Consider the following 56,180-nt stretch of genomic DNA (forward strand, 5'->3'; position numbering starts at 1 on the left):
CCCCCTAGAACCTCAGAGGTCATTTCGTGCTCCCCTGTGTCAGGGTGCACGGGCGATGTGTCTAGTGTGACCAAGTGGTGTTCTTTCTCCCTTAAATATATGTATATAAATATATATTTAAAAAAAAAAAAAAAAGGATGTAGGCCCACAATCTAGGATGGGCATCCATAGATCATCTGTTATTTTTTTTAATGTGAATGATAATTTAGTTATTATAATTGTTTTATAAATAGGAAATTGACGGATAAATAACCGAAAACCATATATTAAAGAAGAGAAATTTTGTTTTGTAACCAAGATGGTTACAATTGATGGTTGTAATCATATTTTCTTTCCATTTTACCCTTAATTATTTTATCACTTAGTTTATTTAATGAGCTTTTTTTTTTTTTTGGTACTTTTCTCTCCCTCTCCCATACTTCTCCCTCTTCCTCTCCCCTCTGGCTCTTCGTCCCTCTACCCTCCCCCCAACCCCACCCTCCGCTTGCAACTCGATCCATGCCCCCTCCCACGGTTCCCATCTCCCTCTCCCCTCCCTTCCCCTTTCCCTCCCCTGATTACCCTCTACATGTCCCTACTTCCCAAACTTTCTCCCTACTTCACTACACTCACCCACGCTCTCCCCTATCGTCGTCCCCTTACACCCCCTCTATTCAACATCCTCCGGAGGCTCCCACTCCATCTTTTTCTTCTTAAATCTCTCTCTCCCTCTCCCTATCATTGAATTGCTTTCCAAATGTGGTGGCACCACAAGGATGCACTAACAAAAGAATGATTAGGAAGCAACAGAGAATATCATTTGGATTCTAATACTCCGCACCACCACTCTTCACCTTGAGAGGACTCCCCAGGATAACGCAACAGAGTACCCACCCCTCTCTCTCTCTCTCTCATGGCTAGCATGGGTGTTGTCCCATGTCACAATTCTGATGAGTTAAGCAACTACTGTTTCTTTACTATGTGGCTTGGTAGAAGCAACAAGATCGGGTATCAAAACTTATCGGTCAAACTTTGTGAGTGTCAATGTGCTCCTTCTTTTGTGGGTACATAGCCAGATTTTATGAACATGGCTCAATATGGAAAGCCATGTGGTCTAGGTACCCTTCCAAATACTTTTGGAGTTGTTAGTGTGGAGCCTGCATTGCCATCGACCGCTGACCAAGGAGATGGATCCATTCGAGCTCTCTTAAATGGAATTCATGGACAAGTCGACATGCTTGTTGAATAGAATATTGAGTGGAAATTACATGGTTGGGAATGTGCCATGGAATTCATGGACAAGTCGACATGCTTGTAGCACTATAAGAGAAGGCCCAACCACGTAATTTCCACATCAAATGATTTAACCACGAAAAACCCCACATCGCCTGTGGATGTATCATAGAATGTACATATATGTTATGATGTAATGTCCCATATTTTTTCTATTTTATTTCTAACGTCACCCTGACGGTCGATAGGTATTCCACCGGTTCGACCGAATGATCCATCAACATCGAACAAAACATAAGGACTTTAACTTATTTCGCACCCTCGATCTATTTTTTTTATTTAAGAAACTTCATATCTTGTAGCCATTTTGTATGATGAATTTATAGAGGACTGTTTAATTATCATATAGTATGAGAATTAAATATTTAATGGGACTAAGGACTTAGATCATTTGATCATATAATTCCTTAATTGGCCAATTAAGAGGTAATGGATCTTAATGATGTGGCCACTATGGTGTAGTTGACCAATAGTGTTCAAGGTAAGATTGTAAATATCATATAAAGCAAGGGTATAGTGTTAGTGGAGAATGATGTAAGTATAACATAAGAGGAATAGTGATGACTAGTTTGAAAATGGTAGATTCTCCTTATAGACAAGACATTAATGAAGGACTAAAAGAGTATAGAGATCCTTTATATATTAATTAATCTTAATCCTACTATGATTAGAGGTTAAACAAGCAATAATTTGAGACTATATCTTTGACAAGAATAGTTGAATTAATTTACTATTTGTCTATTGGTCTTTTTTATTTTAACTAATAAAGACATTTTTTGCATGACATGGTGAAGTGGTGAGGGGAGTGAGGTGTCCCCTTTGCATGTGCCAAAGGATGGGGTAATGACACCTAAGCTTTGGCTAAGAATGAGCAATGCATGTGAGTAATGTGTTACACCTAAGAGGACATGTGGGATATTGTAAAGCTAGTGGTATGTATATGAGGTGGCCTCCCACATGGGCTTAGTCATGCATGTGATCCATGTAGGTTTTGACCAAAATGAATGAGAAATAGGAATTAACCACATGTAGTACTAAGTGTAGGGAAGCTTGATAATAGGTGGAAGTCACTATTGGTAACAATTTTCTATATAAAGTAAAACTTACTTTATAGACAAGCTTTTAGTCTTTCTCCTAGAATTAGTTTTTGTACAAGGGAGTGAAAGAGAAGAGCTCTATTTACCAAAAAAATGAAAAAGAAAGAGAAGAGCTCTTGCTATTGTAATACAATAGAGATTGTTGGAATTATATTTGGAGGAAAATGAGAGAATATGAATAAGAAGAAAAGGAAGGTGGGTTACAAGAGTGTGAAGTGTGTGAAAGGATTTGGATCTTCAAAGAGGTAAATTGATATCTTTGAAGGTGGTTTCATCCTTCAAACATTCAAGCTACTGCCGGTGGATTCCAGTGTGAGTTTGAATTTTAATTTTCTGTTTTATGCTTTCCTTCCCTTCCCCATTCGATCTCCTTTTCTTTTTCTGTTTTATTTTCATAAACCCTATGAGGATCTCAGTTCTGTCCAGATCTGTTTACCCATCAGAAATCATCCAAACTTTGACCACAGCCTCCCCTCACAGTCCCCTAAACTCGATCCTAAGCCCAACCCTATCCATCCATCTAAACTCTAGTTTTAGTAGTTTTCCTAATTTCTAAAATCCGAAACCCTAACCCTAATACTGCAGGAATTTCAATGCTTAAGGATATATTATGAGTTTTCAATGGATGAATGCATGTATTGTTGATGGAATATTTATGTTTTTATAAGTCTAATCCATTGACTACAAACATGTCAATTCAGGTACAAGAGCTGATGAGAGAGAAAGCTAGTATTGATTTTTCTTGTTGCTGAAATTTTTAGATTGGACAGAACAGGAATCGTTATCACCTCCAATTCCTGTCCGCTCCAATTCCTCACATAGGAGTGGAAATGACCACCCTACCCCCTGCCCGAACACACTGCCCAAGGTGGGGGTAGGGTGGTCATTTCTGCTCCTATGTGAGGAATTGGAACAGATAGCAAATTGGAGGTGATAAAAAGTCCGAGATTGTTCATATTATTTACCATAGTTAGGAATTGATCTATGGTCTTAAATAATTATATGAATTATATTTATTGTTTATATGATCTCTTGAAGTTTCATTACAAATTAAGTTCATTTTCTATGATTATAAATTAGTGCACACAGACGGGTCACTGTTAGGGTAATTTTCTGTACCCGAGAATGGTGGATGTGTGACATGTGTTAGAAGGACTTAGAATTAGAATTTTTATTTAATTTTTAAACTGAATAAATTTTAATGCATCTTATAAATTCATAAAAAATATTGAAGTCATTTGAATTCGGGAGTACGAATTTATGATTTTTACAAGTTGATGACTCCAATTTTGTCTTAGTCAGAATAATATTTTTGAAATGCTTAGAACTATATGTTAGGAGATGTTTCAAGATGTGTAGTATTATTGTAAAAATACGATATGGATGTTGGTTTTAATTATCCACAGACTTTGTTCAACTTAAAGTATGGAAAGTATTTTCTTTGTATTATCTTTCACTGTAGGTAAAACAGTGACATAACATAATTTTTATGTGTGATGTTTTGACTTAGGATGAATAGGGGGGAAGCATTATGCATGATTATGTAGGTTATGTAAATGATGATGATAGAAATGTAAATACTTAGATAGTAAATATAAGTTATACGCTATGATAACAAATGAAGGGAGATAAATAATCTAAGGACTACAATGAATGAAAATTTTCCTAAGATTTTGGAATATAATCTTAAAGAAGAAACCTTAATATAATAATTTATACTTATACATAAATCACTAAAATCTAATTTCATTACGAATCTTATTAAGTGAATCATCCGTAGAGGACAAGTTTCACTTGTAACAAGAGTTTCAGGATTTCACAGAGTATCTCAGTGAGTGAATACATGATAACTATCGTTCTTGACGTTTCTATGATTTGATGAATGATGTTTTGAAATGTTATTTTAATATCAGAATATGAATAATTATGTTTCTAGCATGATTGAACTGCGGGATTCACTGTTTTTTTTAAAGTTATAAATATAAAAATTCTAAAACCCGATGACTGTCATCCTTTGCCAATAGGGGATTAGGTATTGGATTGAGATAATACCAATGTTATGTGTCCCCCGTACATTATAGACAAGCGAAGGTGTGGGAGGGGTCTCCCCCGTACTTAATAGGCAAGCAAAGGTGAGGGACAACCTATACTATAGATCCCCTTCAGGATCTAGTTGACGACTTCAGTTGGTCGACCCAGTTACGGTGTTGGGCCATTCATGTTTTACAGTCCCCCGTACCTTATAGATAGGCATAGGTATGGCACGTGTCGATCGTACCTTATGTTTCTAGCATGATTGTATATCCTAATATATGTGCACTTGACAATCCATCAAAGATTGATCATAGAAATAAGAATCTTTGATCTTATTGGCTTGAGAATTATTTATGTATTTGACTTTTTATTTGTATATTTAGAAAGAATATCATATGCATGTTTTATAGCCCTGGGGCATACCTGTCAAAACGGATAATATATCATGTTATCAATGGGGCCAGGTTCGTGACACTTCATTGGTATCAGAGTCAATGATGGGTTTAACTGTCGGGAACATAATTAGTAAAAACGCATTTAAAGCGTTTCCATTTTTTATCATTTTAAACACGTTTTGTCGTTTGTCGCATAAACATACAGGAAAAATGACGAATGACAAGTATTCCCATTTTAAATGCATTTAAAACACGTTCTCTATTTTTTGGTTTTTTTTTTTTTTTGTATTTTTTGCATTTTTTAAGATGTTAGACTTATTGAATAATGGTTTACTTAACTGACTATATCTCTCTGTATCGAACTCCGATCGACCTAGTTCTTTTGTCAATGTAAAACTAACTTAAAGGGCTATAGTTCTCAAGCTATCATTATTTATTCATGTTCAATGCACGAACTCCGAAATTAAGTTACAAACTGATACATCTGTTAAAAAGGATTTCTAAAGCGATTACTCTCAACTCCAACTCAACATGCATCATTCTGGGAGTGAGTTGGTTGTGTTGACAACAATGAACAACACCATAGCCAAGCCACATTGTTCACTAAGACTTTGGATATATTTTTTTTTAATGGTGTATGAAATAACAATTGTGTTTTGGATAATATTGGATGATATGTCTTGGACCTTATAATGGGTTTTGGAATATACATGCATTAACGTTGGATGTTATAGTTGTTTTGAAACATTGGATACAAGGTATTCATGTAATAATTCCTCAATTTATATTATTATAGTACCATTATTTGGTCATTTTGAACTTTTTTCATAATTTTATCATTTTGTGAAATATTCGACGTTTTTTTTAAATACTTTTATTTGAAGAATTGTAATAATTTTTATATTTTAATTGCTACCAACAATGTTTATCTATTAGAATCATGCGTTAGCCTTAATCTTAGAATTTACTAACCTAGACTTCCGTTGTAGTTATTTTATGCGAGAGATAAGAGAGTCACTGTCTATTGATTCTAGAAGAATCAAGTGCGTCGAGTCAATCATGTCGTCTAAAGGTAGTGTCGCCCACTAACACTGCCATTACAACTCACCCCTTGTTTCTAGATATTATACCTTAGGTTTGTTTAAGGCCTAAGATGACTTGTTTTTCTTATGATCTATGCTTCTGTTCCATATGTCATATTATTTTATCAGTAAATCACGTATTATGATGCTTCGATTGACATGTCCAGAGAGAGGGTCGTCACATATGACCTCCTTTATTAGGAATGACGTGTTTTAAAACTTTGAGACCCACCTATCAAGACGAACAATATCATGTCATTGATGGGGTCAAGTTCATGATATTTAATTGGTATCAGAGTCAGGGATGGAATTGATTGTCAAGAATATAACCGCAGTGGAAGCGAATGGGTGGTGGAGACACTCCCTCCCCCTTTTCTCTCTTCCATCTCTCCAAAACTCCTCTCTTTTGAGGGTGGGGGTACCCTCTGTAGACACCTGATTTTTGTCACCCCCTAGCGATGACGATACATGGAGGATCGACAATTTCTTTCTCAGTCACACTAAAAAAAATATATAAAATAAACTGCCCAGGTCTCGGCCCACGGGGTGACTCAGAGGCACAAATCCATTTCAGGGTCATGGACCCTGAGGGGGTGCCACATGGCACCTGACCCATATCCCAAACAAAAGATACCTAAACTTAAGGAACTAAGAGCATGGGCTTGGTCCATGAAGGTCTACTGGGTCAAGCCCATGAGTGTCATTGAGGGTTTAATCTAGGAGGGGTAAAGAGGAATAATAAAAAATAAAAAAAAACTCCTAAATCTAAAAAAAGAGAGGGTAAAGAAGGAAGTAAAATAAATGAAAAAAGGTAAGAAACCTAAAGATTACCCTAAAAATTCATGTCTTATAAAAGGAGGATAAAAAGGGAAAGAAAAATTTTAAAAAAAGGAAAGAAACCCTAACTTATAAATAGGGTATGAAAGAAAAATTGAAGTAAGAAAGGAAGGAGGCTGTCATTTCTAAGAGGGGAATGTTCAGACAAGAAAAAGATACAAGAGAGAAAAATAAGGAAAAAACAAGAGAAAAATGGAGAATAACAAGTGACAAGGAGAGAGAGAGAAAGAACAAGAGAGGAGAGAGAAGACTTGAAAGAAAACGAAAATCGATTTGTCTGAGACAGAGAACCAAGACCTCTCCTGAGCCGGGGAAGGAAGAACCACTAGCGGCTGCGGTGGTGGCATTGATTCCCCATTCACCATCTTCTCTATTTTCATTTGGTTTTCTCTATTTACCCTCATTAAACTGCAATTAATTCTTTCTATTTTTCTTAGGTTCTTGAGCACCAGTCCCATCTTCTTCTCTAACCCTCCACTTAATTTTTTTTTTTAATTTCTAAAACCGTCTTCCTACCTCCACCGAACCCACCTCATTAAATCTCATTCCCACCTAAATCCTACCCATTTTCACCTCACCCTCTATTTCGTTTCTTCTCACTAATCAAACCTCACCTATCTCAATTGACTCATTTTCCTTTTCTCTTCACTTCTCATTTCTCTTTCATCGATTAAAACTCAAATTCTATCTCCATTCCTATTTCCTAGCCTAAACTTTAATCGATTTTTCTCTTCCTTGTTTTCTTTTCTAAACCAAAATTTTTCCGTCCCTTTCCTTTTCATTACTATTTATGGTAGAGATCCAGTTGTTTTTCACAAAAAAGGTGTTGGCATGAAAAATTGAAGTCGATTGTATCCGTTTGGTCAGGTATTTCCCATCTTTTACCAGTGCTGCTGCAATAATAGAGATATCTATCATTTTTATTATTTCTTTGCTTTTTTTCTTTTTGGTTATTGGTTTGTAATTAAATCCCTTCTCCATTTTAATTCCTGGTTTGTAATAATTTTTTCATCCCCTAGTTTCGATTTCACTGCGGATTGACGTCGTAGGTTCCAGCCGTTGGGTACAAGTCGCCGGTCACACAAAGCAACTCCGATAAATCTCCACATCATTCTGTTTCATTTTATTTTGTTGATCCATATGTACTGCCATGCCCCCAATCCCCCGCTATTCTGCCCATTCTATTTTCAATTGAGTGTTGTGATCCCATATCTCCTCTGCTACATTTGTTGCATGCTCCCCTTCCCCCTGCTTGGAATATCCTAATTCATGCTGCTCATGGTATGCTATATTTGATTCACTATGTGTATCCCATCTTCAATGCATTATTTTCTTTTGTTCTTCTTTCTTTGTTTCATTTATTGTTGTGTCTGTATTTTTTTATTATACTCTGATTTTAATGAGAGGTTTTGAGTTTATGTAAATGGATAAAATAAATTAATGTGAGCCATACGGGTGATATGCACATTTGAGTTTGGAAAAGTGATAAATCTTTTTTGTTTTGTTGGGCTTGAAATTCCATTAAACTCAGCAAAGGCCATCGGACCTTGTCTTAGACAGATTCAGTATGGGTAGTAATTCGGACATGGGTCTATAGGCTAGGCCAATTTAGCTTTAGGCTTTTCAATGGGCTTTAGATTTTAAAATTAAAAAGTATTTTGGCCAAGTAATTTTTAATATGAGTTAGACTTCCTAGGTCCCATTTTGAGGCTCAAGTTTGAAAATAATTAACATTAGATTTGGATCGATCCATTGTAAATGGGTATGGGCCTTTTGAGTAATAAACCATGTGGAGTAGATTTGGATCCATTGATTTAGGCCCAGCTGATTTCGATTTGGGCTTTGATCCATTAACCACGATTAGATTGAGTTGAGAGCTTGAGCCCATGCTTTGGCCCTATGAGTGACTATTGACGTACAAATTGGGACCCCAGAGTTGTTTCTTTCCATTTCATTTAGGTTCGACTTGGGATTTTGGGAATCCAAATGAGTTTTGAAAATTGATTTTGGGTAGAATATAGGGTTTCATATGGTCTTGACATTATGTCTACAAAACCAATGAAGCTATGACTTGTATTGGGATTTTTAATTCCGATCTTTTGACATAGTTCTCATGTTGGTCCCTAACCCCAACTCGGATCATTTGAGACCCTATTTAGAAAATCGAGTAGTTGTTCAAGCTTCGACCTTCAATCAATCCTAGGATTAGAACGTGTGCAAAGGAGTAAGATTGTTCACCAGTGACACAAGGATTAGATGTGTGATCTTTAGGACGTGATTTGAACTAGCCCATCATCTAGCTCATGGATGTTATGTTATTAACATTTGATATGTGCTAGTTAGATTATTTTTGCTCCATGCTCCATGCTCCATGCCTTATGTTCTATGTTTCATGCTTAGCGTAATGCTTAATTAGCTTAACTGTTTATTTGATTATTTTTACCTTAGGGTAGAATAATATAGAAATTGGCATAGGATTACACGTGTCATGCCTAGGTGCCTAGTTTAGGATAACTGACTTGAAATTAGGACTAGATTAACGAGCAACAATGGTCTAAGGAAAGGATGATAAATTTCGGTTGGACAGACTGGGTGCCTAACACCTTCCCAGTCCGTAACTTGACACTTACCTAGTGATTTGGGCAGATCATAGCTTATCCATTGAGTCATTAGTCTCTCCTCATCGGTGGGAGAGATTTACAGGTCCTAGACCTTTATCTAGGTGGCGGCTCCTGTTTATCCATCTACTTTCTTGTGAGGGTACTAGAATCATTGCTTTAAGGTTTACAGGCGAGATCTGGTTCACACGAGAACAAACCCCTTAGCGGGATGGATTGTCATCCATGGTTCTTACACCCCCTATTTATATGCTGGGGTATGGATACTAGAGATGGGTCACATGACTTTTGTAAAATGAACTTTTTATGAGTTTTTTGTATTTAAAAAGTCGTGTCCTTCCCCTTCTCAATTATCTGTTTTCATTCTCTTCTTTAAAACAAAATGGAAGATCCAATCAATGTATTCTTCGAGGTTATCAGATTTGATTTTTATGAAGGTGATAATGATAAATGTTATAGAGATGTTCTCAATTCTTAATTTAGAAGGAACAACGACATTTCATGAGTTCAAAATGAGTGTGAAAGATGTGTATGGTGCTGTTTTAGCTCGTCAAACTCACTGGACTACTCAGAGTAGGACAAATATAATAAACTTTGATGCTTTCACATTTGACAATTTGAATTTTCATGACGGTGTAATTCTGAATATGGAGTATGAGACTAGAGCTTATCCAACCGCTTTTATAGTTATTCAACATGCAAATCTTGTGGAAGCATTGGGCATTGAGGCACTATTATGAAGGTAGGGTTCTTCGTCAACATCAGTATTTTCAAATAGAGGAGACTCATCAAGTGTCTTTCTTGAAGCAACACATCGAACTTGATTTAATTGAACTGATAAATTGAGCGAATTCGAGAGTTGATATTCCTGATTTTAGACTATTTAGCATTCACAGAATGGAATGAGTAATGAAAAGTACATTACTTCTAAGGTATTATTTCATTGATGATGATTCTTTGATCATAGTTGAAATTAATAATAAAGAAGTGTCTAATAGAGATATGAAAGAAATGTCGTCTGACCACAGAAAATCTAACATCACCTAAGGATGGACCATGTAATGCGCATATATCAAAAAATCCCACATCGTCTGAGGATGTACCATGGAATGTGCATATATGATATGTCCTCCCTTACTTGGCATGATATGTTTTAAAGTCCTGAGGCCTACCCGTCAAAGCATATAATATATCGTGCCATCAATGGGGCCAGGTTCGCGACACTTCATTGGTATCAGAGTCAATGATGAGTTTAACTGTCGGGAACATAGTTCGTAAAAACGCATTTAAAGCATTCCCATTATTTATCATTTTAAACGCATTTTGTCGTTTGTCTCCCAAACATACGAAAAAAATGGCAAATGACAAGCATTCCCATTTTAAACGTGTTTAAAACACATTCCCATTTTTTTTTGGCTTTTTGAAGATCTTAGACTTGTTGAATAATGGTTTACTTTACTGACCATATCTCTCTTTATCGAACTCCGATTGACCTGATTCTTTCGTCGATGTAAAGCTAACTTAAAGAACTACACTGCTCTAGCTATCACTATTAAGTCATGTTCAATGCACGAACCCTGAAATTAAGCTACAAACTGATGCATCTATTAGAAAAAGTTTCTAAAGCGATAACTCTCAACTCCAATTGAACATACATCATTCTGGGAGTGTGTTGGTTGTATTGACAATAATGAACAACACCATAGCCAAGCCACATTGTTCAATAGGACTTTGGGTATGTGTTTTTTTTTTTTTTTAATTGTGTATAAAGAATTGTATTTTGGATGATATTGGATGATATGTTTTGGACCTTACAATGAGATTTGGAATATATATGCATTAATGTTGGATGTTATAATTGTTTTGGAACATTAGATGCAAAGTATTTATGTAATAATTTCTCAATTATATGAGTATAGTGCAATTTTTTTTGTCCTTTTGGACTTTTCTTGAATTTTAAAAAAAAAAAATCAAAATACGGATACTAATATTTTTTTGACTGTTACAACATATCAAAACGTATATCTATTTCCATAATCTCTAAAATTTTTGAAGAGGTTCTCCAAAATTCAATTCAAAACTTTATACTTTTTTTTTATGAATGTATACCTATCCACATCTAAAATCCAAATCCCTAATGCAAAATTCTTCAAAATCAAATCTACAGTATATCAATAACCAAAGCTCATCTAAACTTCAGTATAAATGCAATACGCCATCAGTGATGTTTTTCTCAATTACTGTGAAAGGATAAGTATCATTACGGACTTCCCCCGACCGGTTGATCGAAACTGCTATCAAACCATTTTTAAGAGAAAGGTTCACTCCATCAGTATCTTTGATTCCTCTATAGTGAAGCTGGAGCAAAACCATACACCACGATCCATCTTCTTGTATGTAACCACGGTTGTTACAGTTGGCTCAATTTCAATCTGAATCCAATTGTAAGTTCGGAATCCGAAGTTGTAGCCTCGTGTACGTTATGGAATGTTGGTTGGGTATTCAAATAGGTAGATGATGAAGAAGGAATCTATACGACAACACGTCACATGCCGACAAAACGATGGATACCTCCCCCGTGCAATTGCAAGGTTCATCATCAAATGTACCGTTCATAATAAGTCACCATAATTATGTACCCGGTGAAAGAAATCAAATCTGAGCCAAAGAAAGGAAATTTCACGGTGATTTTGGACTCCAAGAGGAAAGAGCCCGTTTAGAGTTAAACGGGTCACTAGCCTGTCTTAGGCCCGTTTAACTCGATTATAGGTGGGCCGATGAAAGACGGAACACCAACCGACCGAAGAAAAACAGGACCATGCCCGCCCAATGAAAGGTTGAATGCTTAAATGGTTGGACACGATGCATCCTGCAAATTTGGTGAAGCCTGGCTAGTCCCGACTAAGCCTGACCGGTTGACACCCCTACACATCTATATGTGTACTTGCATTCATACCCGACATCAACATGTTTAGGCATACCCAATACGATGACTATGATAAGGGTACCCAGCCCAAACTCTAGTTGTGACCACTGTTAGCAAAAACGCGTTTAAAACTCCGTTTTAAACACGTTCCCGTTTTTTATCGTTTTAAACACGTTTTGCCGTATGCTTCCCAAACATACGATAAAAAATGGCAAACGGCAAGCATTCCCATTTTAAACGCGTTTAAAACACGTTTAAAATACGTTCTCATTTTTTTGATGTTTTTTAAGACCTTGGACTTAACTGACCATATCTCTCTCTCCTGAACTCTGATCGGCTTGATTCTTTCACCGACGTAAAGATGACTCAAAGGGCTACATTTTTCATGATATCACCTTCAACTCAAAATCAATGCATGGATACCGAAAATAGAAGCATGTATTTCAAATAAAAATTCCTCAATTTATATGAGAATACTCAGAATAGTAACGTTTTTTTGGTTCTGTTTTTTTGAAATATAAACATTTAAAACTCGTACCATCCGTTTTTCGTTTTTTACCGTTTTCTATTTTTTTGACTGTTTTATTTGACCGTCCGTTTGCAATTTTTTACCGTGTAAAACCCGTACCGTAAAACTCCATTGCATTACTGTTCCCATTTTTACTAACTATGGTTGTGACTACTATTTTAACACTAAAAAAATTTATATCGCATATGATAATATTATACCAAAATGTATAAACGGATCAATACAAACCAAACCGGGTTTGGACACATAAATCCAACAATGTTAACCCAAGCACAGAAATCCAACAATGTTAACCCAAGCACAGAGCAACAAACAGGAGATCTCTGCTTCAAAATTTTGATTAGCAAGGGATCATGTGTAAAGGATCCTCATTTGCTTGAGCCCTTTAATGGAAGATCCCTTTCCAAGGGTCTTAACTCGGGGAGCCTTTAACAATGCCAACGAGTCATTCGGGAACACAAGGACCCCAGGAACACCCACAAACCATTCTAATCCACCCGTAGAATGGATCCATTTTAGCATGGGAGAATATTACTAACAGCTAAATCCTAAATACATGACTAGGGTTTCGGTTGCCAAATTCTCTGATAAACGTTTGCAATAATGAAGAGCTCAAAGCTCAAGCCTAAACATCATCTATTCATCGTCCACACTTAAATCTCAACCAACCCATGGATCAGCGATCCCCATTTCTGTAGACCTGATAAGTTTGGTTAAGTAATCGCATCCGTGTTCAATGTCTGTGACGGGGGTTAGATTCTCTATGTAATCACAGGAACCTCAGTTGAACGTTAAAGAGTTGCTGATGCACTTGGTAACAGGTTGATGCATCTGTATCCCTACATAAAATATGCTAAAGACAAGAAAGAAAAGAGATTGTAAGTGCTGTAGACAGCAAGGAAGCCATTAAACATTAGTAGTCATGGGTTAGCTGGAAGAAAAAGAAGAAGAAGAAGAAAACAGAGAGACTAAAACCCTCATAAAATTTAAGGCTATAGGATTCCTTACGATAAATATTTCTCTTCATGGCCATATACAATGCATCCGTCTTTCAATACCAGTTCGCAGTGTACCTCAAAAGGGCACAAATCAGGAAGTTGATAAACATATCAATCAAAACGCATATATTGTTTTTATGGATTCAAAAGATAGCACATGCTATTGCCCACGTCTAGTTACTAGCTCCAGTTCCAAAATTCCAATGCCCCTAGCATTAGTCATCACAGCTTCCTCTTTATAAGGTCATCATGTCATCACAAGCAGCAAGGCCAGCAGTATAGGCTTTGTCATTCGGATGGAGATTTGGTACATGAGACGGCTGTGTCATCCACTCTTGAACGCTTTGTGGGTGGAGAACTAGACTTGCCAATGCCATCAGGTTTAAGGTCCTTAGTGGGTCTGATTTCGGATGCCATTTGCTTCCCACCTGACTTCAGAAAACTGTGATTCGGTATTGCACTGGCATCATCACTTGCATCATTCACTGTTCCAGCACAATCCTTCTCTGATGTTTCTGCTTCATTTTTCACTGGGGAATACGGCTGTACATCTGATGAGGGAGCAGCGGGATCACCAAGACTGGATGAAGAGGCATTGAACTTCTCACTAGTGGTTTTATATTGCTTCTCAAACATCATCTGTAGATACCTTCCTTGTTCTTCTATACGTAGTTGTAGATTTCTTTGGATCTGGTTTAGAAATGGCAGCAGTGAGGTTAGAATAAATCTTAGATTGATATTCTACATATAGATGTAGTCAACAGCCTTCATAGCGTCAAAAGTGATGTACATTTTTATTGATGTGCATGCAAGAACCACCTAAGAAAATAACTGAAGCACACTATGAATAACAAGTACATAAAGCTAAGAGTTTTAATACATTCAAACAGAGACCACTTGGGTAAGGCCCAACAACTCAAGTGGCTCAACAGCGCACCATAATATCATGGTAGATTGGTAGGACTTTCCACACTTGCTCAAACATTTATTTAATGTTGCAGAAGAACTAATCGAAATGAAAATGTAGCTCTAAGTGATACATGTGTGACTGAATTGTGACCAAAACAATAGAATCTCTTAGTGTAAACATAAAAAGATCCACGTGAGTCTACTACATAACTGATTATTTTCCTACTAAATCTTGATGGCTGACTCAACACTAAAGTTTCAACACAGGGAATAGTTTGAAAAAAGGATCCCCAAATAGGGGTTAAGCCATTGAGCAATTAATAGATATCTCAATTACAGAACAATCTGCAAAATGGAAGCTATCACTTAAATGTATTTGAGAATCAAAAGGAACAATAAAAAAATTTACATCATCCTTAGTATAGTTTATAATCTTTTCCGTTATCCTCTCTTGACCTATCAAGGGACACCCTGAACCTCCATCCATAAAGTTATAGCCTGATATAATGTCATTAAATCATGAAAAAGTACAACTGTATAATGCTTTTTTCATCACTAAAAGTAGGACAATATAAAAACTTCAAAAGAACCTTACCATATGTACTCAAATAACGAGTGTGTCTGATAATAGTTGGGTCTGGTGATTCATATCCCACATATCCACATGCTGGTAGAGGTGCAGGAAAGTCGGAGTATCTTTTAGGGCTGATAGACCCACAAATATCAGTTGGTTCCAATGTGTCACTGAGAGGGGGGGGGGGATTGAATCAGTGTGACCTTCAAAAACTTGACCCAACTCGTTTGTTTCTCAACTCACTCATTGGCGTCACAGTTTTTCAACCATACAGGCACACACATGTCTTTCAATAGCAGATTGGTTGACACTGCCCTTTTTACCAAGCACACATCACACTCCAATATCCATAATGATAATCTTCACGCATGTCCACTGGATTGAGGAGAAAGATTAATAATATTAAGGAATGGATTGATTTCTCATAATCTTGGATATCTAAGCAATCCGCTATTCAGTTTCATTCATAGATTAATATGACTCCAAAAAATGATATATTAGGAATTGCTGTGAAGTAGATTTGAATCCAGAATGAAATCGAACTGAGAAATGCACTAAAGAGCAAACAGGCTCAGACAGAAAGACACACTTATATATTCACTAACTAAGACACTTTCTTCGTTGGGCGAACAAACTAATCAAGAAGATGATTGAAAGAAGAAGAAGACAAGAGCTTGCTGAAATGACAAGAGATAAGGTAGAAGGAGACTAAAAGAAAGAGACTGAGGAAAGGCTCTAAAAGAGTGTAGCTAGCCTAGTCTAATGAGTCCCTAATTCACCTTTGGAACGGCGAGGGAGTCTTCGACTTACTAGGTGGGGCTTGCTTGTTGACTACCTTGTATACAATCCTTAACAACACAATATACGTGGTTCAGAAGTGTGCCTACACCCATGGAGCAAGGTTAAACTGACCTTACCGTTTACTCAATACTAACTTGAGCGCTGTAACTGTCCAGGAGCTGTAACTCCTGCCTCTGTTCTTGATCTTACAAGAACTAGCGCAATAATCCCGAAATTTGCACTGCCTCAACAATGAATGTGAAAAATGTCGACTGATCCGTAGGCGGGGACGAGTTATAGTAATTTGTTCCAACCCAAGACATAAACAAAGACAAGGATAATCTTTCTAAAATAAAAAAAAGGACTCTCTAAAGGACCCGATGTACAAATAAAGGATCTGTTTTGACATGAAATGGATACATCCGTATATCTCTGACTCATATTTATGAGATGATAAAATATGGTAAAACCTATACCAAGAATTGGTTCACGTAAGAATGGACGTAGAATACCAAAGGGAGTTATTCATGTTCAAGCAAGTTTCAACAATACCATTGTGACTGTTACAGATGTAGGAGGTCGAGTGGTTTCTTGGTCCTCCACTGGTGCTTGTGGATTTAAGGGCACAAGAAGAGGGACACCTTTTGCTGCTCAAACCGCAGCAAGAAATGCTATTCGTACAGTAGTGGATCAGGGTATGCAACAAGCAGAAGTCATGATAAAGGGTCCAGGTCTCAGAAGAGATGCAGCATTACGAGCCATTTGTAGAAGTGGTATACTATTAATCCAGCGAAGAGATCAGATCTCTTGAAGGAAGTGAAGTGATAGGAAGAGAGGATTGCTGGCGGGAGATCTCTATTCATTACACCCAGCGAAGACAAAAAACGTGAGCGCCTAGCGTGATACGCAATCAAACTACGGTTAGCATGCCAGAACAAGCAAGGGATGAGCTCAATTATGAGTAAGCTGATCATAGAGCACCATTGAGCGTTAGCACGCATATTGCAATGCCTGTGTGTCCAGCTGCAACTGAACACCCCCTAATACAGCCAATAACGGGCTTATAATTTTTGCGCTGCAATGAAGCACATATAATACAAATCCCCAACCCAATTTACAACTGAAGTTCTCTAATAGACATTTTATCAAGACCTAGTCTATGAAATACAATAAAAAAAGGAAACGCTCAAATAAGGGTTACCTAACAAGGATGGCAACAACTGGAGTAAAACACTTGATGGACGTCTCCAATCACTAGCAATGCGCCCACAAGCTTGCTTTCACAACTAAAGTTGCTCTTGAATCAAGCACACATCACAAACCTCTATGGGTTGTGTTCTTCCTAATTCAAAATCTCTTCCTTTTGCTCTTTCCTTCTTCTTTTCCTTCTCAACCTCTTCTTTCAACACAAACCCCTGATGGTTCTTGAAAGTATTCTAGGATTTCTTGTGGACTCTCTCTTCTCTTTTCTTCTCTCCCTTAAGACGGCTCTCTCTTCTTGTGCAATAAAGAATCCACAATGAAGTCCTAAAACTTCCTTAAATAGACTAACAAAAGCCTTAATTGTGTGCATAGTCTAACCACTTGGTTCAGACCGGTTGCATCTGGCAGAATGACCTTTGGTAAGTTTGGAAGGCATAACTCCCTCTATATAACTCCAATTGGGATGATTTTTTTCATGTAAAAGTAGACTAAAAAATCTACAACTTTCATAGAAATAGACTTCTTCAAATTCTTCTCGGAATATGCCCAAAAATGATCCAAAGATAGATGAACTGAATCATCATGAGTTGAGACCACTACCTTGGATCACTCCAGGCACGGAAGTCCATCCGACCATCCCAAACCCACGGAAGTCCGTGGTAATAGCATCTCAGAGACATTAGCTACTGACTTGAATGGAAGATCATCATAAACTCGCGGAAAACCGTCGAAGTCAGAAACTGGGCAGAATTGCACCCCTACACAAAAATGGCCATATCTTTGTCGTCCGAACTCCGATCGACCTACTTCTTTTTCTTGTGTACGGAAGACTTGAAGGGCTACATTTTACATGAAGACATCAACAACCCAGATCAGTGCACGGGTCCCAAAACTGGGCTTGAATCCGATGGAAGCTTAAACACTGCTACCTCCAGCTTACGCGTCATGTCTGAAAATTCTGCCATAACTTCCCACTCCAATATCGGATTGAACACAACTACAAATAATAAACATAACGAGGATAATAAATTTTATCCAGGTAGTGCCATGCTGTGTTTTTTCTAGCATATTGGGATGCAAGTACTCCAAGTATCTCACAAAAAATAATACAAACAAGACAATGAGTTCCACCATCCAAGTATTCAGTCCTAAGAAAGGAGGCCCAAGACTTTTCATTCTACAAAACTCGACATTTACCAAGTATTTAGCCTTCTCAATAGAGGGACAGACCTCAGGTGCCTTGTTTCAACATGTCCATTCAGCAGAATCCTAACGTAGACTCTCATGCTGAGTCCCTTGCTTGTAACGAAGCATCTAGAGGGTCGTTTAATGTAGGAATAGGTAACTGATCACAGGTACTGTTAACAGTAGGCTTACAATGTAAGTCCAGCAACAGGGAAACAAGGAATACTAACGGTAGGTCAATACTAAGGACTGTAACAGCCTATTCTCAGGTACAAACTCAGGCTGAGAGAGATAATCACAGAAAACAATAGCAGAATGAAACCCACTGTTGGTTGAACAGAAAAGGTTCAAAAAACTCATAAACACACCTAATGTAGGGATAGGTTGACGAAGACCTATCCTACAGGAAGAATCGATATATTGACAAAATAGCAGATATAAACAGTAGTTCCAGCAACACTAAAGAGGGTAAATCTCAGAATTAGAAAGTGTTCCAGAATTAGTAACTCAACACTTAGATAGGAATGAACCAAGGGAAGAAAATGGCAACTTACAGTCACAGCCAGATGCAGCCAGTGGATGGGGCTCTAATCATTATTGAATGGAGGGAATATGAAGGGGTAGTTTCTTACCAAAATATGGCCTGCGATTGCTGGCCAGATTATGTCAAGGTCTGAAATTTCTGACAGAGAACTCCAAAACCAGGAAGCCGCAGGGTGTACATAGCTTTTTAATCACCAGCTTCCCTAGAGGATCAATAGAGCAACCTTGATTGGTTGTAACAGCAATCAACAGTGACAAAAGGGTCTCGAATCCTCACAATAGAACACAAGTTGCAGGATTAATAGAAACAAAGAGATAAATAGAATAGAGGATAAGGGGAAGAAGAAGATAGAAGGGATAGGAAAAAGGGAAAGGGCCTCTCACCCATGGCCTCTTACAGGACCGTCTCTCACGGCACTCTAATTGCGCAAAGCAAATTTTAATTATTTAAATCATTGGGAGAGCTTTATGGCTCATACAATTTATAGAGTTACTGAAATACAAAATTAGAAAGTAATTGTAAAGGAAACTACTAGAAGCTGCTTACAAGAGAATACTGAGGCTTGTACACCAAGTAATCTAAGACTTGACTAAGTAAATCTTAACTAAGTAAACTGAAATAAAATTAGAAAGTAAACAAAAATAGAAACTCAAGTAAATAGTAACTAAATCAGCAATAAAATGTCCCTTCTCTTGCAATCTTCAATGGGGCCCACAGAATCTCAAATATTTCCTTGGACTTCCTTCTCCATGCAAAACCTATGGACCCACAAAACTGTTCACGTGAACAGTAACTCGGGTACTGTTCATGAGTTGCATCATGCTTCAATCTACACCAACAGCAGGTTCCCAAAATAGTAAGTAGCTGACTTGGATGGGAAGATCCTTCCAGTCAGAGGTTTATAACTTTGGGTGGATGAACTCTTCAAAATTCCAGCCAAAGTTAATGGCTAGTTCAGGAGATAAAGTAGAGACTCAAAATTAGAGAGTAAAGGTTCAGATTTGGTAACTGTGTATCTTAGGATAATCCAGCCTTTGGATGAACAAGAAACTATGATCGAATGGAATCTACACCAGAGGAGGATTATACCAAAACCCTGACTCGATCTGATGCTTGAATAAGAAGACAATCTCCTTGGAAGCTTGCTGTCCAAAACCCAGGTTTAGAAGGTGCCGCAGGGTAGCTTGTAAAAACTCCAGTCACAGCTTTTGTTGATGACTCATAGATCTTCTATGCAAAGACCAGCAACAATAGTAGTGAAGAACAGTGCTTCAGTGCCTCACAGTAAATGCTGTTGCAGGTTACCAAAATAGAAACTAAAAGGATACAATGGAGTGGAACCGAAGGAAGAATATTGGGGGGGAGGGGGGAATATGACCAAGGCCTCTCGCCTATGGCCTTGGTCAGTCTCTCACTAACCTAAGTTCTCTCACCTCAATCCACTGCGCATCCCACGGCCATGAGATGGTTACCACACTTTCTTTCATTCATTCAATCATGCTTTGAGCTCTTAAGGATCTTACAATAAATAGAATCTCAGCTCTTAAGGCTCTTGCAATAAGTAGACTATTGTTTATACTAAACAAAATGAGTAAAGTAATTAAAAAGAAACCCCACGCATGGTGTGGGTACAGCAAGTAACATAATAATAAAAGAAAGAAAAAAAAACTGAAATCTAAATAATATCTAGTAACTGAAATCTAATTAATATCTAGCAACTTAAATAGCAATTATATAAATTAAAAGATTGCAGCTAGTTGTCTAAAAAGAGCATCCCAGGGCACGAGGCTCACGCTACTGTAGGGTCTGAGAGGAGCAAATGTACGCAGCCTTACCCCCGTTTTGCAGAGAGGCTGTTTCCATGCTTCGAACCCGCAACCTGATGGTTGCAATAGCACAACTTAACTGTTGCGCCAAGATACTACAACCTGATGGTTGCAGCTAGCTGTCCCCTCATGCAAAGCTATTAGGTGATCCTAAAATGTAGAGATCTGTTCCCAAGATACTACAACTGCTGACACCTGTAAACAACAATAACAAACTCAGCCTTATCCCAACTTAATGGGGTCGGCTACATGGATCCAAACAAAACAAGGTGAGGGGGAAAAATAAAAATGAAGAGATGGGGAAAGAGGTGAGAGAAGAAAAAAGAAAAATGACAAGCGGGAAATGGAAACCAAGGACAAGATGAAAGATAAAAACCAGAGGAAGAGGCACAGCCCAGCAAGTCAGGAAAATCTCAGCTAAATGGGATCTGCTACATGGATCCTTGCCCGCCAATATGCTCTATCTGAGGTCATACTTGAAACAAGACCTAGACTATGCATGTCCTTCCTTACAACTTCTCCTATGGTCATTTTAGGCCTGCCCCTAGCTCTTTTAGCTCCTTAAATCGGAATCATATCACTCCTCTTTACTGGGGTGTCCCTAGGCCTCCGTTGGACATGACCATACCACCTTAAAAGACTCTCTCGGAGCTTTTCATTGATCGGGGCAACTCCCAAGTCAGCTCTTACGATCATTCCTTATTTTATCCTTCCTAGTTTTTCCACACATCCATCTTAACATCCTCATTTCTGCTACACAAAGCTTCTCAATAAGATATTTCTTCACCGCCCAACATTCCGCCCCATACATCATAGCCGGTCGTACAACAGTCCTATAAATTTTTCCTTTAAGCTTTAAAGGAATATGTTGGTTGAACAAAACTCCGGACGCACCTCTCCACTTCATCCATCCCACTTCAATTCTGTGTGAGACATCTTCCTCTATGTCGCCTTCTTTATTTAAGATTGACCCCAAATATTTAAAATAGTTACTTTGCGGTATTTCTCTTCTTTATTCGCACAATGTCAGTGTCCATCATAGTATGACTAAAATTACACATATATACTCCGTCTTCGTTCTAATCTTAAGGCCACTTGTTTCCAAGGTTGATCCCCAAAGCTCTAGCTTACCGTTAATCCTTGCTTTTGTCTCATCCACCAATATGATATCATCTGTGAATAACATACACCACCAGAAAATCTCCCATGCAAAGTTATGTACATCGGCTGACTAAAACCAGCCGCAGGTGTAGGGATTCTTCCCTACACCAGCTGTAGGGTAGGTATAGGGTAGGTGTAGGGATTCCCCTACACTAGTACTAAATCGTGGGTTTAGGTTAGGGTTTTAATTAGATTTTTATTTGGTCTTTTAATTAGTCTTTTATTTTGAATTGAGTTGCGACATACATAAAAATATACCTTCACAGGTGACAACATAATAGAGGGGTCTTCTGACGATGTACGACCAAGTGGGTCCCCTATCATTAATGTATCTAAAATATCATGTCTTCTTATCTCTTCCAGGATGACTCGAGACGACCGACCTAACTCAGTCGGCTGTAACAGCACACCATCCACTCAATCGGATTGTAAACAAACCAACCCGAACTATATAAAGAACAGTGTCTGATAGAGGTAGGTATTCACATTTATTACTCTTACCGTATTTCACTCATATTTACCATTACCCCCATGATTTTGATGAAAAAAGTAGTTCTTGCAATTTGCAATTATTATCCTGAGATAGGCTGTGAGGGTGAGATACCCAAGCTGAGATAGCCATCCCCAAACTAATGTAGTCCTAGATTGGTAGAAGACCAACTAGGAGCCAGAAAACCAGGATCTGTTACGAATAGGTGAATCGGCTAGGTCAAAATAGGGTTTTTGGTGAAATTAGGGATAGGGTTAGGGTTATGTCAAGTCAAGGTAGGGGAGTCTATCAGTGAAGGTCCTGAGATGTTTTGATGGATGGAAGTGTGTAAATTTGAATGGACAACAACTTAGGTTTAGGGTTTGAGGTTTTGGAAAAGAGGGGAATCTAGGGTTTAGGATGGGAATTTGGGGCTAGGGTATGGATCGATTATTCCTAGTGTAGGGAATGAAATTCGATTTAGGTATGGTGTGTTTCTGATGGTTGGATTCGTCTGTAAAGAATTTGGGTAATGGGATGATCTCCAGAAATAGGTGGGATGTTGTGGTTTGAATGGGATAAAGGGAAAATAGCTTGGTTTGAGTACTCCAATTGGCTAGGAGAATACTCGATCCAATTATGTGAAGGTATTGTTAGCTGAATGGTTTGTTAAGAAATTTGGGAGATGGGTGGGAAAATTAGGGTTTGGGGTGGTTTGGAGGATTAGGAGAAGAATGGGTATTGATGGGATGGATCAAAAGGAGATCTTCAAAGAACTAAAAGAAAGCTTCAAGGAACCACCCGTGCTTTACTATCGTTGCAGAGAAATCTTGGCAGCAGCTTGTTTGGTTGATGTTATTTGATAAAGATTGAATCTTGATCTTGAACTTGAAGGAGATCTTCAAAAAACTGAAAGAAAGCTTCAAAGAACCACCCATGCTTTACTATCGTTGCAGAGAAATCTTGGCAACAGCTTGTTTGGTTGATATTATTGAATAAAGATTGAATCTTGATCTTGAACTTGAAGGAGATCTTCAAAGAACCACCCGTGCTTCACATTGCAAGGTGTTGATTGGATCAAACACCAATCCCACCAACGAACCACTCTCACCGCAAGGTGTCAATCGGATCAAACACCGATCCCACCAGCCTTGATCAAACACAAGACAAAAATCTTCAATGGAGAAGAAGAGCAACAAAAGTTTTTCATTAATATCAAAATTCGTGTTCCATGCTTGTCCCCCCCCTTACAACCTTATATAAAAGACTCAAAAATAGACTCCTACACTAAAAAAGAAAGGCCTAACTGATGCAGATTCATCATAGAAATTGGCTTATTTCTTTAGAAATACGCCTAGGGTTGGGTTATATACATGTTGGGCCTTTGTTCCCAAGGGTTTTCTATGTATTAGGCCACTTTAATGAGCCTAAACTAGGGGTACATAGGTTGCATACGAGAGTAGCCCAATACTTAGTTTATTTTTATGTTTTTTTAATTGAACCGGTTCAAATTGGTTGCATCCAGTTGGTTCAATTTAAGTGATCATGTGACTTGGTTAAGTGGTCATGTGACAACTTAAATGGTCATGTGATGTAAGTTGGGCTGGATTAGGACTCTATAAGTCCAGCCATGTTTTGAGTCTATTTCTTTTAGTATTTTAGTTTCCTAGTTAGTTTAAGTTGCCTAATAGGTTAGGGATTGGATTAGGCCATTCCTTTTAGTGTCTAAGTCTATTTTTGAGTCTTCTATATAAGTTTGTAAGGGAGGCAAGCATTACATACAAATTTGATTAATAAAAACTCCTGCTTTATGCTTGCTGCCTTTGTTGCTGCCTTTGCTCCATTGTGAGTGTGCCTTGTGAGTAATATCAAGGTGAAGGGTGAGTGGACTCTCACGACTCCTTGCGTCTGTCCAGTACCGGGAGGTTCTTCTTCTTCAATCGAGCTTCTTCAAGCTGCTACTACTGCCTTTGAAGGAGATCAAACCAGTAAGTAATTTTAATTTCTTGCATATATCCTTCCCCTCTTCATCCTCTAACCTAGTCCACATCCCCCTCCCTCCATAAAACCCTAACTCTCCATTAAACCTGCAACTCCTACCTCCACTAGGATTCCCCCATAACTCCAGATTTAGCCTTCACTTTCAAACCCAACTTCCAGCCTACATTCCTCACATCACTCCCCACACTTGACCTTAACCCTAGCCCTTAGTCTCCACTATAACCCCTCCATTAAAATCCAAAACCTGCAACTCAATTCTGTCCAGAATTGCAGAATTTAAAACCTTCCCAAATCCTATTATTTATATGCCATAAAAGCACCCTAGACCTGCATATTAAAGTCATATAAGACCCACTCCCAAATTCCCATCCTAAACCCTAGAATTAACCTAAAACCTAGTGTTGTCCATTCGAACCAGCAACCCCTTTTGCTATTGATCCTGTCATCTGGCTCCTAGTAGGTCTCCTACCTATCTAGGACTACATTATATTGGTATCAAAGCCATGGACGTATATGGCAATCCAATTCTGCCCCCTCCACCTGATCCTATGGGTGCTATAATGGAGATGCTACAGAAGTTGAATGAAAAGGTGTCACGATTGGAAGAGAAGAGGACTACCCCTCATAGGGACAACAACATTCCCCTAGAAAAGGACAGATATCAAGTCAATTCGGTAGTACAAAGAGCCCCAGGAAGAGATGAATACAGAGAAAACAGAGAAAGGTACAGAGATCATAGTGAAGATAGGAACAGAGGATACAGAGACTACAGGAGATGCCATAGACCTCTAGAGGCGTATGAGTTGAGAGACTATGATGGCAGACCAGATCCACAGGTATTTTGTGATTGGTTAGCTGCTTTAGATGATTATTTTAATTGGTATAATTTTCCTGAGCATAGGAAAATGAGACTAGCACATACCAAGCTAGTGGGACCAGCACATAATTGGTGGAGAACCCAGATGGATTATCCTGACTACCATGGTAGAGAACCTGTTACATGGGCAGAGATGAAAGAAGATTTGAGTAAGAAATATTTCCCACGGACGTTCAGAGCTCTACAACAAGGTAACTTAAATTCCCATTGACAACATCACCACCAAAAGGCCTTCAAATCTGAAGACAACTTAAAGCTTCCATCAATGAGATTCTGTTTGCAAGTTGAAGAGTGTTGGAATTCTGACATCACCAATGTTAAATCAGCGGCTGAATACAAATGGACATTGCCAACGGAAATTGAGAGAGCACAAGTTGAAGACAAAGCTGAAGTGATCACAGTGAATTGTGATGAAAAGAAAGAGACAATGCCTGAAGCTTCAAAGATGGAAGTTCAACATGTAGAAGATTCTACTGAAGAGGTATACATTGAAGAGAACAAAGTAGACAAAGCTAAAACAGTAGAAGATGAGAAGTTGATTGAGAGCATTCCAAAGGAAAACAATGACCTTCAAGATGTTGTTCTTGAAGAGGTGGAGCTTGTGTCTCACGCATTAGATGAGAAGGTTGCTAACACTGAAGGCTCTATGGACAAGACATTGACAGTTGCTGCTGATTCAAAGAAAAAACACAGAGTTTGTTATGCCACCATGGTTCTTCGAAGAGAAAGCTCCACGCATTGAAGACTTTATCCCCAATGTTCCTGCCTCATCGGAATTTTGTTTGGGGATGGTCAAAGCTGCTGATCACATGTTGATTCCCCCCCATCACTGCAAAATTCAAGGACGAATTTTTTCAAGTTGGGGAGAGTTTATGCAGGTTCATCATAGAAATTGGCTTATTTCTTTAGAAATAGGCCTAGGGTTGGGTTATATACATGTTGGGCCTTTGTTCCCAAGGGTTTTCTATGTATTAGGCCACTTTAATGAGCCTAAACTAGGGGTACATAGGTTGCATACGGGATTAGCCCAATACTTAGTTTATTTTTATGTTTTTTTAATTGAACCGGTTCAAATTGGTTGCATCCAATTAGTTTAATTTAAGTGATCATGTGACTTGGTTAAGTGGTTATGTGACAACTTAAGTGGTCATGTGATGTAAGTTGGGCTGGATTAGGACTCTATAAGTCCAGCCATGTTTTGAGTCTATTTCTTTTAGTATTTTAGTTTCCTAGTTAGTTTAAGTTGCCTAATAGGTTAAGGATTGGGTTAGGCCATTCCTTTTTAGTGTCTAAGTCTATTTTTGAGTCTTCTATATAAGTTTGTAAGGGAGGCAAGCATTACATACGAATTTTGATTAATAAAAACTCAGCTTTATGCTTGCTGCCTTTGTTGTTGCCTTTACTCCATCGTGAGTGTGCCTTGTGAGTAATATCAAGGTGAAGGGTGAGTGGACTCTCACGACTCCTTACGTCTGTCCAGTACCGGGAGGTTCTTCTTCTTCAATCGAGCTTCTTCAAGTTGCTGCTACTGCCTTTGAAGGAGATCAAACCAGTAAGTAATTTTAATTTCCTGCATATATCCTTCCCCTCTTCATCCTCTAACCTAATCCACATCCCCCTCCCTGCATAACACCCTAATTCTCCATTAAACCTGCAACTCCTACCTCCACTAAGATTCCCCCATAACTCCAGATTTAGCCTTCACTTTCAAACCCTACTTCCAGCCTACATTCCCCACATTACTCCCCACACTCAACCTTAACCCTAGCGCTTAGTCTCCACTATAACCCCTCCATTCCTCCACTCCATTAAAACCCAAAACCTGCAACTCAATTCTGTCCAGAATTGCAGAATTTAAAACCTTCCCAAATCCTATTATTTATATGCCATAAAAGCACCCTAGACCTGCATATTAAAGTCATATAAGACCCATTCCCAAATTCCCATCCTAAACCCTAGAATTAACCTAAAACCTAGTGCTATCCATTCGAACCAGCAACCCCTTTTGCTATTGATCCTGTCATCTGGCTCCTAGTAGGTCTCCTACCTATCTAGGACTACATTACTAACTCTGTCCTTATTAACCTATTAGGTAACTTAGACTGACTAGGAAACTGAAATAGACTCAAAATAGAGTCCCAATTCAGCCCCACTAAACACTTAAAAGAAAACTACTAAAATCACTTAAATTGAAACATTGATTGAACCGGTTCAATTTATGAACAAAAACACCAAAATAAAACTAAGTATGGAACTAAAACAACTACTCCCGTATGCAACCTAATTACCCATATTTTAGGCCCATAAAAGTGGCCTATTACATAGAAAACCAATGGGATCAAAGGCCTAACATGTATATAACCTAACCCTAGATCAAAATAAGCCTCTTTTGGTGATGTATCTGTTTGCATCACAAACCCATTCCATCGATCTCCAATCAAGCTCCAGTTCTGCCCTAGCCGATCTCTTGAAGGTTCATTCTCAGCTGCTGGAAATTCTCTGCAAGGGTCAAGAATACCTTCAGACAAGTAAGTGCAACATCCCCAATCCAAACCCTTCTTCTTCTAATCCTCTAAACCCTAGATCTCCATCACATCTTTACTTTCCCATATTCCACATACTGCCCAGACCAACCCATCCATAGAAACAGACCCAAAACCTGATCGAGTTTCCCCCCTCTCCATATAGAAAACTCGATCCAACTTGGAGCCCCATCTGTCCAGCCATTACCCTAGAATCTTACATTCTTTCCTTACCAAAACCCTAACCCTCATCTACATTGTTCACACTCAAACCTTGCTGAACCCTAACATCGAACCCTAATTTCCATCAAATCCTAACTCTAAAATAGCCTATTTTACCTATTCTGAACCCTAGATTGACCACCTTGGGAAGACGATTCTGATTCTGGTTCCTATTTTGGTAATTCAAGCCTAGGACTACATTACAAAGCCTGACATTCCCCCTCCTGAAATTTAGGAACTAATTGGTCAACAGCCTCCTAATTGATCCCCATGACTTGGTCGCTTAGCTGGACCAGAAAACCAACCCATAGACTATGGTTTGGGTCTTGTTCAGCCCAAGAACTGGTCTAAAAACAACCCAGGCCCACTGTAGGCTGTTAATCTCTTTTCCTTCGATCTACATCTAACTCTCTCCCACTTAAAAGAAACTCGAACTCGAGTTTTATAAAGTTTAGGTAATGTAAGACTAGAATACTAGTCCCAAAACCCACAGAATTCTGAAATAAGAATACAATCAGAAATTAAAAAGTTAAGGTTTCTAGCCAAACCAGCCAAGTGATGGACACCCAATTTGGATCGAGTGTAGATTGTGTTATAGAAATGCTTGACTCCAAATTTGGTTCAGTTCTGATGGCCTGATTTGGAGATATCAATGAGACACCAAACAACTTGGTGTCTGCATCATTTGATGGTGTTCGCAGCAGCACAACCACACTGAGGAAAGGATGACTCCAGTCTTGAGTGATGATCTCCAGCAACAGCAGCAGCATTCGAATGGCTTTCTGGGCAGAGGAACGATCACGCAGAAGCCTTGGCTCAATGGAGAAGAAGAGATGGAGAAGGTGATAATGGAGGGGTTGGGATAGATGGATTTGGCTCTCCCAGCCAGGCTCCTTCAGCCCTTCAAGCCACACACACAACTTGAGAAGCATTCATAATTGCGGCAAGCAAAATCTCATTCAGCTTAGTAAAATCATGGGGAGTGGCTAAAACAGCCTTACAATAAATAGAGGGCAGGACTTGCTCCTCAAGTAAAAGAAAAATAGAAACTTAACTCAATAACTTCAACAGAAAATTAGAAACTACTCTAATTACTTGACTGAACTAAATTAGAAACATAATAGGTACTCCACTTCTTCAAGTGGGGACCACTATAAGTGAATATCGGCCCACACTTGAAGTTACCAAATTTTGTCAATACTTTGACAATTATGCCCCCACGATTCTGGGTTTGAGAGACGCAGCAACTCCCAGCCCTATTGGGCTGGCCCAACTTAAAGTTGGTTGGCCTATAACCCATTGGGTTGGTCCACCAGTTGGTGAAGTGAACCAACCCTTCTCCCATGAGTTCCCTTAAGAGTATTTTTTGCCAAACAACTTGGCATCTGCATCATTAGGAATACGTTTGGTGTGGTGCACATCCAGTTTTAGACCAAAACAATATTTTGGCCACTCACAAACATGGGAAATGAAGTCTTCAAGATGTGTTGCTTTCTTTTCGAAGAATTCGGGTGTCATCACGAACTCGATATACTCAACATTTGGGTTACTCTCAGTTGTGAATGGCGTATCTGTAGAGTCTTCCCTAGCTGTTTTCTTCAACCACCACTTCAACTGTAGGGCCAAGTTCCTTAATCACAACCTCATTGTCCACTGTTTCAACCTTGTTTGCTTCAAACTCTTCAATGTAAGCCGCTACAGTAGGAATATCAAGCACTGTCTTTTCAGTGTCATCACTAGTTGCTAGAATCTCTTCAATCATTACCAATTTACCAGTACTTGTCCCAAAAATAATCATTTATTATTGTTTCTATTACTGGTGTCTGAAAAGGATTTTTGGATAACTGATTGATATGGAACAAAATGTTCAAAAAAGGATTTTTAGATAAATGATTGATATGTCACAAATGTTCACAAGATCAGCAGCAAGGGACCAGTGAGTTAAATAATGCAGTTTTTGATCTTTGAACAACTATATATATATATAAGCCTAGCATGTCATCAATTGAAATCCATACCTCAAGTTGTTCGTGCAATCGCTTCTGAACATCCATTTGTAGTCGCAATGCCTCAGTAATCTCAATGCCCCTGTTTTTGAAATCAGGCCACCAAGTCATTAAATCTAAACCGAACTCATCAAACTAAATTTAACAATTAATGACAAGGCATGATCAGAGAACTTTTGTTTGTACTAGCTTGAACTGCAGCAGAAACTGGAAAATTTCATACCAAAATTTAGATTGAAGATAAAAATTAAATCTACAAAAAACCCAAACACCGTGCAATTTCATAAGCATCTTGATCAATTCCAAAATAATTTAGACACGGGAAGTAGACTGTGCTCCAATCTTAGAAAAGAGAATGGCACAGAACTCTTTAGGCTTCAGATACTCACACTTAACTAATTCTGTATGCATTGCAATCTTGACCAAGATATTTTAGGAATCAACTGGGTGCTTGATAGAAAGCCTCATATCCTTGTAAAAGTTTCTCAACAAGGTATAAACCATATTTTTTCAGTTGCACCAAGTGCATAATCAATATACCTATTTGGTTGAAAACTTAGATTTATTTAAAATTTGTAAATTTTATCTAAGTCAGAAAATCCAATATACATCAGGCTTTTCACATGAATTTATGACATATGCTCTCAGTCAAATGCCTAAATCATACTGCGGAAAGCTAGGTTTGACACTTGTTATGTTCCTTAAAGTGAGGCAAGATTTTAACCTCCAGATTTGTTTCACAAAGGTGATTTGGTGATGAGTGAAGACCAACAACTGCACCAGTAAGGGGTAATGGTGAAACAAGTTAAAGGTGTAAGAAGACAAGGGGAAACCCGAATATGACTTAGATTAAACAGGTGATAAGTCAGAAGGACTTGACAGTTCCAGAAATGGGTAAGTTACAAAAGATGAAAGAGATCACAGTCGTAAGTGGAACAGGAGTAAAGTGGCAATGTCAACAGCCTAGGGTTTTGGATTTTAAGGCTGGAATAAAAGGAAAGGTGGTCAGGAAAAGGTTAGAATTGGTTAGGGTTTAAAGAAATAAACGAAATTGGGGGAATAATTAGAAACCAGCTGCTGTTATGGGACTGTGAATAGTATCTATGACAAGTAACCTTTACAAAAAAAACATAAAAAATGGAAAGATATAATGCCAATCCATATTCCATCACATGTCACTACACTACAGGGTTTACATCCGTTATATAGATTTGCAAGAAAATAGAAACTTCTTAATTACTTTAGGACTCCTAAGTCCCACTCCCACACCCTACGGCACTCTGGGTTTGAAGTTCTGTGTCAAAATTTTTCAGGCCACGATATCTCTTAATCTAGCTATTAACTTCAGGCCTTATTCTCGTATTCAACTACTCATCTTCTAACCTTCATTCGGTACTGGTTTCAGCCCCATATCTTGGCTGAATAGAGCTGTGACTGTAAGTAATGTAGTCCTATATAGGCAAGGCCTAATAGGAGCCAGGTAAGATCAGAATTCTGGAACTGTTTGCTAATTAGGCAAATTTGGGGCTGTTTAGGGTAAAACTAAGGTTAGGATTGGATATTGGGAAAGGGGTTTATAGGGTATTAATGAGCAGGTCTAGAGAGCTATTATGGTATAAAAAAGTTAGTGTTTGGATGAGTTTTGAAATTCTGCAATTTTGGGCAGAATTGAATTTTAGGTCAAAATTAGGGTTAAGTTAGGTTTAGGTTAGGGTTGTCTTATATGGTAATGATAGGCAGGTGTATGGAAGTCTAATGGTATAGGTTTTATGATGTTTGAGTGAATGGAAGTAGGTTAGAAGAGTTGGACAGCAAGATAAAGTTATTGGAGACAATTCCTAATGGAGGTAGGAGTAGGGGATTCTAGGATTTAGGGTGGTGGGAGTTTAATGAAACTTGGATCGAGTGTCAATAATGATATAAGGAATGTATGCTGAAAGTTTGGTTTGAAATTAATGGACAGATTTGAAGTTATGGAGGAATCCTAGTTAGGGTAGGAGTGAGAAGAAGAAGGTTTAAACAAAGTTCAGATTCAAACTTACTGGATTTGAAGAGATCTTCAATGGCAGCAGCTTTGAAGATGAACAATGGGGTCTCCCGATCTACAAGATGCAAGGAGATAAGTAGCAGCCCTCCCGATCTTCACGATGCAAGGAGTCGATTGGAGACGATTGGAGATCCACCAATCCCTTCACCTTGATATTACTCACAAGACAACCTTGATATTACTCACAAGGCACACTCAAAATGGAGCAAAGGCAGCAACAAAGGCAGCAAGCATAAAGCAGGAGTTTTTATTAATCAAATTTGTATGTAATGCTGGCCTCCCTTACAAACTTATATAGAAGACTCAAAAATAGACTTAGACACTAAAAAGGAATGGCCTAACCCTATCCCTAACCTATTAGGTAACTTAAACTGACTAGGAAACTAGAATACTAAAGGAAATAGACTCAAAACATGGCTGGACTTATAGAGTCCTAATCCAGCCCAACTTACATCACATGACCACATAAGTTGTCACATGACCACTTAACCAAGTCACATGATCATTTAAATTGAACCAATTGGATGCAACCAATTTGAACCGGTTCAATTAAAAAACATAAAAATAAACTAAGTATTGGGCTAATCCCATATGCAACCTATATACCCCTAGTTTAGGCTCATTAAAGTGGCCTAATACATAGAAAACCCTTGGGAACAAAGGCCCAACACGTATATAGCCCAACCCTAGGCCTATTTCTAAAGAAATAAGCCAATTTCTATGATGACCCTGCATCAGTAAGTTACTATTTCTTTCACATAGTTACTAATTCTGTGCAAGAGCCATTACTCCACATCCAGCCCTCCATTGAGGCTCATCTTTTGAAGTGTTAAAGGGTATCCCAGACCATTCCTTCAACAGCAGTTTGGACTCCATCCATGGTGTCCATTAATGTTCTGTGTCAGAATTTTTCAGGCCACGATATCTCTTAATCTAGCTATTAATTTCAGGCCTTATTCTCGTATTCAACTACTCATCTTCTAACCTTCATTCGGTACTGGTTTCAGCCCCATTCCTTGGCTGAATAGAGATATGACTGTAAATTACTATTTCTTTCACATAGTTTGCAAGAGCCATTACTCCACACCCAGCCATCCATTGAGGCTCATCCTTTGAAGTGTTAAAGGGTATCCCAGACCATTCCTTCAGCAGCAGTTTGGACTCCATCCATGGTGTCCATCGATGTTTTCTGCTGATTGAAGTTTCAACCTTTAGTTTCTAATTTTGGAGTGGTGCTGATTTGAAGATTTTGTCCTTTGGATTACCTTGAGTATGTATATGTTATTTTGGTTATTGAGTAGATGACATGTTGTTTTGATGGTGAGTTACAGTGTTGACCCTTGACGTGGAGTTATATTTAGGTTACTAATTCTGAAATTTAGTTGCTATTTTGGGGATTGTCAAATATCTTTCTATCCCACCGTTGGATTGAGCTCACTTTTGGGAATATTGAAGACCCTAAGGAGACCATTTATTGTTGTTAATTTTGGGACTGATCAGACTTGTAAATTGGGAGTAATCTTGGAGTTCAAGCTGGCTGGTTTTGTGAAACCCCCAATTCTGTTGATAGGATTCTGATCTCTATGATACTGTGAAATTGAATCCACCAATTTGGTATCAGAGCTATGGCAGAGGGTAGTACAAGGACCCCAAATCAGACCCATGATCCTTTAAATCAAATATTAGAGACGATGCAACAAATATCTGCAGAATAGAGACAACTTTCTGACAAGATGACTGTCATGGAGCAACGGATATGTACTCCTATCCCTACACAAGATTGCGTTGAAAATCTAGGTGTAGGAGGGGTCATCCAACTCACTCTACAACCAAAAACACTCAAAGATTTATGGGTAGAAGGCCACAGAGAGTTCACTCACCTCAACCTACCTTTGAGGATTATGAGGTAAAACTTTGAATGTAACAATGGTGGGCATCATAGTTGGGGTTACGGCCAGAGATTCGGCAAGAGCATGGTGTAGTTGACATCTATGATATCCAAGATTGCTTTCAAAAGGATCTATGGGCTGAGGAATTTTTGAAGCCACCTGTGAGAAGACTCGGGTTTCAAGCCAGGGACCACACTCGGACACCTAGTAATGTTGCTTCGGATGGTCCTACAATTATATGGACATGTGCTCCCACCACTGCAGGTAAAGGGAAAGCTCCTATGAGTATAGCAAGTGAGGTCAAGTATCATCACTGTCACAACTAAAGCCATTTTGCCAAATTTTGTTCTCAACGTCCAAAGAATTCTATTGTGGTCGCCATTGAAGCCATCCCGGATACGAAATATTATGATGGACCCTTGCTGACGATGTGGTTGAAGAGCAACTGGCTAACAACAATTAATATGATGACGAGGAAACTCATGGAACGCATGTCATGCGCTTGGTCCCATCAACTAAGAAAATTGTATGTGACACAGATGAAGAACCTCAAAGAACTCAGCACTACAGTGGAGTTTGATATAGTAGAAGACAAAGATGCAATTGGAGAGGACTCTATGGATGCTACATTCAATCAAATATCTGATTTTCAAGTTACGCACAAAGAGTTCATTATTCCACTTGAGTACCTCGAAGAGAGGACTCCTCGCTTCAAGACTATATTTCCAACTTCATAGAGCTGCCAGAATTTCGTTATGGTCTTAAGCAAGAGAGTCATCATACAAAGCTGATCCCTCAAATGTCAAAAAACTAGTGGCCAAGTTATTTTGAAGACGGAGAGAGCTGATGTAGATCAATGAAGTTTGAAGAGAAGAAAAAGCCAGCACCAACCAGCCCATCAAGCCTGGCCCATCAGGCCATCCAACTTAGTCCTTTGGGCCAGAGATTGAGGCCCACCACTATGTTAGACAGTCCATGCGTGAGGGACTTCAGAAGCTTTATTTAGTTTCTATTTTGATAAAGATTTCTTTTATGTAGTAGTAGTTACTAATTTAAGGACCATCTATTTAGCTACAAATTGGATTCTATTTTGTATTTATTTTCTAAATATAGGCTTACCATATTGTAAAGAGATCTCCTTTCCCATGCAAAGAGGGATCCATGTTTCTGTTATCAATAAAAATAGGGGCTGCCTACACACACCCCATGTTTTTTATTGAAAAAAGCTTGGCTGTGTGTAGCAGTGAGATTCAGTGATGGTAAGAGACTGACAATGACCACAGGTGAGAGACCTTGGTCATATCAACCCCCCCCCCTTCTTCCCGCTTTCTTCTCTACTTTCTTCCTTAAGTTTCTATTTTATAAGCCTTTAACCAGTGCTGCTGTGATCAGAACAAAGACTCCCTTTTGTCTCTGTTTGATTGCTGTTACAACCATTCAAGGATGCTCCAGCAATTCTCCAAGGAAGCTGGTGATAGAAGGCTGTTTTGATGCAACATCTCTTCACTGGTTGGACCAGCATGATAGGCTTTGGAAACCCAAACGGCCAAACCCAGATGGAATCGGTCCAACCCGGGGTTTTGGTCTAACAAAGGTAATGTAGAAGTCAGTTCAAGTAAGAACCACTCTACAGTAGGATTGATGGTAGGTTGTAGCAGAATATCAAACACTTAATTGGAAAATAAAAGAAGAAAAGGGTAGAAGAAGATGGATAGAAAGATAGGGTTGGACTTTCTTAGTCCTGGGTCTCTCACCCACAACTATCTCAGCTGTTGAACAAGGGATTTTCTCCCATAACCGATTGCAAGCAATGGCCTCAAAATTTCATTCAATAATTCATTGTCAATCTCTTACAATGGCTGCCTATTTATTGACTTAGACCAACTTAAAAATTTAGAAAGTAAAAAAAATATCAACTAATGGAAAATAGCAACTAATGAAAATAGTATCTAATTGAAAAGAGAAACTAATTGAAAATAGAAACTTCTAAAGGCTTTATAATCCAGCCTTCTAAACATGCAAGGACAACCAAATTAGAAACTTCTAGGCATCAAACTAATGGAATTAGAAACTACTAAGCAGCAGTTGAGGTCGACTGGTCAAAGGCCAGTTGCTGAGAATTTCGAGCAGCTCTTTTTGGGTCTTCTAGAAACTCTGCGGGGCTGACTCAACCTTGTCTTGCTAGGGTGGCTCGAGCTGGTCCAATCCTGGCCCAATAAACTTTGTTTGATGGGGCTGTGACACTGTTCATGTGAGCAGTGTTTTGGTCTTTTCTTCTTCATGTTTTGATCTACACCAACTCTCCCCCACTTAAAAGAAACTCGTCCTTGAGTAGATGAGTTTTATAGAATTTAGGGAGAAATTTGGTGTGGTGCACGTCCAGTTTCAGCCCAAAACAATACTCTGGCAGATCACTGATGTTTGATCTTTGAGGCGGGGAGCTTTATCTTCAAAAAATTCAGGTGGGATCACGAACTCTATGTGATCAACTTCAATATCATCCGTTGTGTCCATGTGGTCTTCTATAGTAGTATCTTCGACCTCTTCAAACTCTGATGCAACGTGGAGTTCTTTTGGTTCGTCTTCCTGGTAGTTATCAATCAGTTCAGTTGATGCTTCAACCTTCTCTACTCCAAACTTGAGCTCTTTAAGTTCTTCCTTGTCATTCACAGTCTCCTCAATGGTTTCTTCAGCCACCTTGTCAACTGTAGTGTCTAGTTCCACACTGTCCACTACCTCAACTTCATGTTCTGGTTCACTGATTGGAGGTTTCTTCTCTTGTTGCTCTTCCATCTTCAAAACTTTAATGACTGTCACAGTCAAGGTTTAAAATCTCGTTTCGTTTCGGTGTTTCAGTCTGACCAAAATTTCCAAGATACCGAAATTTCGTCGAAATATGGTATTTTGCTATGAGTTTTGCTTGGACATTTGTGGGTGTAAAATGCCGAAATAGCTGAAATTTCGAAATGAGATGACCGAGATTTCCGAAGTTTCCGAAACAAGATGACCGAAATTTCTGAAATTTCACCGAAATTTACAAAAAGTTTGAAATATTGCATTTTTCAATTCGGACTTGCGTTTCGTTTCGACTCAACTGAAATACTCGAAATATTTGAGATTTCGACTGAGACGAAACGAGTTTTTGAACTATGGTCATAGTAGAATCCGTTGGAGGTGGATAGTGGTGGGGACCAAATGTGGCTTTAATCATTTGCTCAATAGAAGCCATTTGGTCTTTTAGTTGCTTCATGCTTTCTTCAAGTGTAAATAGCTTTTGGGTGTAATGTTGTCGAAGGGAGAGTTTTCTGTGCATATGTTCCAGTAGGTACTTGTTCTTCAACTCGTACTTCATCTCTTCCCAAGTCCTAGGTTCACATCTTCTACCTCTAAGTCTCTCTTCATGGAGTTTCCACCATTGTTTAGCATAACCAGTCAATCAGGAGTAAACAAACCTAAGCTTCCGCTCCTCTGTTGGGTTGTACCAGTCAAAATATTCCTCTAGAGAATCCAACCAATCAAGGAAGAAGAATAGACCCCTCTGCCCAACAAAGGAAGAACTTCTGACTTTATCTTTCCTTGTATTAACGTCAACCCATCGATTGGAACATGCAACCCCAGTAAGGATCACAGGCACAACTCAAGTACAGGTACTGGTTCAGACTTTTGTAGCAGTATAGCAACTTAATATAAAATATCACTTCTCCAGCCAAGAGTGTTTTAAGACATTACCCACAACAAAAGATCCAAATAATCCCAGCAGTAGAGGTCTTGGTTATCAGATCACCAAATTAGAAACAGAACCAGAATTAGAAGGTTAAAGATTAGAGCTCAAACCAATCAACAGATATGCCTCAAACCTGGGTCGAGTGGAGCTTTCCAGGGGAGGAAATAACCCTTTGAATATGGGCCTGATCAGATGAATACTTGGAGAGATATAGGAGTTCAAAGATGCAACAGAGAATGACCTAAACCAGTCAACCGATGTCAGTTACAGGAGAGTTTTCTGATCTTCTAAATCTGTGCTCAGAAAACCTTCGAAGGCTGGTCGAGTGTGGCTTGTATGGAGCAGGAACAACCCTCCAAATATTACTCCTGTTGGTTGAAAGAATGCTGACAAGTGACATCTAGGTCTTCGAATCAGTCACAGAAAATAGAAACTTGATGCAGCCGCAAGTCCGGTTTGTCTTCTTCAAACCAGCTAACAAGTCAGGGTTGTTGTGTGGCTCTCAGATCTCAAAAGCTTGAATCAAACACCAGAACACCACTCGGAATATTGGTTGCAGGGGTTTAAAGCAGAATAGAAAATAAGAAGAAGGTAGATCGAGTAGGGAAGAAGATGGGGGATAGGTTAGTTGGCTTGATACCAAATAAGGTAGCAGTCTGTTCAAGTAAGAACCACTCTACGGTAGGATCGATGATAGGTTGCAGCAAAATACCAAACACTTAATTGATTGGAATATAAAAGAAAAGGATAGAAGAAGATGGATAGAAACATAGGGTTGGACTTTCTCAGTCCTGGGTCTCTCACCCACAGCTAACTCAGCTGTTGAACAGGGGTTTTTCTGCCATAACTGATTGCAAGCAATGGCCTCAAAGTTTCAATCAATAATTCATTGTCAATCTCTTACAATGGCTGTAACTAATGGAAAATAGTAACTAATTGAAAATAGAAACTGATTGGAAATAGAAAACTCTACAGGCTTTATAATCCAGCCTTCTAAACATGTAAAGACAACCAAAGTAGAAACTACTAGGCAGCAAACTAATGGAATTAGAAACTACTAAGCAGCAGTTGAGGTTGACTGGTCAAAGGCCAGTTGCTGGGAATTTCGAGCAGCTCTTTTTGGGTCTTCTTGAAACTCTGCGGAGCAGGCTCAACCTGGTCTTGCTAGGCAGGCTCGAGCTGGTTCAATCCTGTCCCAATAAACTTGGTTCTCAGGGGCTGTCACACTGTTCACGTGAACAGTGTTTTGATATTTTCTTCATGTTTTGATCTCCATAAAAAAGTCGGTTAACCTTTTGGGATTGGTGTGTGGTTTGTGTGATTACACTTCACTTTGTTGTTGTTCATAAAAAAAAAAAGAGGTTGGAAGTAGTACATTAGTTTAGGGAGAAAGAACGCTACCTGGTCGCATGCAGCACATGGCCCCTGCGTCCAGACACAAGGCCGTGCGAAATGACTGCTGCACCCCCATAGAATGGCGGAAATCCCTGAGGGTGAGGTGGTAATTTCGTGTGACCCTGTGTCTGGCGCAGGAGTAGCACACCGCACGCGACCAGATAGCGTTCTGTTTCCCATTAGTTTATTTATTTTAGTCGTTTATTTGTTTTTGGATGAATACGTAGGAGTTAGAGTTTGAATTGCAAGTTGTTATTTTCAGTTTCAGAGTTAGAATAGGAGTTTAGTTATTTTCTTCTTTAAATACTTGCATGTACCCAACAATGGACACAGTGAATTGAATAGAAATTGATTGGGTTGTACCCTGTGAGAGTGTGTTTGTGCATGTGATTCCCCCTCTCCCCTACAAATCTGAGTTTCTTCTCAGATTGTCTTTTCTTCCCTACCGGCCATCCAACATGTTTACACCCTGCGGCACTCTGGGTTTGAAGTTCTCTGTCAGATTTTTTCAGGCCACGATATCTCTTAATCTAGCAATTAACTTCAAGCCTTATTCTTGTATTCAACTACCCATCTTCTAACCTTCATTCAGTACTGGTTTCAGCCCCATTCCTTGGCTGAATAGAGCTGTGACTGTAAGTTGCTATTTTCTTCACATAGTTTCTATTTATGTGCAAGAACCATTACTCCATATTTAGCCATACAGGCTGATTTTTTGAAGTGTTAAAGGGTGTTCCAGACCCTTCCTTCGACAGCAGTTTGGGCTCCATCTATGGTGTCCATTGATTGCTGCGGCTAATTGAAACCTTTAGTTTCTAATAATTTTGGAGTGCTGCTGATTTGAAGATTCTGTCTATTGGATTACCTTGAGTATGATATATGTTATTTCAGTTATTGAGTGGATGACATGATGTTATTTTCATGGTGAGTTACTTTGTTGATTTGGAGTTATACCTTGGTTACTAATTCTGAAACCTAGTTGCAATTTTGGTGATTGAATAATATCTGTCCATCCCACTGTTGGATTGAGATCACTTTTGGAGTTATTGAAGACCCAAAGGAGACTATTTATTGCTTTTATTTTGGGGCTGATCAGACTTGTAAATTGGGACTAATCTTGGTGTTCAAGCTGCTGATTTTGTGAGCCCTCCAATTCTGTTGATAGGATTCTGACCTCTATGGTAATGTAATAATGTTAGATTGAATTCAACATCTTCAAATTCAACATCTTCACTTGAATGGTAGAACATGAGTAATGAAATTGGCCCTGGGAGTCATGATAAGTCCTACTTAAGAGGTGTTGAGTTGCATTAATTTTGTCAGACAACTCAGGAATTAAAAAATGCCTGTCAGTGAGGCAGTATGAAAGATGAAAGAGGTTGTTGACCATTACTTATTTTTTGGATGAATAAAAAATTCATTACCAAAGGAAAGAAAATAGAGGGGAGGGGAGAGAGCAGACAAGCACAAGCTAATGTAGCTCTAGATAGGAGAAGGATCCTACTAGAGGCCAATTATCAAGGATCTAATAACAAAGGAATCAAGGGACTACTGGTTCTGCAGTTTCAGTAGGATAGAATTGCAGTTTTAGGTCAAATCTAGGGTTAGGTTTATGAATATGGAGGTGAATCTTATATGGTATTAATGGGCAGGTTTAGGAGAAGCTAATAATGTAGGTTTGGATGATGTTTAACTAAAAAGTTGAATTTAAGAAAATTAGGGTTAGGGTTTCAGGTTTTGGATTTTAGAATTTAGGCTGAAACTAGGGTTTTTAATGGGATTTTAGGGCTGGGGTTCTGGTAGAGTATCACTGGCGGGGAGAGGGAGATTCAACTGTAATTTGGGATGTGAATTGGATGGCTAGTTAGATCTGGACAGGTTTTAGGTTGATTTTAGGTTTTACAGAGAAGAAGGGGAATTAGGGTTTAGCTGTTGGGGATGGGCAGCAAGCTAGGTCGAGTGGAAGGTTTATTGTAAGGATGTTATGTCTGAAATTTGAGGGGATTTGACTGATAAAATAGGGCTGGACAGAAGTTAGATGATTTAGGGTTTATGGGAATCGATTGGGATGGGGTAGGTTTGGGTTGGAGGATTAGAAGAAGAGGGGGATGAATGAAACTGAATAACTAATTTACTGGTTGAAGAAGATCTTCAATGGAGACAGCAGCTCTGTGATAGAAGGATAGAACCACCTTCCGGCTGTAGAGGATCCTCCCAGCCGTCACGGCGTAAGGAGTCGTAGGAAATCCACCTACCCTTCTTCCTTGATAAAACCACAAGGCAAACACTCACAAGGAGCAAAGGAGTAGCAGCAATGGCAGCCAACAATTCTGTTTTTTTTTTTTTTTAAATATTCAACTGCGGGGGAGCCTCCCACGATTTAACTTTATTTATAATAATAGGCCAAAGGCCAAAACCTATTACAATTTAAACACATCCTTAAAAAAATCGTGGAAGGGTGTTGCTAACATAAAATAACTTAAAACTTAAAGTAAAAAGACCTAATTGTCCCTATTAACTTGAATTAAAAGACACTTAACTAAATCACTTAAATTGGACCAATTGGATGCAAACAATTTGAACCAGTTCAATTTAAAAAAAGAAAAATAAATATAGGAAATACTAAAGTGCAAACCTACTCTATGGCTCCCAACCTAAGCCTACTTTCATGGCTTATTCTTCTTCTTCTTCTTCTTCCTTCGGGTGTGGGCACTTGGTGCTACATCACAAGCCAATTACAAGGCCTTGCCAAAACAGAGGGTAAGGCTAGGGCCTGCAAGAAAGAAGGGGAGAAACCCCAACCTACCATAACCCACTAGAAGGGGGAAAACCCGACCAGAAGAAGGAAATAATACCCAAAAATGACGAAAGCGCACTACCCAACAGTGGGATCTGAAATTCCACGACAGAGGGCATGACCTCTGATATCCATACTAAGAGGCAAAATCTTCTCGATGCAAGGCAACGTGTAGTCTATGTAGGGTCATTTCTTAGGATAAGAAGGGGAACTTGTGTCGGGCCGGCGGTAAACATGAAAGGGGGGACGAGCGGCAATAGGGGCTGCATAGGGGCGGAGGGAGAGAGATGGGGCGTAGGAGAAGAGACTAAAGAAAGACAGACCAAGTGAGATGGGTCAGAGGAGATGGTAGAAGGGCCAGAAGGGATAGAAGAGGAATTTTGTGGGCCGAGCAAAGTGGCCGGCCCATTAAGGCCAGCGGGATCAGAAGTCGAAGAGGGGAGGGGGCATAGAAGGAAATAAGATGTAAGGGGGCCCCACTCCAAGGTTTGCTTTAGAAAGATGTAAGAGGGGGGGGGAGAGAGGATCAGGGGATTGAAGAGGTCGAAAAGCTAATAGCGGAAGCGTCAAGCAGAGAGAAAGCAGAAGTAGCAAGCCCGTAAGGGGGAAGAGAAGATGAAGACCCTTCGACTGCAGGGGAAGGATGCAAAGCCATTAGAGGCGAAGAAGAGAAGCAGGGGAGAGGCGAATCGTTTGCAGCAAAGCCGCAACAATGAGTGATAGGAGCAGTCTGGAGCGCAGAGGCGATGGCAACTGGAGGAGAAACAATGGCAACAAGAGACGCAAAAGAATGCAGATTCGCAACAGAGACCAGATTCAATGCAACATCAGAAGGGTAGAGTAATTGTCACCGCCTCAAGGACATCAACAGTGACAGAGGTCCTTACAAGGCTATCGTCTTCCACAGACTGCAGGTAGGAGAACCGATTGTTACCGTTGGTCCTTGTAGGGCTATGGACTAGCGGTAGGGAAAGAGTGTCAGACACATGCTCCCGAGGAGAGCAAGAGGTGGGTTCCTCTCGATGGCGAGGGGCCCTACGACGGAGACTTCGACATCGCCACGGCTGGGCGATCAGCGGTCAGAAGCAGCAGTTGGGCCATGAGGAGGGAGAGGGTGGGGTGGAGGAGGTCTTTCACAGACTGCAGGTAGGAGAACCGATTGTTACCGTTGGTCCTTGCAGGGCTATGGACCAGCGGTAGGGGAAGAGTGTCAGGCGCATGCTATGGAGTAGAGCAAGAGGTGGGTTTCTCTCGATGGTGAGGGGCCCTAGGACGACGACTTCAACAGCGCCATGGCTGGGCGATCAGAGGTCAGAAGCAGAAGTTGGGCCATAAGGAGGGAGAGGGTGAGGTGGAGAGGGTAAGATGGTGGAGTGGAGGTTTCTTGGAACAGAGGTTACAGTGTCTAAGGAAATCGGAGGATCTTCACATTCAACAACCTCATCTGTCTTGGGGGAACACTTATGGGAATCATGCCCAAAAACTTTGCAAACAAGGTAATGGGGAGGGCTCCATTCGTAGATAACTTCTTGTGTGAATCAGCATCCCTCTTCATCAGCAACTGTGATGGAGAACAGAAGGGTTCTTCGGTAGAGACCTTGATACAGATTCAAGCAAAAGCTAACCGATCTTTCCTTTTGGTTCTTGCATCAAAAGAGAGATTTCCCCAACACGGAACCAACTATACTGAGCCAGTCAGACCATGGAGAGGGAGACCAGGCAAGGAGATCCACGGAGGGAAGGTAATCAGGTCAACCCGATGAAGTTGTAGATGTCGATTCCATTAACAGAGGAAGATTGGTTTTTGACCGACTTGCCACGGACCTCTCTCCAGCACACGGAGCTTGTCGTTTTCATCTGAGAACTTGAAGATGAACAAACCATTATCCATCAGGTACGTTTCTACATTCCCTTGAAATCTCCATTGCCTAATGAGGGAGAGCTTAACAATCTGGAATGGTGGTCTGCTTCCAATGAAATGGCCTACCAAAGAATTGAGCCAAATGCTTGCTTCATGGTCCAGAAGGGTAGTCGGGCAGAGAGCAACCTTAGAGCTTCCAACAGAGGAAGGGGCAACGAAGTGCAGGGGAAGACCTTCCCTAGAAGGCACTGGTGCCTGGTTGAAGAGGTCATTCCAGGCTATTCCTTGACGGGAAGGAGAGGGAGAGGGAGTGGGAGCGGGACCAGGGGAAGGGGGCAGGTGGTGGGAGAGGAGGGGCCTTGGTGGTGACTGCACCATCCCAAGGAGGCCAGCCATGGTGGCCGGCACTTGGTTTCCCAAATATTGGTCTTTTTTTCATTGAACATTACAGACAATACGATATACCTCAGCTCCTCTCATCTCCACCCCAAGTGCATCCTTGTCCTTCCAGTTTTTCTCTTTTTTCCCCCAATAATTAAACACAAACTACACACGTTCGAGAAAAACAAAACCACTTCCTTTCATCTTTTACTGCATGGACAAGATGTTGTTTCTCTTAAGGCCCATCTCTTTAACACACCAAGTTCATCACTTCTTCCAGATTAACCATTGACCATGAATCCAAATCAACAAAGTGCCCAGTTCCCCAAATGCAATAGCAGAGTAAATACAGGCAATGCTCTCTAGAAGCATTGAGCTATCAGTTAGATAGTTTCAACAGTCACTTCCAGGCTCTGATGACCCTTGCATAGAACTGTACAGCACCTGGAAATCAGGTGGTTAGCCAGGGTTTAAAGTGTCGGTCCGCATCATATCGTATTGGATGATACGTATCGGTATCGGTCGGTACCAATACGATACAGACTGATACGTCTCTTTAAAAAAAAACATACTGAATCAAATTGTATTGAATTGTATCGGCTGATACGATACGATACGATTGATAAATGGATTCGTGGGTGCATTAATACGTATCGATATGCATCGGCCGATACGGCTCAATACATCTCGATACATACCAATACCATCGATAAGGTCGATACATTCCAAAAAAAAACCTTTTCATTCACAGACTCTATACAACTGTTGTTCTGACGGAATAATGAAGGAAAACTCTCAACCGAGAATCTAAATCTTGCATTTAATCTTGAATGTTCAAACTTTTGGACTAAAAAATGAATCAAAGAATGCTACAAGCCTACAACATTATCCAACACTCTTCATGGCTATAGACTATTACAACATGCAAGAAATCTCATCTTTTATAACAATTTCAATTTAATGCACTTGTTTGGTTATACATTATTCTCCATTTTAGTGTTTATGCATGATACTTGTTATATATTGCTTATTATTATTTTTTGGGGTTCCAAAAGTGTATTTCCATGTGTATCTGAACCATTTCCATGTGTATTTGAAGCATTCGATACGTATCTCCGATATGTTACGATACATCTCTTAAAATAACCCGACCGATACGATACGCAATACCGATACTTTAATCCTTGGGTTAGACTGTTCACAGTGCTGACCGCTGGGGTCAAGAGGTTCAACAAACAGTCCGCCTTTCACAATATTTCCTACAGACCTATTCAAAATCTCCACCACTTCCTTCGGCTCCCCAGATCTGCATTGTATGGATCTTGTTCATCACTGTAAGTGCTAGTCACTTGCGTCTTCTCTGCTATCCAAATCATACTGAACAGATGGCAGTTATCACTTGCAAGCCTCTCACACCTTTGGTCCCCACTTAGCCATCCAGAAGAGAGATTTGATCATCACTAGGCATGCCTCTCAGTCATTCAGATTCAAAACCTGAGCTTAGCATCAATCATTCTTCGTTGAGAAAATCAAGAATATTGCAATACTAGACCTCACTAGGGAGGAATTATGTAACATGGACTACACCAGATAGTATGGTTCTTCTCCACTCCCAACCCATTGAACAATAAGCATTCTGACATTGATCCTCTCCCCATAATTGACAACTTGGATATTTTCTAAATGCAAAAGCGTGTTATCTCTTCTGTGATCTTCATCAATTGAGTGCCTTGACATGCCCAAAGGATAGGATAGGCTCATGACCCCAATATAACCCCATTTTGACTATTGTATAGGCCCAGAACAAAGCATTCCACACTATCATAGGTAGTGGTGACCCAAGCACACCAGGCTGATGAAAATATGATTTTGTTGGCCCAAACAGTGATAACAGTCAGGCAGTTCAACCCAGCAAGGGGATCCAGGATACCAAAATCCTCATACTCAGGCTCCTATTTCTCGAGGGGGCACTAAAGCAACATGTCATAATGGCAGTTAAGTACAAACAACATCTTCCCTGTGATTACACAAGCCAAAATAAGAGGATGGGGGCAACCAACAAATGAAGGCCCTCAGAGATCATCATTCAATATCAGAGAGTCAAGGACCTTGGCATCCAGGTTCCATCTGAAGTTCTGAACTGCATCCATCCCAATGCCTAGACCAGCAAACTCCCTACCAAACAACATGGCAAGGAGTGACATATCTAGACCAGAGTTTTAATGCAGGACATCACTTTGCAATTAACATAGCAATATTTCTAATGGTTTCTTTGAAGTCTTCAAGTCTTTGAAGGGTCAAGGGTTTCTTCTCTATTTTCCTGTGAATAAATCTTCTTTTCATTCATAAGATAAATTAAGTATATAAAAGAACAAAAACATGCTATAATACCACAATTCATACTACATTATGCTCGATTAAAACAAGTTCAACATAATGCTAAAAAGTCGACAAAAAAAAGTGAACCGGTGAACATACGTTTTCAGGTCTAGAGATGGCATTTCATCAATCGGATTTGTTTTTTTCTCTGATGTTCCTGCATAAACAAGAGAGAGACCGGCTTTGAGGATGAATTTTCATGTCATTTCTTTCGTATACAATGTCTCAATGTCTCACAAACAAATAAACAGGACAATACAGCAGCAGAAGCAACATATAAATTTAGAGTGGGGTCTACAAATTAGAAACTATACAGATCACAAGATAAGAGTTTCTATAATCAGAGAAAGTAAGCTACTGGTTGTAAGATTTATCCAGAAGATGCTTCTGAAGGAAGGAAAATAAAAAAGTAAAAGTAAATGTCAATTGCAAAATGCAAAACCATAAATGTCCCCAGGCTGGAGAAGCAAAGAAGAAAATTCAAGTACTAGGTATATAGTTAGAATGGAAAGAGAGAGTTTCCAAAAAGAAACAGATAGCTACCTTCTGATGAGTCTGGTCTATACCTAGCTGTTCTGTACTTCTGTAATTCAACAAGCAGTACCTCCAGTTAAAATTAGACAACGTAACTAGTGCAATTATGAAACCCTAAAATATATTGCAATTTACAGACCTGCAAATGGCTTTTCACATGGTAGATAGTTAAGCCTTCAACTTTCATGAGCTTTAGGACGCCCTTGGGAGTAGCTCCTGTCAGTCAAAACTCAGAAATTAACACAGGAAGGCAGCCAAAATTCGACAGCCAAAATGAGATCAATAAGCGCAGATTACACACTTTCACTGCCACCGAGCTGATTAACAGCTTCTACAAAACGTTCATGCAGTTCAGGTGTCCAACGCATACGTGGCTTGGTTGGGGCACCATTGACAGAGGAAGTGGGACTAGCAACAGGGCAAAGTTCTCCAGAAGGAACAGAAAGCTGCTGATGAACTTGGGGCTGGGGCACTGAGATATTTGAAGATGGTTTGGGCACCTGGTATACTGTCTAAATAAAAGCAAGAAGGAAAAGAAGGGAAGACATAAATTCTGCAAATTTTTTGTCACTATTTTTTACCCTTTTTGATGAAAAAAAAATTTCACATTTTGCATAGATATTCCAACTGTTTCAGACGAATAAAAGGGTAACTAACCTTTGGTTCAGGATTCACAGCACTGTTGTCAACAAGAAGCTCATTCCAGTCAGGAGTCAAAGCATCATCATCGGTACTAAGCTGGATAAGCTGGTCTGCCCATTCCTGCCAATCATTCCGCTTATTAGGGTCCTCAGATGCCATGACAGCAATACTTTCTATTTGACTATTTTGGACAGGGACACTATCAGAAAAATCAAGGAAATCCTCTGTACACCAGGGAACATTGCTGTTTTCTTTGGAATAATGATTCAATGCGCTAGACTGAAACAGTCCTGAATGAGAAGATGGCATTAAAGGCACAGGTGCTCGATTATTTGATGACTGAGAAATGAAGGGGGCATTTCTAGAGGAGAATCCCGAGTCTGATGAAAATATGTGTCCCACAACCCCACTGTTGGCAACCAGTGAAGATCCACCTGGAGCCATGGAATATGTCATCAGTTCCTTTTCCAATGAAACTTGTTGAGAGTCTGGCAATATTGGATATTTTTCTTCCAGAGGTATGGCCCGAACTGGCAAAGATGAGGACATAGCTGCAGATGCTCCCAGGTTAGTAAGATGCTTTGCACCTGATTTTTGAATGGATAAAGTAGGGCGTGCATCCATTCCTTTCCATGTATCAAGAATGCCAGCCAGTGTCAACTATTCATCAATGTGATACTAGTTCAGAGTTTTGCATCCACTTCCACTTCAATAGTACTCAATGAATGTAAAGCTCCACCACCTTCCTTGAAATTTCCAAGCCCCACACCAGCAAAGGGGTCATCAATTTGTGCATCTACAGAAAAAAAAAAAAAAACCATTGGCAAAGAACTCCAATAAAGAGGAATCCTTCCATGAAAACAATCTCAGAAGACAATAGTAAGGAACTGTTAATGCAAGAACAAATAATAGTAAAAACAAGCCAAGAACCTATGTCAACAATGAAAATGCCTTCGAAGTTCGAATATATTCACCTACCAAGCTCAGGGAATGAAAAGTTCAACTTTATACCGCAAGACTACAACAGAAACTGACACCATTATGGTGCAAATTAAAGTAAAGATGTCATTTACGAATAAACAATGTGGAAAATCTTTTCAAGTACTCAGCAACGGAACTGGCAATATAGCAGGGTCAAGAATAGACACGACAGGAGAACCTTCAGCAACAAATACAAACCCTGGCAGAAAGATAGCAGCATGATGGAGATTTCTGAGCAACATGCACATATTATGCTTCACCTATAACTAAACTAATAGCTCTTCACATAATAGTTGTGTGAATAAAAGTTTTAGCTCACGTCAATTTTTGAAGCTAAGACATAGGAGCGCGAAGAACAATTTGGCAGCTGCCCCACAAGGCCACAAATTCCTTCAAAAGGTGGATGATCACATGGAAAGATAATGGGGAATTTGCCATACTTGGAGGGAGTAAGCCTAATGCAAATGCGGAAGGATTTTTTACACACATTCGCAATGTACTGGGGTTCTCAACTAAAAGCTCTAAACCAAAACTTTTGACTTGACTAAGAAAAATAATCTCAGCTCAATGGTGTCCTATAAGCCATTCACCAAGTATTGCATACAATTCTAAGACATAATAATCCTACCATGAATGGGCCCGGTGGAAAGAGGGTTCATGGCACCCCTCAAATGGCAAAGTAGAGTACTTGTTTTATAGAGATCTGCATCATAGGGAATTATGCCTATCTAATATTATGTATTGGAAAAACCTTTGAAATTCCCAACTGTGCCTGGGAACCAATTAAGATATTATCCTGTTACATATAGACCACAAACAGAGATATAATGCCCCATCCTTCATTATACTCAAGATAAAAAAATCTATTAAGACACCTCACATCTTCAATATTTCCCACTAAGCCATTAGCATTCTTAACACTGTAAACAAACCAAATGATTTCATCAAATTATTGGAGACTGAGCCAACCCCAATAACTGCAACAACCAGACATACAACAAAATGCGGACTTTAACTGCAAGAATCACAAGAACTACCAAGAAACCATGTATATATGATTGGATAATGCACTTCCTCCCTCCATTTCAAGTTCAAATAGTTTCAACTCCACAACCGCTTGTTCTCCACTTTATATCCAACTCCCTAACTTGCACCTCTTGACTCATGTTAGATGAAAGTTCACCCCACCACCCCCCCCCCCCCCTCCAACCCTGGAAAGAAAAACAAAAGTAAAGAAAGACAAGTTTAAAAGACATGAAAGAAGAAATCAAGGAAATAAATCATAGCAGACAAGTGATGCAGGTCCAAGCACAAGGAAGAAGAAGCAGCCTTGACTTTGGCAGCTGTTTTGTTTATTTTCGTTGGAGCCTTTTTCCCATACTTAGTTTTATTTTCAGTGTTTTAGTTGTCAAGGGAAAATCCGTCTTTTACCCCTTTTAAATTGTTTTAATTTAAGTTGTGTTGCTTAGCTATACTTCCCCTCCACGATTTCGATTAGAGGGTTGATATGTTTTGTAATTAGACTCAGACTTTGGATTTGATTTGAATCCTAGTCTGAGTAGAATTTTGGGCTTTAGCCTTGAATAATAAATAGCACCATCGTGGGAGGCTCCCCCACAGTTCATATTCAAAATTTCTGCTTCTTAGCTTGCTGCCATTGCTGCTGATTGCTCTCTGAGTGTTGCATCATTGTGGATCTCAAGGTGGATAGGGTGGGTGGACTCCTGCGACTCCTTGCATCGTGAAGATCAGAAGGTTTCTCTCAAGTTGTCAAGCTGCTGCCTTTGGAGTTTCTTCAGATCAGTAAGTTTGATTTCAATTCCTGCATACACCTTCTTCTTCTCATCCTCTAACCCAAACCACCATAATCTGTCCAGCCTTCCCCCCCATTCGATCTAATCTATAACCCCATCAATCCACTAAACCCTAACCTCCATTAAACCTGCATAACCCCCATTGAAACCTTAGCTTGGTTTTCAAGCAACCAAGTTCCAGCCACCTGATCCCCTCCAAACTCCCATCGAGTCCTTTATTCATCCCTCCCTACACTCGATCCAAGTTTCAGCCCTTTATTCCTTCTCTAGCCCCCCCCCCCCCCCCTCACCACACTCCATTAAAACCCAAAACCCAGAGATCGATAGGAAATTCTGCCCTAATTTTGCAGATTTTTCAAACCTATCCAAACCCTAATATTTTTATACCATAATAATCCTCTACACCTGCCTATTAAAACCATATAAACCCTACCATCAAAACCTAACCCTAACCCTAGTTTTACCCCAAATTACCTATTCCTATCCCAATCGGCCAGCATTATTGGAGATTCTCCTTCACTGGTTCCTAGTGGGAATTAATCCTACCTGAACTACATTAACAAGCTGTTACAAAAGTTAATGTCTTTTCCTTTGCTGTAAATAATCAACCAGAATCTGGAGTCCATTAATACACAACCCAATAATACCACACCTGCAAAACAGTGGGGCAGGGAAGTCGGAAAGAAGTGGGGACAATACAGGAAGAAACCCACTGTCGCTAAAACACAAATTGACTACATGCAAGTACACTATCAAAGGACCTCCATTAATGTGGAATTTGTAGAGAAACTTAAGAGGTGAATGAAAAAGTTTTAAGCTTTCACGAGGTAGAGCCGAATTTAAATTTTACGATTACCTTTTTAACATGACCAAGACACCGATATAACACCAAAAAAAACACAAAAACAAAAACAAAAACAGAAGCAAATGAACTAGAAAGTAAGAACACAATCAGTTATCAGTACCTTCAATCCATTCAAGCGGGACCCCTAAGCCCTCGAACGACAACCACTTAATAGCCCTCATATCCCCATCTTTCCAGAAAACATCAATTTTTCACATTAACAACGAAATCACGAGCAATTGATGAAAACAAATCAATTAAATCCGATTTCTAAAAATTCTAAAAACCCCATAGGAGCCCGACCAAAATTGGGACTAGAAATAAAAGCAAAAAGACTAAACAAAAGAGGTAAGTGTTGGGGGGGTGTTCGATGGGCCTTGGTTTTTATATCCATGAATTCAATAAAGAAACTGTAAGAGCTGAAGACAAGAAGTCATGGATTCTTATTGCTTACCGATAGAGGAAGTGAGGGTCAGAAATGAAAGGTGTCAGAATCCAGCCCTAAAAGAGAGCGAGCTCGAGAGCGAACAGGGAGCCCTGCGGGCAACGCCGACACAAACGCAGTCACACAATTGAGAACTAATAACAAAACGAGGAAATATTCTGGTGACAGTGACACGGCGAACACCTGGTGTTGCCAAATCCATCTCAGCACTCACCGTGCGTGTGTTCTTGTGTTTATGAGTTTAATGCTTATGTGTACGAAACCAAAAGAAGTTAAAAACGATAAGGATTAACGAAGTAGACCATAGGAGTCCACCCGCCTGCCATCTTTGGCTATTCTATAGTGTTTCTTTCCTATGCTACGCTGACTGAAAAGGCTCCATGGGCCCCACATTGATAGATTCCTTTTGTTGGGTGTGACGACCACAAAAGTACAAAACACTCCGGGGTTTAGCCGTCCATTGGTCTATACCCAATCACTGTGGACGATGGATCCCCTCCTTGGATTGGTTCAATTGGAATCTAAACAGTTCATTTCCGGCCCTATGAGAAGATCCGTACGAACTGTACGTAAAAGGAACATGAGAGCATAAAGACTCCCATTAGGGATGGTATTGGTAGGCATATAAATAGTCGGGTCATCCATTGGAATGGAATCCCAGATTCCAAGACAGCGGTTTCTGATGAGGGTGTATGGTTTTGTGTGTGGTCGCGAGCATCTTTTCTTTCAGTTTTGACATTCGCTGTGTGGGCGTGGAAATTACAACGACCGAGTCCAATAAAGAAAATGGACCCTTGGAGTTTCGAAAGGGTGGCTCTTATGTTTTGTTTTTTTTAATGAGAAAATATATATTTTTTTTAGTCAAAAATAAAATATTTTTTTAAAAGATTGAGGACAATTGTTCAACCACGTTTTTTTTTTCGGTCATTCCTTTCAAGGGCCCGGCCCATAGGCCAATACGATGGCAGCCTAAGAAGGCGGCCAGGGGTAAGGGTGTCAATTGATATGATCTTGAAAATTCAGCATGGTTTGGGTTCGGTATGCTTTTGAATGATTGGGTTTGATTTTGATAATTGATTTCGATTCCAAATTGACACCCTTAGCCATGGGTGGCTAAAGATTGGGGGTGTGAGGAGGGATAAGGGGAAGTACAGGATGTCAAGCATCTAATGGGGGGAAAGTCGAACAAGCGACCTCTCCCAAGCATGGTTTAAGGTATTGAAAATTGGATCAGGATTGGTCTCAATGTATATTGATTGGGATCGTCCTGAATCAGTCCAGATTGGATGGAATTGCCCCTCCTTTTTAATAAAAAAATGGTTTTTTTATTACTTTCTTAGCCTTGGATTGTACCAATAGATTGGTATTAGATCAGTCAATATTCAGGATCGGCCTCGGCTGATATTGATTCGATCCATGTGAATTGACCAAATTGATCTTGAGATTACGAATGAACCATGTTCCAAGGACTTAGGCCAGCGGTCTACCGCAACTAACAACCATCACCAGCGCCAAGAGGCACTTCCCCTCAACAATAGTTTTAGATATTGGTATCAGATTGCTTGTATCATCCAATTCATATTGGTATCAATCATTATCGATGTTAAGATGATACCAATATATAAATATATATGATGGTAATATCAATATTGATATGGATACTGGTGGCGATACTGATTCTATGACCAAAAAAGCCTGTGTCAATTGAATTTCCATGCATTTAGCTCATCTCCAGGGAGCCCAGTACGCCCAGGGTGCTGCCAGCCGTTGGGTTGTGCCGCATACATCCCTAGGCATGCACCGAGATATGTTCGGTACAGCTCAACCGTTGAATGTCCCCTAACAGCATCCTAGATATTGGGCTTCCTGAAAACGATCTTGATCCAATTATTTCCACCTCCCCCTCCTTTTTAAGTCATGACATGATCTACAATTCTTTATCAACAGGAGGAAAGCCATGTCTCACCAGTTTTGGTCAAAATAAGTCCAAAAATTTAAAGAGGTACATGTATGAATGTATGATTTATCTGATCTCCCATCGGTACTCAACAGCTCCCTATTGAATGGATATTCTGTTTGGATAGAATAATATAGGCTTAAAAAAGAGACGTACAAACCATAAGAACTTAGACAGTTGTTGAGTAGTCTCATAAGTTCGACTCAAACCCTAAGATAATGTTATTAATTGATTCCACTTGGAATAATTTACAAGCAACCCCACCCCAAGTACAAACCAAAATCATGTACCATAAAATGTCACTTCAAAAGTCTTCAAATTTATTAATTTTGGATGTGACCCTCATAGGTGATTATTGATTTGGTGGTAACCACTTGGTACTTGTGTTAGGAAAGTTCTGGAGAAGTCCTAGAATGGTACCGAACGAGTACGATTGTTACTGGTTTGGTACGATTGATACTTGTACGGTAGCCAAGGTAACAGCACAACCATGGTCCATAGATGAGACTAGGATGGCCCAATTGAAAATCATTTCTTAGGGCCAAGGGTATACCTTGGGTAGTATACTATGCAAATTTTTGTTGGTAACTATAGTATACTATGCCTCTTTGGAAATAGGGTAAGGCTGCATACATCTGACTCTCCCCAGACCCTACTAAACACGGGAGTCTTGTGCACTGAATACGGTCTTGTAGTATACTGTGCAATTTAAGGATGAAAGAATTTCATACAAAGATCCTAGGATCAAAATCATTTAACTCATATTCACAATAGCCCCAAAAAAAATTTTTGATGAGATGAAATTTTTTTTGGGGGAGGGTGGAATCTTAGACTAAATGAGGAACAAGTCTCGAGACCTCCTAGGGCCTAGGCTTTACTGCATTATCCTCAAGCCAATTGCGTTAGCAACTGTCCTAACGAGATTAATTTAAGCAAAAAATTCTCAGCCACCTATTGAGTCATGACATTCGCTATGGATCCAAGGTCACTTCACCCCTAAAACAAGATATAAAATTAAAATTAAAAAAAAAAAAAGGAGGGTACATCATCAATATATATCCCTGGCTTCTTTGCTCTAACCTTATTGGCTAGAGAGTGAGCAACTGAAACATAAGAACAAGATTGTTGTACATATGAAGTTAGAGTTATAAGACTTATCTCTTTTGAGAAGCTTTCCTCAAACAAAGAGAAATGATGCTGCCAAGAAAATGTGTGTCGAAAAGTGTTGTAGATGTACATGAACAATACTAGTTGAGTCGTATCTTAATAGACACTTTCCTTAAGATCTGAAACGCCTCCTTTAACAGTGCATTTCGAGTTTCCTGTGCTTTACCTCCAGGATAAAACAACCACAGAATTCGGTGAATGATGCACACAGACTTTGACTGTGATACATCCAAGATTCACCGAACCAATCAACGGCTGCCACGTGTCACAAAGCGACCCGAACCAAGGAGAACCAACAGGGGGTCCCACCTGGGCGCGGCAAGCACCCAGGCACGGCCTACACCCAGGCGCGGCCACACCCAAGAGTGGCTTGCACCCAGGCGCTGCATTGTACACCAGACGTGATGTACACGGACACCGAGGCCGCTCGTCTATGACCCAATCGTGTCACTACAGACTTATGCCACCACTAGGACTCTAGGCCACTGCTTAGAAGTCACGTCACCCAGACGGATTCAAGCACCAATGACGTTATCACCACACGCGGGTATCTATCCTCTAAGGATCTTGATACCACCAGGACACTCCCTCCCGCAGGGAGATGGCCAATCAGGATAGAGCCCTATTACCCAGGGCCTCTATCCACTGAACGGCACACTCGCCATCAAACTGGGACTCTCCACACCGCCATACACTGCTATAAAAGGCAAGGTACACCACCCTTAGAGGGGACATCTAAACTCATATTGAATAATCACTATTCATCTATTTGCTCGGGAGATCTAACTTTGGCATCGGAGAGCCCTAGGCCGGAACCACACCGGTTCTCTCTATTGAGCCCTTGGTTCACTTGCAGGGGACGACACTTGCAGGATCGCTGGACTATTTCTTGACGCAACAGATTGGCACCGTCTGTGGGAACGACGCTAGCCATTACAGCTACTAGCTCGCTTCCATATACATTCAATGGCACGAAGAAAGACTACCACCACCAACAACGGAGTGAGGAATGGATCACCACCCCCAGAGTGCTCTCGTCACAGAGCCAATGACCAGGACCATGTCCCTCTGGAGGGAGAGATCCCCCTTAATGACCAGTTTGTGGTCGACGAGCCCAACAATGATGAGGCAGACGATGTGGTGGTGGAGGTGATACCTGACCCCAATGCACCAGCCACTGTAGGTCAGATCAACGATCTGCAGCGACAGATCCTCGATGAACAATGACTCTTTCGAGAATACTTGACACAGCGTGC

General features: G+C 39.7%; 1 protein-coding gene across 1 annotated transcript; it reads right to left on the minus strand.

Moving 5' to 3' along the window:
• Positions 1–13,769: 13,769 nt before the first annotated feature.
• LOC122656386 (protein PHR1-LIKE 1-like) lies at positions 13,770–48,512 on the minus strand. The gene is made up of 7 exons (XM_043850873.1): positions 47,732–48,512; positions 47,376–47,586; positions 47,214–47,290; positions 47,084–47,123; positions 46,640–46,697; positions 30,080–30,149; positions 13,770–14,478 (listed from the first exon to the last, which is right to left on the minus strand). Exons 1-7 carry the CDS (start codon positions 48,338–48,340, stop codon positions 14,077–14,079), a joined length of 1,467 nt encoding a protein of 488 aa, XP_043706808.1. The 5' UTR covers positions 48,341–48,512; the 3' UTR covers positions 13,770–14,076.
• Between the last annotated feature and the right edge of the window lie 7,668 nt (positions 48,513–56,180).

This window comes from Telopea speciosissima, chromosome 3 (assembly GCF_018873765.1).
Source record: "Telopea speciosissima isolate NSW1024214 ecotype Mountain lineage chromosome 3, Tspe_v1, whole genome shotgun sequence".
Classification (NCBI taxonomy): domain Eukaryota; kingdom Viridiplantae; phylum Streptophyta; class Magnoliopsida; order Proteales; family Proteaceae; genus Telopea; species Telopea speciosissima.

What these genes read in the sequence shown, in the direction of transcription:
- LOC122656386 (XM_043850873.1), bottom strand. Translation starts at nt 48,340, where the DNA reads ATGGATGCACGCCCTACTTTATCCATTCAAAAATCAGGTGCAAAGCAT. An exon ending in CCATCTCTAGACCTGAAAAC is followed by an intron (nt 30,150 to 46,639) that starts GTATGTTCACCG and finishes TTTCAAAAACAG; the next exon opens with GGGCATTGAGATTACTGAGG. An exon ending in GATTGCACGAACAACTTGAG is followed by an intron (nt 14,479 to 30,079) that starts GTATGGATTTCA and finishes TTTCTAAACCAG; the next exon opens with ATCCAAAGAAATCTACAACT.